General features: G+C 53.5%; 5 protein-coding genes across 6 annotated transcripts; 4 read left to right on the top strand and 1 right to left on the bottom strand.

Moving 5' to 3' along the window:
• The first annotated feature begins 5,125 nt into the window (after window positions 1-5,125).
• On the top strand, window positions 5,126-5,844 carry LOC119096531 (BPTI/Kunitz domain-containing protein). Its single transcript, XM_037219440.1, has one exon. The coding sequence runs from the start codon at window positions 5,126-5,128 to the stop codon at window positions 5,534-5,536; it is 411 nt and encodes a 136-aa protein (XP_037075335.1). The 3' UTR covers window positions 5,537-5,844.
• Window positions 5,845-21,533: 15,689 nt separating this feature from the next.
• Window positions 21,534-22,304, top strand: LOC119096943 (PI-stichotoxin-Hcr2e). Its single transcript, XM_037219947.1, has one exon. The coding sequence runs from the start codon at window positions 21,535-21,537 to the stop codon at window positions 21,943-21,945; it is 411 nt and encodes a 136-aa protein (XP_037075842.1). The 5' UTR covers window position 21,534; the 3' UTR covers window positions 21,946-22,304.
• Window positions 22,305-33,774: 11,470 nt separating this feature from the next.
• Window positions 33,775-34,185, top strand: LOC119096530 (PI-stichotoxin-Hcr2e). Its single transcript, XM_037219439.1, has one exon. It carries the CDS (start codon window positions 33,775-33,777, stop codon window positions 34,183-34,185), a length of 411 nt encoding a protein of 136 aa, XP_037075334.1.
• A 6,780-nt stretch (window positions 34,186-40,965) lies between these two features.
• On the bottom strand, window positions 40,966-52,799 carry LOC119096805 (mitochondrial intermediate peptidase). Of its 2 annotated transcripts, none has more exons than XM_037219749.1 (12): window positions 52,692-52,799; window positions 51,893-52,096; window positions 48,984-49,246; window positions 48,149-48,335; window positions 47,085-47,164; window positions 46,522-46,710; window positions 45,851-45,986; window positions 45,287-45,497; window positions 44,754-44,881; window positions 44,041-44,376; window positions 43,466-43,707; window positions 40,966-42,799 (listed from the first exon to the last, which is right to left on the bottom strand). In XM_037219749.1, exons 2-12 carry the CDS (start codon window positions 52,070-52,072, stop codon window positions 42,643-42,645), a joined length of 2,109 nt encoding a protein of 702 aa, XP_037075644.1. In that variant the 5' UTR covers window positions 52,073-52,096; window positions 52,692-52,799; the 3' UTR covers window positions 40,966-42,642. The 2 variants fall into 2 exon arrangements, with proteins under 2 accessions (XP_037075644.1, XP_037075645.1); XM_037219750.1 differs by having other exon boundaries at window positions 52,696-52,750.
• A 2,964-nt stretch (window positions 52,800-55,763) lies between these two features.
• On the top strand, window positions 55,764-65,400 carry PIP4K (phosphatidylinositol 5-phosphate 4-kinase). Its single transcript, XM_037219527.1, has 8 exons — window positions 55,764-56,177; window positions 57,028-57,125; window positions 58,043-58,153; window positions 60,697-60,835; window positions 61,255-61,385; window positions 61,994-62,162; window positions 63,013-63,292; window positions 63,972-65,400. The coding sequence occupies exons 1-8, from the start codon at window positions 56,043-56,045 to the stop codon at window positions 64,160-64,162; spliced, it is 1,254 nt and encodes a 417-aa protein (XP_037075422.1). The 5' UTR covers window positions 55,764-56,042; the 3' UTR covers window positions 64,163-65,400.
• Window positions 65,401-69,916: the final 4,516 nt, after the last annotated feature.

Below are 69,916 nucleotides of genomic sequence, written 5' to 3'. Positions count from 1 at the left end.
TTTCTGTCCATCACCACACCAAGGTTTTTGACAGTGTTGCTTTCAGTGATGGCAGCTGACCCGAACTTGACATGCACAGGAGGCATATCACGCAGCATAGCCTTTGTCCCGAAAACTATTAACTGCGTTTTTGTTGTATTGAATTTCATAGAGTGGTTGTTTAACCAGTTGACCAGCAATTGGACAACACAATCCTTCCAACCGTTTAAGTGCGTTTTTGTTGTATTGACTTTCATAGAGTGGTTGTTAAACCAGTTGACCAGCAACTTGACAACACAATCTCGCCAACCAGCTGATCGCTCACCATGTTTCGTAAACAGTTTTAGTGGCAGTGAGAGTGCCTGTGCGCGAGTGAGAAGGTGAAGGATCATTTCGCTGATCACGTGAATCGCCACCGACTACCGTGACTACCGTGACTACCGAGCCGGGACCACCTACCTGCCGGCTGTGCAGCGACGGGTCCGAGGTGACAACTTCCGGCGACTCCTGAGCCTATAAACAACGCGACTACAACCATCTCCGCTCCAGTTCTGGAGCGGACAAGCTAGCAAGCTAGCGGCAAGCCTGCATTCTGCAATGAATCGCCAGCTGCTCCGCCTATTGGTGACCTTGGCGGTCGCCCAGGTTATCGTGCGGGCCGCCTTGCCGGCCCCAAATCCCTGGCTCCCGGCTCGGCGCGTGCCCTCGGGCTATGCGGGGTCAGCTGTTGAGTGCGGACCGCGCCAGGTCACCGCGGCGGCCGGGGGCGAGCCCAGGGTTGCCTCGGTCGGCTTGGGTGCGGGCGTGAGCGCGGGCCGGCCCTCTGGTGGCCGCGGGCCTGTCTCAGGTGGCAGCCGCCCGGCGCGCCGGGGCAAGCGATCGCGGCGCCGGGGCTGTAGGGGAGGGGCGAGGTGGCGGGCGCCCGGCGAATGCCGTGCGGGTGAACTATACATCGCGCAGTTAAACATACAAAGTTTGAAACCCAAACTACCAGATCTACGTCACAGTCTAACTGATATGCATCAGTTTGATATTCTCGCACTCAGTGAAGCGTGACTGCGGCTGTCTGTCCCCGCCCGGCTGCTGAACATTGATGGGTACCGGCTGTACCGACACGACCGGCCTGCAGACAGCGGACTGCCTAGGGGTTATGGAGGGGTCGCAGTTCTGGCGCGAGACTCGTCTGATGTGACTGTTCTGAAAACGCCTCATACTGTCGTTAGTTCATCGAAACTTGAGATTATTTGGACCCTTGTTCGACCCGCTAAAGCAAAGCAGATTATTTTCGGGTCGTTGTACCGACATCCCACTAATACAGCCCGGCAGGTGTCTGATGATCTCGACGATTTGGAGAACCAGTTACAATGTATAATGTCCACATATGACTGCCCAATAGTGATCGCCGGTGATTTAAACATCAGCCTGATTGGCTCGAGCACAGGCACCGGCTATCAGAAATTGATGCAACTGTTAAGGTCTTACAATCTGCATATGTGTAACGATTCCTATCCAACGTACCGTCCTGCTGGCTCGCTGTTAGATGTTACGATCACAAATCACAAGGACCTCACCCAACGCTGTGGTGTCACCGCCTGTCACTGTAGTCCGCATGACTTCACGCGAATATTGCTGAAAGTATCGAAAAGGAAGCGCCAAACCAATGTCATCACATCCCGCTGCCTGAATCGAGTTGATTTTGATTATTTCAATGATTTGCTTGTGAACGCCGACTGGCCTCTCGTCTATGGACGTGCGACGACGTCTGAGAAGTGGGCCTCATTTCTAGGAGTGTTTACACCCCATTTGAATGCCGTCGCGCCTGCCCGGCGCATTAAACTGCGCTGTCAATCCGCCCCACCTGTCTCAGCTGATACGCGTGTGTTGATGGTTCGTCGCCGCGTCGCTCTAGCGTGCTGTTCGCGTGCTGAGTACAAGGCACTCAATAAGCAGACACGGGCAGCCATTAGACGGGACTGTCGCGATCATATTAGGAAGCAGATTTCTGAGGCAGGTCACTCCGGCATGTGGCGGTGCGTTAAATCGGTTATTGGCAGTAAACAGGGTACGTCACCCACACCTAACATTCATCCTGATACTCTGAATGGCTACTTTGTGAAGGGAGGGCCTACGACTGCCGCCAGCGTGCCGAACCGAGGCACGGCTTTGCCAGTCAGGCTCCCCCGAGTTATGACCCGCTCATTTAAGGTGCATCCTGTGTCATGCGATGAGCTGCTTGCAGCTATGTCTACGATGAACCCGACGACATCCTGTGGGCTGGATGAACTAAGTACGCAGCTCTTACAGAAGTCTTTTCGTGGTGTCGGCTGTCCCCTACTTGACGTCATCAATAGCAGTCTCATTGAGGGAACGGTGCCCAGCGCGTGGAAACACGCTCTTGTCACAGCGCTCCCGAAAACCAGTGATTTGAACGATCCTACCAAATTTAGGCCAATCTCTGTAGTGCCAGCGATAGCAAAGATAGCCGAGCGTATTGTTCATCATCAGCTTAGCTCATATTTTAACGAGCGTGATTTGTTTTCGCATACACAACACGGACATCGTACGAATTTTTCAACAGAGACCACACTTACTGTAGTGACTGATGAAATACTCACCGCGATGGATGCTTGGGAGATCGCTTTGCTTGTTTTGATAGATCTGTCAAAATGTTTTGACGTGGATCACCAGCTTCTCTTATTTAAGCTTAAGATATGCAATATTGACAAGAAATGGTTTGAAAGCTACCTTTGTGGGCATACCCAACAGGTTCAGATCAGATATCCCTCAGGGCATACTGCACGCTCTCGCAGTCTTCCGAATGGGATGGGGGTATTTCAGGGTACCGTCCTCAGGGCGCTCCTATATTCCGTTTTCTCGAACGATCTAGCGTTATATTCAGAAGGTGCTACAGTGATACAGTATGCCGATGACACACATATTTTGGCTACTGGAAAGAAAAGTGCAATGCAACATCTTGTCGGAACCATGGAGAGTCGGAACCAGAGGAGAGGAGAGGACATGGAGGAACCTTGTCAATTGTATAGGCGACGGCGAGAGGGACGAAAGTGACCTCCGCTGCGGCGACGAGGACGAGGTTAACATCGAGCACAGTGCGCTGGCCTTCGTTGCCGGGTTCGTCACGGCCAAGTGGAAACACGTCGACCCAAGCATGGGACTGTCGACCCCAAAGGCATCACCCAGCTGTGTGCCAAACAGCTGGATACGCGCGATTAGTCATGGTGGTTTGATGGCACCGTCGCCGGCCTGGATGAGCGTTGTCCAGACTTTCGAGGCCGTGTTCCAGCTAGTGATGGGCCGAGGCACGAACCGAGACATTGGTGTCGTCGACCGCCTCACGAAGCTGCTGCTGGAAAAATACTTCGCGTTGGACAAGCGGATTGCGCAGCAGCTGGTAACAATGAACATCTATCTGTGCCTCAGATGGCCGTGGCTGAATATGGACGAATGGATGATCAGGATAGGGCTGAGCAGGCTACTGCCAGGCACGCAGCTAACTGGTGCAATAGCACGTGGGTAGTGCAAAGTGAGCATGGCTGTATATTTTGCCTTTACGTGCTGATGTGCCTGTCTGATACATAGACTGCTTCATCGCGGATAAACGTTTGAACTGTTTTAGACGGGGTTTATCATGTTGCATAACTCTAAGTTTAAGATAAAAATCCATAGTTATGTCCCTCCCGTTTGCTCTGTACTCTCGCCAGGTGTGCACAATGAAGTGCATGTTGTGTTCAAGAGTCGTTTTTAGTCATGCATGTGTACAATGAATTGGCAGGATGGCGTGAGGGTCTGACCTTGATTGACACCAGGCGTCACGACCTAAGGAGGCTTCGTGGCGTAACTGGCGCAATATGAAATACTGTAATGTCCACGATGCTCTATTTCCTACCAGGCATAAGACAGCACCCACTCCTCTCGTCTGAAACTACCTCAATTGCACACCAGCGCAACCCGACACGTCACTATCCACAGTGCTTAGGTCCAGCGAGATAGTCCAGATAATGGCCCTGGTGTCGCTCAGCCCCTCGCCTGGCAACATCTCGACCTTGGGCAGGGTTGCCGGGTTGGGTTTGAGCATCTGCAGGCCGGTCCACTTCAATGCGTAGCCATACACTCAATGTTTGGCATTCTCAGAAAGTAGCAGCGCCGTGGCACACGGGCTTCTGCTTCCTATCTTTATGTTAGCTGTTGTTCACCACAAAATGTGGAAAAAGTCTTCCTTCCAAGTTTCCTCACAGAATTTCTTGAAATGCCCTACAGATACGCATGTTCGCAGGCATACCGGTGTGACAGACACGACGGTAATGCAGACTACGACGATGCCAGGCCGCAACTTTGTGACGTCACTGTAGTAGTGAAGGGGAAATGCCTTGATCTCGACTCACCTCCAAGTCCATTTCCTATCTGTGTTGCGCGCGTTTCCCCGCGCTCCAGGTTCGTCACCATGGCAACCCGGCCCGGCTTGGCGGGCTGCCTCCATGTCCGTCAGGAGCAGCGCCAGTAAATACTTGTTGCAACTACAAAGACGGCCAGCCGCGCGGCCCACGCATGAATCGGTGCGACATGCACGGCAGCGACTTTCGTGCAACATTACAGTCCACACGTGTGCGCCCACGCGTCCACCCCACGTGCGTCCTGAATACCCGGAAGGCAATTCATTCGCCCGTGTCTTCCAGGACCACGCACGCAGGATGTACGTGTCAGCGATTCGGGGGTGGGTACGTGCGGATCAGGTTATATTTCGCGCCTGTTCAATGCAATACAACCAGTTTCTTCTCATCAGCTTTTGACGCGACATCTCCGAAATCCCCGACTACAAAGGTGAATCGTGATTTTGTATTCACACGTAGTTTACCGCACAGCAGTGCTCGTTTTGGCCTCCTGGTCAGCCTGCGTGCTTCATTCCGGCTGAACCCTCATGAACAAGCAGAGCCTGATCCGGGAAATTCTATACAATGTCCACTTTTCGTTTCACCCCGCCGTGTAAATCGGGCAGTTCCGCTCGCCGAGGCTTCGTGACGTCACAGCGCCGCCGTCGCTGGTCGGGCCGCCTGGCAAGCGCCCGACCCTACCTGTTAAAGGCCAGTGTTGAGCCGCCGTCAGGCAGTCTCGCTCACGGTCGGGCACGATGTGGACGTGGGCTCTGCTGCTCTGCGGCCTGTCAGCGGCGGAGGCGGCCGTCTGCGGCGGGCCGTGTCAGGAGCCGCTGAAGGTGGGACCGTGCAAGGCTCTGGTGGATCGCTATTACTTCTCTTCCACGGTGGGCACGTGCCTGCCATTCTTCTGGGGCGGCTGCCAGGCGAACGGCAACAATTTCGAAACAATATCACAATGCAGTGCTCAGTGCTGCGGCGGCGGCTGTGGGAGGCCGAGCTTCTGCTCGCTGCCGGCAGACGTTGGGCCCTGCCTGGCCATCATCCCCAGCTACTACTTCGACGGGAAAAGCTGCCGCAAGTTCGACTACGGTGGCTGCGGAGGCAACAAGAACCGCTTCGACAACATAGAGCAGTGCAAGAAAGTTTGCAGGTCGCATCGCTGAGCGTCTGGCATGATGCCTGCCATCTGGCGGCGACCGGCCACGAAAATGGTCGCCCCCGTGGAGCCCAGTGCAGAATCCGGAGAGATCTTCCATGCCAGTGGCGTATGCTGTGAAATGGCGTTGGCCGTCAAGTCGCATGCCTTCTTAAATTTTGTGTTATTGTGAGTGGGAAAAGTTTTCGCCAGAACGTGCGTCTTCGGTGTGGTCTGCTCTGACCTTCACATTTTAGGCATTATTTTTGGCACCGTCGAAAACTCCAATACGTTAACTAGGCTTTTTGCGTTGAATTGACAAATACATTTTCATGAGAGAGCATGACTACGTTTGACAACTTCGTTTATAAAACACCACGGCGAGCACGATGGATGATCATGTGACGATAGATGACCAGGATGCAATCACAATCACATCCAGCATGCAATCATCTATTGCTGCATCGTGGTGTAAATTCGTCTTCTTCATTATTCACTCACCGCTTCATCCCAAAGTCCCGTAGCGGCCCGTCCCTCCGGCCGCGACTATGGTCAGCAGTCTAAGCCAGCTGAAGTGCCTCCCTGACCAGAGCTCCGCCCGTCTCGGCCGCCTCGGCAACCGACGTATCCTGTTATGTTCTCGTGTCGTTGACCACCACGCCTCGTTCGCCGTTACCGCGAAATATCACACTGCGCCAATTGGCTACATCAATGCATCGTGGCTCAGACTGGTGCATAATTGCTTCTCCTGCGAGACGGTGAGCGTATATGGGCCCAAAAAGTTTATTAAGCTTTCACCGCAGCGCAATCCCGACACGGCGCATCCGGAAGGGAGGAATCTGCTCATTGCACGTGCGTACTGTGTGTTGCATCCATCAAACAGTATTCGATTTTAACAGGTCACTTCTGTCTGGTTTTAAACACGGTAATGTTCGCCTTAGGATTTGCCTTTTCGAATGAGCAGCAATCAAATATACACCTTACATAAGTCAATTTTCAGAGGCAGATATTGAGAAAGACAATGGCGCACGACGGAATCCCCCCCCCCGCGCAAAGGCCACAGATTCCCACCATCCGCTCTTCTGCTCTTCTGCGGCACCTAGGATGCCTGGTACGGCTGTTTCCGCCACCTAGCGGTCGGCCGCGGCTCCAGTGCCGGCGTAGTCGACAGCCCGGCTTGCGGTCACCTAGCGACAGGTTTCGGAACCAATCAGGGGCAGATCCAGACGGGGAGGGCCGCGGGCCCATGCCCCATCCCCCTTGGGCCCCGAAGGTGCCCATAGTCGTCCAAATAAGTGCATTTTTAAACACACAGCGCAACAAAAGTGAACGTCTTTGGACGTCTATGCGCCCAAGAATAATCACTGGCAAAAGTGAAGTGCCCGTGAGTAGACAAAAAAAGAAAAAAAATATAAGATGGTTAAAAAATGTCAATTTGGAGCTATATGCCTCATCACATTGTTTTCAGGATAACTTTATGTTCACTTGCGAGTTCATTTAGATAATTAAGGAACAATCCCAGTTGTCCTTGATTTCTTTGCGTTTGCTGGGATGGCCGCGCGTTTTTGCTGGGCCCGTCCTGCCATTGTGCCGGGGCGCTGCTGTCAATCAGGGGCCTTCCACGGATTCTTTCCATTCGCCAGAGAGGCTCTGTACGCTATGGCCACCGCCCCCATACGTTAACCTACCGGGGCAGGGGCAGATCCAGAGGGGGGGGGGGAGGGCGGGGCACGGGGTCATGACCCCACTGGGTCTCGAAGGGGCCCATTGGCTTCTTGGCTAGCCCATTTCTTGGGCTAATGGCCTTGAGTATGCCAAGAGACGGTGGCTAAACAACGCTGCAGTGTTAAATAACGATTATATTGGCGGTACTCTATAGTTCGAGCTGTGCTCATCCTCAAGAAAGAGCACAGCTCGAAAGACTGAGTGTCGTCAATAAAATCGTTATTTATCACTGCAGTGTCGTTAAGTAAACACTTCCTTGTATTGGATGGTCGTTTGTTCAACATAAGACCCTTTAGTTAATCTTCATTCTTATATTAAGTGTATTGAAATTTCTCAGTTTTTTGCCTCCGCACAAATCATACATGCCAGATCAGCTCAAGACAAACGTAGAAGCGTAGGCGTGTAATCATCACATATCCAAGACCGCGTAGCTACGTCTATAAGCATGCGTTTACCTCAGCAGAGCAGTGAGGGAGCAGAATAAGGAAAACAGACAAAACGGACGCAGGGATATCACGATAAAGATTTGAACCGGGCGCAGCCTTCTTTTGTCAAGCTAGGGAAAAACTATATCGACGAATCAGCGCGTCAACCACACGAACAGCACGCGAGCATTCGGAGCGAGCAACACGGCAGCAGCACAGCATCGAACTGGTACGGGGACATGTCGCCCAACACATTCCAGTGGATGGTTTGCCGCTAGGTACCAAAGGCCTCGCATGTATCCTTCATGCGAGCATACCGTGACTATGACGTCGCTCATTTGTTGAAAGATGGAGTTACGCCATACACTTCATTTCTTTTCAATCTACAGTCAGGCTTCGTGTAAACTGTGCCTTAACTCTGGCGCTCCTGGGGTTGAGTGCCGAACACACTCTACCGTGGGGTTCTTCTGCTCCTGTCTATCTCCGTGACAAGTCACCTGATTTGAACGAATCACGCGCCAGTCGGAAGGTCTTCGGGAGGTTGTAAAGCACGTGCACCAGTTACATTACTTACATACATACATCAACAATCCACTCAAACAGAATCACGGTGGCCATTTCCTGCAAAAGAACTCTGCAGAACCTGGTAAATATACTGTGTGAGTGATATTCCATGGTACGTAAAGGTCAGTCAGGTCATGGAAGGTCAACATATGGCAATCGATTGCAGTCATATAGCACGTGTGTCCCGGCTATTGATTGCAGCACAACATAGTGTAAGTGCCTTTCAGTACGCATTCTGGTGCTTGGGATTCAAAGCTTGGCTCCAGCCGAGCGGCAGCCACAAACCACTTCGGAATTTTCACCTTTGGAAGTATATAACTCAGCAACGACCAACTTTGACGATTTGGGCATTGCGATGTGTGAATGAAGCTCATCTGCATTATATAGGCCCCTGCTTTTTTCTCAAATTTGGGGAAAAATCGAAATTGCGTAAAGTTGAATGCATGTATGGTTTTAAAAACATGTGTATAGGAAATTGCTTGTTCAAAGATGAGTCCTGTGAATGGTGTAACTTACCATTCAGTTTATAAATGATTTCGGGTCACAACAGTGTGGAATGGTTGTGGAAGGGGCCGGTGAAAGTTTCGTGTGGGCGTCGTTATTTCTTTTTGGGATGCATACAATTTGCTGGGGGAACAGATTCTCCTCACCCCGCGGGTCACGGCTTGTGGGACACCCCTAACAAGCTCGTTAGACCACACAAACACTGAATGTAAGACACTTCGTGGCTGGAAATGGGGAAGTGCTAGCCGAAGCGCTTCAAACAGACATCACCATCGTTCGTAGCCTTCGCTATAACTAATTGTGGTACTAATTGTGTGTGCGGAACTTCCAAGATGTACATGCCGGTACTTATGTCTTGCCAGCATATTGGGCGCTTAATTCAGTTTACGCTTACACTGATGGTAGGGAATAGGAGGAAACACCATTTTTAAATTGATGAAGAACTGTTGTCCGCCTCTCTTTAGCATTTGTGGGGATGCTTTACATGCCCTCCGGATGATTATGATATTTTCATTATGGCTGAATTAATATTCTGACGCGACAATATTGTGACCGTACGGCATGCTGGTTGCATCAGTTCAGTCTAAAGCCTTTGCTTGCCTCGGACATGCTACAGGAACGCCCTCTTACCCCTCCCCCCCCCCCTTTTCGCATCCACTTCTTGCCATGCCCCGCGCCTCCGCCGCCGGCCGACAGCCCACCCCGCTTCACCGCAGGTGCAGCTGTCTGGCAACATGCGGCTGGTGTACGTGTTCTGGACGGCGCCGGCCAGCGCGGACGAGCGAGCCCTGGCCGAACGGCTGGAGGCCTCCTCCCGAGACGTGCGGGACGCGCTCACCCAGCAGCGCGTCACCGGCCACGTGCCTGGCGTCAAGTTCGTGCGCGGTAGGTGGACAACTTCTCGCGGTGCTAGGTCGGCTGGCTGGTCTGTCCGGACTGCCCGAGCTGTGTGGAAACACTGCTATCTGGCTGCACTGTTTGAGCCATCTGCGGGCACGGGCTATGTCGTTGAGGATGCTGGAGCCGTCGAGGCATTGCTAGTTGTAGCTGCCTGCCTGCTACCCCACATTCCGGACATGCGCTCTCTCATGGCTTTCAGCTTGGGCATGCCCTACATTGAGAGCTGCCGGGTATACAGATACATCTAGCATTTATATTTTTCCGTTCATGATGTTAACAGAGCAGTGACCATGCTGTTGTTTGAGTGACTTATTTCAGCGTTCCTGGGCTGTAGTTTCTGCGTTGGCTGCGCGATCACCCGCAGTCCGGTGCCTCGCCAATGTGTGTTCGGTATTCCTCTGCTGTTCGTGCCTGACCCGCGCCCTGGACTTGGTCCCACGGCACCATTTCCGGAGCTGACCTGCGGCTTACACTGGAGTCTTGCGGTACTGCCGTCAGGACGTCGAGACGGACGCGCTTTTGGGCCGCGCTCGGGGTTTGCACTCCATCCTGCGGTGTTTCGGTTGGGCTGTGCTCGGGCTTCACACTCCATCCTGCGGTGTTTCGGTTGGGCCGCGCTCGGGCTTCGCACTCCATCTTGCGGTGTTTCGGTTGGGCTGTGCTCGGGCTTCGCACTTTATCTTGCGGTGTTTCGGCTGGGCCGCGCTCGGGCTTCGTATTTCATCTTGCGGTGTTTTGGTTGGGCTGTGCTCGGGCTTCGCGCTCGGTCTCACGCTGCCTCTGGCCGGCCATACTCGGACAACACGGCGCTGCTGGAGGTGGAGCGGCAGCTGGCACTGGCTGACTTTGGACCGGACTTCGTGCCGACCGACCCGACCCACTTCGTCAAACGCCAGGGCGTGCTGGGCCGACCACTGTCCGCCAGCCATACGGTGAGGGCTGTTACGCTGGCCATTCACCGCTATCGACACGGTAAAGGCTGTGAGCTACACTGACCAATCACCGCCAGAAATACGGTGACATGGTAGTGCGTTTCACTGATCGGTGACGAGGATGAATGTCCAATGAGCAAGCACCGCTAATTGTTCCGCTAGTTTTGTTTCACTGGTCAGATGTCCGTAGTACAACAAATGTTGACGTGGAAAGAAACGGACGTCGGCGAAAGGATGCCACTGTCGCGTCATGTGACGGCAGAGCCGGCGTCTGCCCCGCAGGCGGACCTGCTGAGCGGGAACCGCGCGCCCGCAGCCGGGCCGGGTGAGCCGGAGCCGCCCGAGATGCCGCACTCGGCAGGCAGTCCGAACCACGCCGCCATCCTGGCAGAGGTGGGGCCCGTGGCAGAGCGGCTCGCACCACACCGCGCTGCTCTGTCCTGGCAGGGAGGAAGGGTGTACGTGCGAGACCCACCCCCTGGTGTGCGGCACTGAGTGGGACGGCTTTGTCCGTTTGGTGTTGACGTGACAGACCTGGTCAATGTGCATGCTGTTTCCGTGCCCAAACGGGCAGGGTCGTATTCGTAGCCGGTACGTAGCGTTTACCACGATGAACCAAATGTTTAGCAAAGGTCACAGATGTGTTCAGTTAGTCTTTCCCTCTGTCAGCCATGCGTTCGCTTGAAAAAGTCCATATGGCTTACGCTCGCTGTCTTTACTAAAGGACGCCGCCACTCGCCTGCAGGAACGCACAGCCTGTTAGTGATCGAGGCTGCTGCGTTTCCGCCGCGCCGCACCGCCACCGCCCAGCGCCGCTCTTCTCTGCCCGCCCGTGTCCTGACCGCTGTCCGCACGACAGGTCCAGCGGCGCATCCAGTGGTCGACGGCGCCGCACCGCCAGGTCGCCGTGTACCCGGAGGCGGTGACGCCGGCACCGCCGCCGGCGCCCGGCAGCGAGCTCGACGAGCAGGCCTCGTTCGCCCGCTTCACCCGACAGCAAAAGTGGGCGCGGTTGCGCCGGGGCAGAGGTGAGGGCCGGAGCGCTGGGACGCGGCGAGGCGCGAGGCGAGAGGTAGGCGTCAGGCTGCGCCGGGGCAGAGGCGAGGGCCGGAGCGCTGGGACGCGGCGAGGCGCGAGGCGAGAGGTAGGCGTCAGGCTGCGCCGGGGCAGAGGTGAGGGCCGGAGCGCTGGGACGCGGCGAGGCGCGAGGCGAGAGGTAGGCGTCAGGCTGCGCCGGAGCAGAGGCGAGGGCCGGAGCGCTGGGACGCGGCGAGGCGCGAGGCGAGAGGTAGGCGTCAGGCTGCGCCGGGGCAGAGGCGAGGGCCGGAGCGCTGGGACGCGGCGAGGCGCGAGGCGAGAGGTAGGCGTCAGGCTGCGCCGGGGCAGAGGTGAGGGCCGGAGCGCTGGGACGCGGCGAGGCGCGAGGCGAGAGGTAGGCGTCAGGCTGCGCCGGAGCAGAGGCGAGGGCCGGAGCGCTGGGACGCGGCGAGGCGCGAGGCGAGAGGTAGGCGTCAGGCTGCGCCGGAGCAGAGGCGAGGGCCGGAGCGCTGGGACGCGGCGAAGCGCGAGGCGAGAGGTAGGCGTCAGGCTGCGCCGGGGCAGAGGTGAGGGCCGGAGCGCTGGGACGCGGCGAGGCGCGAGGCGAGAGGTAGGCGTCAGGCTGCGCCGGAGCAGAGGCGAGGGCCGGAGCGCTGGGACGCGGCGAGGCGCGAGGCGAGAGGTAGGCGTCGGGCTGCGCCGCGGGGAGTGTGAAGATGTGACCGCAGAAGGCTGTGGAGCGGTGATTTTGTTGTGTTCTGTGGATGTCATCGCGAGGGATCTTTGCAGGCCCAAGTTTGGTGACCAGCTTGCGGTTGAGACCAATTCGTTGGTTGGTTGGATTGACAGTGAAGAGAAAACTGGTGGGGAGATAAGTTTGACACGTTTTCCCGATGTGCAGCGGACTTTAAAAAGTTGGTACCTGTGTGGTCGAATAGTAAAACGTTGTCTATGCGTAAAGCCAAAGATTGAACGACGTGTTCTACACTTTTCAGTCAATGAATATATCAGCGTGGATGAATGGGCATTCTTAAATAGATAAGATGGTGAAGAGAACGTCCATGCAGAAGATCCAGCTGAAGTGCTCCCGGAGGACCGAGAGGACATGGACCTCACGGGTAAACAGCCCACCCGCCGGTAGAACCTCGCCAGCATGTATGCAATGAACGCCATTGCATACATGCTGGCAGGCCATTGCATACATGCTGCATACATGCCATTCGAATGCCGGTTGCGCCATGATCCCTGAACGCTAATATGGCCAATACAGTCGCTGGCGTCCAATCAAGGGGTGCGACGGCGTGCGTCGCGGTTCCTTTTTATGTACAGGGTAAGATGGCGGGTTAGGAGAGACAACAAAGCGCTCCGTGATTTCTTATTTTCCGGTTTCTGAGGCGTGATACCAGGGTAAACTGGAACTCTGTGACTTCCTGGCTCTTCCTAGTAGCCGGGTCTCGGGCTTCCCCCCACCATGGCGGTAAAGCGAATTATGTGCACCTGGTACCTCGCAAACGGGGATTTCCCGTTTTACCACTAAGATAGTAAAGCGAACTAATTATGTAGACCTGGTGCGAAGCAAAGGGGGGAGGGGTCCACCGACCTCAGACGCTTCCTTGCCAGCTTGGCCTTCTCATTGTCCCAGATTCCAGAGGTGGGATTTCCCATGTTTGGCCTGTTGCTGCCGGAAAGCTGGTTGTCATGTTATCGAATAGTGGACGGTCGCATTAGGGTGGGTCAAATCCATCGCATATTCTTGCATATATCTTGCATATTCTTGAACCTGGGAATCATAGTTCTTAGTGGGGGACTGCTTTCGGTCACCTTTTGCACACCTGCTTTCATTCTTCCTGTGACTCTGTGAAAATACGGTGACTCCGGGGCACAAGGCTGACGGGCCTCGCCCACGGAATTACAAACCTGGTAAGCATCGGTGGTTCCCCCAATTGCAATGCTGAACGGAGCCGTGAAACTTTCGCTGAGCGGAGCCGTGAAACTTTCACTGAGCGGTGCCGTGAAACCTTCACTGAGCGGTGCCGTGAAACCAAGGCGGAATGCAGGATGCTGTTGTCTGAGCCGAAATAGTCACACCAATTACACAGACATGTAGCTTTGTTTGGTGTTGCCGGCATCGGCTCAAAATATTTCCGTTTCCGGAGCATTGGCGAAACCTCCTCACAACCGTGACTCATCACAAATTCATCGGTTTCGTCGCTAAAATTGCCAAGTGCGGCCAGACTCCTCGCCAGCGATATTCCAGACAGTGGTATGTCTCGATTAACTAGCACCCAGAGTCCCGACACGACACTCATCCTGCATCAGTGAACCTCCGCATGCAAAACTCTCATGAAGGGCAGACTCTTCAATTCGTGTAACGTTCTCACGGATATCGCCGGCCGGGCTGGGCACTGGAGGCCAAGTCACCGCGTGGCTGTTTCGGTCCGCGGCCTCACCGCCATCGCGTGCGACCTGGTTTCCGCGAATCACTCGTTTGCTGTAGCGTAGCATCGGCAGCCAGCAGTGTGAGGGGAAAAACCAGTCTTTTGCGTTGCCACAAATGGAGGTTGAGGAAAACTCAGGCTGGCGATGCGGTCAGATCTTTACTAGTTCGTGTAGTTGACTTTGTCGTTCCGTTCTCGGTGAATGGCCGAAACCAACGTAAGTTTTTGGGGTTCAAGTCATACAAGGACGAACATATGCTCAACGGGTGGAACTTGTATGCTTGCCGCATTCACAGGCACATACAATAAGACCTCGCGCAAAGCAACAAATAGGCAGAAAATGTGGTCGTGGCGGTATATTTCGGTGGCAGCGCATTGTAAGACACGTGTGCAAAGTGGCTTTTTCCCGCTGCGATGCAGCGATTAACAGGGAGGCTGGAGAAGCGTTCCGTGCTATGTGCTCCACATGTGATGAAGTCATTCGTGACTGGTGTGAAACCTAGTGGCAAGAGATTCAAGCTCATCTGTCATGCGGATGTTGTATAAACGCGCGGGGCTCATTAGCTGTACATGCCATGGGTGTTCGTTCCTTCAAAAATTGCTTCACATTTTGTTTTCCCGGCCTGATTAAATCGCCAGAGTATATTTATGTGAACTTTGGCCATGTTTTTGGTCTAACTGCTATCGTATACCGGAAAACAAATAACGGAGATCGGAGAGCGAGAAAACCAGGCCGGTAAGAGTGGTGGACAAGGAACCAGAGAGCAGGTAATGGCGGAGATGGAAGACCGCAGGCAGGGCCGCAACAGATTTCCGAGGCAGTTAAGCGACGTGCGATTCCCAGGAGTGATAATGGTCGAAGGCCGTTCCCCAATTTTTGGCGTCGGTGCAGGTGACCAGAACTCCGTTGCCAAATTCACTGCGCACGAGGGCATGTGGCGCATTTTGTGTTTGGTGCCTGGTACGAGAAGTTCACTCTGAGTCTCCTTCGCTTTCAGGGCGTTACATCGAAAGCAGCCATCACACGATGCTTGGCTGGCGTCCATGCTAGCAGTCAGCTCGGGAGTACATATTGATGGTAAGAAGAGCAAGGAGCTAGAATCGCTTTTGAACTAGGGTGCGAGTAAAAAATTCCATCGCAAAAGGACCGTGCGGGAGTGAAAAAATCAATTCACAAAAAATGGACCTTATGAGCTCGTGACTGATGCTTCAGCAAACGGAGACATCTGCTTCAAGCTGGCATCGACGTGATATCTGCTTCAAGCTGGCATCGACGTGATATCAGGAACCTGACAAAACTATTTTGTTTTTTGACATCTTAGGCCATCAAAGTGAAACAAAACATATTACACGCGCTCGGGTGACGGGTCAAATTGACTCCCTTCCGAAGCTTTTTCCCGAATGGTTTTTGGACGGCGCGGCGTAGCTGCGCCAAATTTTGCATAGCTGTAGAAAGTTGTATACGGATCGTTTTACATCATATCTTTAGATGCACCTGATAAGGTCGCTGACCTATGACAGGTCAAATCAGGCCATGGTTTCAGCGGAGACAATTTCTAGGGAATCTAGGTAATCTAGTGGATCAATCTGATAAAACAATGGAGTGTTTGACGAGGACATACATCTCTGAGATGCTTTCTTAGGCACCACAAATATTGAATGAGCAAATTACGTTGGCCGAAGGTAAGGTATGAAGGTCAGACCAAGGTCAAAACCAACCTAATTTATTACTCTAGGGCTTGCTGTTTGGGATAGTTTGTGGTGCTCATTTCGAATTTATGGGCGGCAGGAACCGCATTATACACCTTCATTTGATTTCTTTAAGGTCAGAACAGGTCATTGACCTAAGATGACCCGGGTCAAACTTTTTGTTTTAGGAACATACCGCCTAGCGTAATCTTTGTCACTTATTCAAATGCAAAACTCAGAGCAGTCTTGTATCATTTCGGTCACCATAACCTTTAAAAGTTCGAACAAGATCAATGCCCTCAAATGGGCTTGCGACCTTTTGCTTAGAGACAGTTGCCTAGGGTTTGGGGGCGATATACGTGGAGCGAAATTCTCTGCCAGGCCCTGCTGGTGTTTGCACCAGGCTCTGCTTTCGTGGTGTGGAAGTGAGGCCAAAAAAATAGGGGATACGTGAAAACCTTGCATTTTGCACACAGCTGTAGATTGTGATGCATTTTGTAAACGAACCAAGTTTAACGCGTGCAAGCGGCTGGGGCCGCCGGGGTTCTTGGGCTTGGAGGTACCTGGCGCCCTTGCTCTGTGCATACATAGACATGATTCAAATGTAGGTGAGGCAGGACACAGCCATAGGCGTCCAAGTTCCGTGGAGCCTCGTTTATGCTTGGTGGTTTCCAGTGAACTCGGTTTTGGATGACATCTGAAAACCTCAGAAAAGGAAATAGGGATTTGGCATGTGCGATTAGGCAATGCCAGGCAGGAGTGAAAAATTCACATAAAATATGGGGAAAAGGAGTGAAAAATTCCTCCTCATAGGGTGTTGCTTTGCACCCCAAGTCGGCAATTCTAGCACACTGAAGAAGCGAGAAGCTGGGTGTCGTCAGCGTACTGAACTTCAAAGGCACCGGCGGTATACATACTAACGCCATGGGCAAGAGGGGCGTAATCCCACCAGATGGGCTGGGGAGGGAGGGCTGAACAGTGAGACATTGCCAAACCTACCCGCAAAATAAGCTATTAACCGTGATTCCTCCAGGTTTGACCCGCTTTCCTCTCAAACTTGAGGCGCTGGGACCAAAGTTTCGAGAACTGGAACCTGCCCCCTCCCCCGCTCCCCAGCCGAAAAGGGGAACTATGCCCCTGGTAGGCGAAGATGGTGAAGAGCCAGGGACCATGGACGAGTCCTGAGAGACCCAAGTTGATTACAGGCGGAGCAGATATTTATTAGCCAGAGAGAAAGACACTTCGCGTGTCGCCAGAACGACGCTCTTGGTACCTCTCGATGCCTGAACGCCGCTAGGGCCGAGGAGATGATGCGGTGTCAGTTGACACCGCGCCATTGCCTTGATACATCGAAGCAACGATTTTTTAAAGCAATTTAGAACGATTGATAACTTTCCAACCTATAAAACATGTTTCTTGCAACACTAGCGCGAAGGCACACAGCAGCAGATAAGAGGATCAGACAGAAGTGGGAGAACGGCATTGGCGACCACAGTATCAGGGCGTCAAGAGAACTTAAATAGAGTAGAGAGATAGAGAAGAGAGAAGAAGGAGAGAGAGAGAGGAGGAGAGAGAGATGAGAGAGAGAGCAGAGAGAGAGTAGAGAGAGAGAGAGAAGAGAGAGTAAGAGAAGAGAGAGAGAGAGAGAGAGAGAGAGAGCACAGAGAGAGAGAGGAGAGAGAGGAGAGAGAGAGAGAGAGAGAGAGAGAGAGAGAGAGAGAGAGAGAGAGAGAGAGAGAGAGAGAGAGAGAGAGAGAGAGAGAGAGAGAGAGACTTTGAAGCCGAGGAAATGCATCTCTCTCACCTCTCTCTAGTTTTATAAGCACCAACGTCGACCGGGGCAGGCATCTTCAACCCCATGCCTCTACCTCCACCAACCGTCCTGGTTTAGGTGGAGTTATGTCCACTGCTGCAACTGTGAAGGAGGGTGCCTAAAGTTGGCTGGGGCGTGGTGCTGTTGCCTGGCTCTCAGCCGGGGCTGACAAGTCCCTCCCGCTCCGGGTGGGGACAGCCAGCTCAGCAGGCTTCCCTGGTTTCCCGCTGGGCGTTGCTTTCTGGCCTGCCATCCTCTCTTGAGGGTAGGCCTGGTTCCGTTTGTTTGGTGTTCTGTGACACATGGCGCCGAGATGGCCTCTCTTCTGACATAGGCCACAAATGTCCGTTTTGAAGGCGCAGACTGCTCTCATGTGATCCAGTAGGCCACACACAAAACACGGCCTGGTCTGTACATGGGGTACAACTTCTGAAGCAATGCTCACCCGGTTACTGGCCGCTGTTACCCCGATGGACTGTTTGGTTGAGCGGTCTGCCCTCTCGAAAACTGCGATGGGGGTCACAGCCTCATCCAGGACCTTGATCCTCCCCCGAATCAGCTTCCTGGTGCATGCGGCCAGAAGCAGGTTGAGCAAATGGAGAAGGCAAAGCTGCTGCCGACTGTGTAGGCTAGTTAGCATCGGGTAGGCAAGGGGTCAACTCCTCGATGCGCAGCACAGGCTTATTAGGAGATCATCATTACTGCTTGAGAAAGTGGTCAGATGTTAACGTTAACGTTAACGGCTAGTTAACGTTAGGCGATGACGTCACAAAGTTTTCACGAGCCCGCGCGGCGGTGTTGCATGTCAACGTCGACTGCGGGGTCGGGAGGCAATAGTCACGCAAAAGTGTGGAGGTCTGGTCTATTGTTGTGCAGTGTAGTATCGAATTTGTAACATCGCCAGCAGTCCGAAGTCAGTATGCATGTGCTGAAAAGGAAAAATTCCGTCGATTCTATTTATATTTTTGGACCTAATTCACAGTCACTAAATCACGCAGAATGTGGGCCGCGCTGTGTTGTTTGTGGACTAGAATACAAGATCGAAAGAAGATTTCACAGCCATTATCTTGTTTACAACGTGGGACCCAATTGCCACACAAATGGTAGAGCTATTCATGCAACGCTGGCGAGGCGGGGGGGGGGGGGGGGGGACTTAAGGGCGCAGCCGAAATGTGCAACGCCGAAGAACTACCATGATTGCCTAGATGTATTACGGTATTTCACCATTTTCTTGTATTATAGTGGCATAGTTATATAGTCATTTCATTTTACCATTGTGTTATTACCGACATATACCTTGTGAGCCATTGCCTGGATGCATCACTATTGCTTTCCCGTGATTTGTAACGGGGCTAAGGTTAACTGCATGGAAATCGGAGAGTTTGTCGGGATGATGGGCGGATACCCATGCAATATTTGGGCGTGATAACTTGTGTCCCACCCTTTCCCCCATTGGCCCAGTTTGCCCAGCCCATATATATTTTATGTCATGTGCAAAACATAAGTGGTAAATATCGGTAAGGTGCACGCAGCACAGTGTTCGTATGCCGTTAACTGTCCTTTTAGGAGTCCAGATTATGTCACGCTGGACCACAAGCAAACGTGAACGGATACACAAACCGGGTATGATAACGACAAAATGAGCATGTCTTGGTACAAGACATTTTGTTGTCGCAACGACAACTCAACTGCTGGCATGCAAGGGGTTATAATATATGCGCCTTTTACGTACATCGAAATGCCAGTGTTTTGGTGTATTGCAGATCCAATATCCAGCTGTGGTGGAAGCGGCAGAGCATGCGGACGACGTGGAGATCGCCTACCAGCAAGCAGCCGCGATGCCTCCAGTGTCCGTCCTGAACGAAGTCGACGAGGACGACGAGGTCAACGAGGTGGGCGAGGACAAGCTCCATGGCAGCGACGGCGAGAGATAGAAAATGAACTCCGTTGCCGCGACGAGGAGGACGAGGTTAACATCGATCACGGTGCGCTGGCCTTTGTTGCCGGGTTCGTCACGGCCAAGTGGAAACACGTCGACCCAAGCACGGGACTGTCGACCCTATAGGCACCCCCAGCTGTGTGGCAGACAGCTGGATATACACGATTAGTCAGGGTGGTTTGATGGTACCGTCGCCGGCCTGGGTGAGCGCTGTCCAGGCTTTCGAGGCCGTGTTCCAGCTAGTGATGGGCCGAGGCACGAACCGAGACATTGGTGTCGTCGACCGCCTCACGAAGCTGCTGCTGGAAAAATACTTCGCGTTGGACAAGCGGATTGCACAGAAGCTGGTAACAATGAACATCTATCTGTGTCTCAGATGGCCGTGGCTGAATATGGACGAATGGATGATCAGGATAGGGCTGAGCAGGCTACTGCCAGGCACGCAGCTTAACTGGTGCAATAGCACGTGGGTAGCAAGTGAGCATGGCTGTATTTTTTGCCTTTACGTGCGTGCTGATGTGCTTGTATGATGTATAGACTGCGTCATCGCAGATAAACGTTTGAGTTGTTTTAGACGGGGTTTATCATGTTGCACAACTCTAAGTTTAAGATAAAAATCTATAGCTATGTCCCTCCCGTTTGCTTTGTGTCCCCACCAGGTGTGCACAATGAAGTGCATGTTGTGCTCAATAGTCGTTTTTAGTTGTGCATGTGTACGATGAATTGGCAGGATGACATGAGGATCTGACCTTGACTGACACCAGGCGTCACGACCTAAGGAGGTTTCATGGCGTAACTGGCGCAATATGAAATGCTGTAATGTCCACGATGCTCTATTTCCTACCAGGCATAAGACAGCACGCCACTCCTCTCGTCTGAAACTACCTCAATTGCACACCAGTGCAACCCGACACGTCACTATCCACAGTGCTTAGGTTCAGCGAGATAGTCCAGATAATGGCCCTGGTGTCGCTCAGCCTCTCCCCTGGTAACATCTCGACCTTGGGCAGGGTTGCCGGGTTGGGTTTGAGCATCTGCAGGCCGGTCTCAATGTTTGGTGTTCTCAGAAAGCGGGAGCGCCTTGGCACACGGGCCTCCCCTTCCCATCTTAATGTCTGCTGTTGTTCACCAAATATGAGGCAAAAAATATCCCTTCCAAGTTTCCTTAGATGATTTCTTGAAGTGCCTTCCAGATACGCATGTTCGCAGGCATACCGGTGTGGCAGACATGACGGTAACGCAGGCTACGGCCATGCCAGGACGCGAATTTGGGACGTCATTTATAGTGAAGGCGAAGTGCCTTGATAACGGCTCATCTCCAAGCCTATTTCCTATCTGTGTTGCGCGCGTTTCCCCGCGCTCCAGGCTCGTCACCATGGCAACCCAGCCCGGCTGGGCGGGCCGTCGCTATGACCGTCAGGACCAGCGCCAGTAAATACCTGTTGCAACTGCAAAGACGGCCAGCCGCGAGGCCCACGCATGAATCGATGCGATATGCATGATCGCCACTTTTGTGCGACATTACAGTCCACACGTATGCGCCCACGCGTCCACCCCACGTGCGTCCTGAATACCCGGAAGGCAATTCATTCGCCCGTGTCTTCCAGGACCACGCACGCAGGATGTGCGTGTCAGTGATTCGGGAGTGGGTACGTGTAGATCAGGTTATATTTCGCGCCTGTCCAATGCAATGCAACCAGTTTCTTCTCACTAGCTTTTGGCGGCACATCTCCGAAATCCCCGACTACAAAGGTGAATCGTGATTTTGTATTCACACGTAGTTTACCGCACAGCAGTGCTCGTTTTGGCCTCCTGGTCAGCCTGCGTGCTTCATTCCGGCTGAACCCTCATGAACAAGCAGAGCCTGATCCGGGAAATTCTATACAATGTCCACTTTTCGTTTCACCCCGCCGTGTAAATCGGGCAGTTCCGCTCGCCGAGGCTTCGTGACGTCACAGCGCCGCCGTCGCTGGTCGGGCCGCCTGGCAAGCGCCCGACCCTACCTGTTAAAGGCCAGTGTTGAGCCGCCGTCAGGCAGTCTCACTCACGGTCGGGCACGATGTGGACGTGCGCTCTGCTGCTCTGCGGCCTGTCAGCGGCGGCGGCGGCCGTCTGCGGCGGGCCGTGTCAGGAGCCGCTGAAGGTGGGACCGTGCAAGGCTCTGGTGGATCGCTATTACTTCTCTTCCACGGTGGGCACGTGCCTGCCATTCTTCTGGGGCGGCTGCCAGGCGAACGGCAACAATTTCAAAACAATATCGCAATGCAGTGCTCAGTGCTGCGGCGGCGGCTGTGGGAGGCCGAGCTTCTGCTCGCTGCCGGCAGACGTTGGTCCCTGCGATGCCGTCATCCCCAGCTACTACTTCGACGGGAAAAGCTGCCGCAAGTTCGACTACGGTGGCTGCGGAGGCAACAAGAACCGCTTCGACAACATAGAGCAGTGCAAGAAAGTTTGCAGGTCGCATCGCTGAGCGTCTGGCATGATGCCTGCCATCTGGCGGCGACCGGCCACGAAAATTGTCGGCCCCCTTGGAGCCCAGTGCGGGATCCGGAGAGATCTTCCATACCAGTGGCGTATGCTGTGAAATAGCATTGGGCGTCAAGTCGCGTGCTTTCTGGAATTTTGTGTTATTGTAAGTGTGAAAAGTTTTCGTCACAACGTGCGCGTTCGGTGTGGTTTGCTCTGACCTTCACATTGGACCTATTTTTACGTGTGGACCAGGTTATACCAGTGACCAGGACCATTATTTTTGGCACCGTCGAAAACTGCAATACGTTAACTAAGCTCTTTGCATTGAATTGACAAATACATTTTCATGAGAGAGCATGACTACGTTTGCTAACTTCGTTTATAAATCACCACGGTGAGCCACATCAATACATCGTGGCTCAGACTGGTGCATACCTGCTTCTCCTGCCAGACGGTGAGGGTACAGAGGCCCAAAAAGTTTATTAAGCTTTCACCGCAGCGCAATCCCGACACAGCGCATCCCAAAGGGAGAAATCTGCTCACTGCACGTGCGTACTATACATTACATCCATCAAAAAGTATTCAATTTTAACAGGTCACTACCGTCTGGCTTTAAACACGGTTATGTTCGCATTAGGATTTGCCTTTTCGAATGAGCAGAAATTAAATATACACCTTACATAAGTCAATTTTCAGGGGTTGATATTAGGAAGACAATGGCGCACGACGGAATCCCCCCCCCCCGCGTTAAGGCCACAGATTCCCGCCATCCGCTCTTCTGCTCTTCTGCAGCACCTAGGATGCCTGGTACGGCTGTTTCCGCCACCTAGCGGTCTGCCGCGGCTCCAGTGCCGGTGTAGTTGACAGCCCGGCTGGCGGTCACATAGCGACGGGTTTCGGAACCAATCAGGGGCAGATCCAAACGGGGAGGGCCATGGCCCCCCTCGGGCCTCGAAGGAGCCCATTGGTCTCAAGGGGGCCCATCGCCGGCCGAACAGGTGTAGTTTTTTTTAACACAAAACGCAACAAAACTGGATATCTCTGGACTTCCAGACGACCAAGAACAGTAGTAAGCAAAAGTGGAGGGCCTATGAGAAGTCAAAAAAAAATATATATTCAATGGTTGGAAAAGTTATGAACTCGAAATTTTATGCCTCATTACACTGCCTAGGGGCGCCATGCTGTTTCTGGGAGACCTATATGCCCACTTGCAGGATCATTTCGATTGTTAAGGAGCATCCCACGATGCCCTTTATTTCTTGGCAATTGCTCGGGGGGCCCTACGCTGTTGTTGGGGCCCTTCCTGCTAGTGTGCCGGGGCACTGTTGTCAATCACGGGCCCTTCCCGTTGGCGTGCCGGGCACTCCTGTCAATCACGGGCCCTTCCACATGATCTTTCCATTCGCCAGAAAGGCTCTGTGGGCTAAAGCCGGGGTCCCATATATTGATTTGCCGGGGTATTCTTGGTTGCTCAGGGGCACTTTACGTAGGTTTCAGTTAACCTACTAACGCACTTGCGATATGCTCGCGAGTTCTCTTCATTGGTCAAGGGCGCTTCCAATTCTCTGTCACTTGCTTACGACCCTGCACTCTTGTCGGGGGCCATCTGATGGCCTGCTTGAGCACACCAGTCGCTCGGGAATCTCCGCACTGGGTCTTGGATACTTTTTTCTTAATGGGGGAGCTACACTTCTGGGCGGGGGGCCTATCTGATAACCTGCTCGGGCACATTCAATCGTTCAGGGGCCCCTGCATTGGGCCTTGGGCACGTGCTATTTGAACAGGGCCCTACGCACTTGTCGGAGCCCCCTCTGTTTGCCTCCTCGGCCACACTGGACTGCTCGGTGGGCCCTGCGCATTGGTTCTTGGTGTTTGAATTAGGGCACTCTGCTCCTATCGGGGTCATCTGATAACCTGCTCGGGTACACTCCATCTGTCAGGAGCCCTCTGCATTGGGTTTTGGGTACATCTTATTCAAATGGAGGGCCTTACGCTCCTGTTGGGGCCCATTCTGGAAAGATGCTTGGGCCCATTCGATTGTGGGGGACCTCTACATGGGGTTTTGGGTACTCACTTTTTGAATGGAAGGCTCTCCGTGCTTTTCGGGGGCCCTATCTGTTAACCTGCTCTGGTGCACGCGATTGTTCAGAGCCCCACATATTGTGTCGTGAGTATTTCTTTTTTGAATGGATGACCCTATGTTCTTGGCGGGGCCCCATCTATTAATCTGTTCAGGCCGGTGATGGGACCATGCCCCATGTACCATGCCGAGGGAATCTAAGGGCTCCGAGGGGGCCCATAACCGGCCGGACGGACGGAGTTCTCTTAAAACAAAATTGGAAGGCTTTGGGCCTACAGACGAGCAAGAACGATTACTAGCAAAAGCAAAGAATTCATAAGCAGACAAATTTCATTTTCTTGCTGATCGAGAAAGTGTTGCCGGGGGGAAATTTTGGAGCTCATTGCGCTGTCTACAGCCATTGCGTTTTAGTTTCCTGCCCCTATATGTCCACTTGCCGGGTCATTCTGATCGCTAAGGAGCTTCTCAAGTTGCCCTTGATCTCCTTGCACTTTCTAGCAGGGCCCAATGTGCTGTTGGAACACTATCTGCCTCCATGCCTGAGCACTGTTGATCGATCAGGTTTTCTTACGCGGATTCTCTCCATTCGCCCGAAAGGCCCTTCACGCTTTTGCCAGGCCCCATATGCTAGGGTACACTCAGTTACCCAGGGGTCCTTTATTTAAATCTCGGGTTCTTCCTGCTTGCTTGGAGGCCTTGTGCTGTTGCTAGGGCTCTTATAAGGTAAGGCACAGAGACACTCGAAGTTCAGTGGCCATCTACTTTGATCGAGGGCTCTCTCCCTTTGGTCTTATTTGCAGAGGACTCTTCACTCTTATCGCGGCTCGTGTTGTTAACCCTCCCGCGCACTCTTGATCGCATAGGCCTATTAATTCTTGGTCTTGGATAACTCCTCTTCGCTCGGAAGGTTCTGTACTCTGGCCGGGGCTTTATATGTCAGCCTGCCACGGCACTATCGGTCGTTCATGGGCCCGCCACGTGGTCTTGGGTTCTTTTTGCTTGCTCTGCGGATCCTATATTTGTTGGCGGGAACCACTTTGTTGGCCTTCTGCAGCACCCATGATCGCTCAGGTTTCGTCCCTATTGGCCCTGGTGCCTTCGCCTCAGAGGAGCGGTTGAATATGCGCCCATGAATTTCTACGCGCAATTGCCGAACGTAATTTTACATGTCGCCGACGCCGTATGTGCTATTTTCATTAGCTATTGGCTGTGTACCACTTTTTATGCTGGTGCATCACGTTCTCAACATATTTCGAATGCCAGGATATGCTGCACTCCTTTATAACAGAGGAAAAATTCTGCACTAGTCATCAGCTATCAACTGATTACATCGCTCAGCTAGCTAGCCGTAAAAACATAAGCTAAGAATCATGTCCATGCTTGGTTTTGGTGGTTGTCAGCAGCTAACTCAAGTTTATTTTGCCTGTTGTTCCGGAACACTTAGCCTTGAAATCACAGCATTTAACATGGTCACCGACCGGCCGCATGTAGTCCTGTCGGCCCCGCTGATTAACGCTCCTTGTGCTGACTTTCCGCTTGCTCCCCCCCCCCCCCCCCCCGCCGCAGTTCGCTTCGGGCAGTTCCGGCGGTGATGTGGCACGACCCGTCGGCCCGTCACCCACATTGCGGGACGGCGGGACGACATGCAGGTGGGTGTGCTACTCTGCATGGTGGCGGCGACGCCCCGGAGAGGCACCGGCTTCAGCCGGTGTAGGGGACTAGCGCCCCCTCTTGTCCCAGCTCCGGCAACGGGTGGACAGCGCAAGCTGTTCCTCTGAGGGCGTAGCGACCCTGCCGGTACGTGAGCTCCCGCTCCTTGTCCCGCCCGCTCCCTTTCCATCATCCGCTTTCCCGCGTCCGGCCCACTCATCACTCCCAATCTTCGTTTCATTGGGGTCGCCGTGCCCCTTCGCCCGCGCGCCCGGATTGATCGAATCCTAGTGGGTGAAGAGCGCGTCGCGCGGATCAGTCGCGGTGTGTCCCAGCACTTCACTTCGGCTAGGATATCCGGAGGTGCGGGGGGCCCGTGGGTCCCCACACGAGTCTAGCGGCTTGTTGCTCGCGCTGCGGCTGGGTGCTTCGTGCGTGTCTCCGCTTGGGGCGCCTGGCCGCGGGCAGCGATTTAAGGGGTCAAGGGGCGGCGGCGCTGAACCTCGGTCAGGATGGGGAGGGGTCTCCTCGGTTACACCTGGCCGTGTGGGAGGCGTCGTTCGCCCCGTATAGTACCGGGGTAGCCCTGGCAGTGACCACCTCCCGGGGGAGTGTTGGACCGTCCCCCAGTTGTGCTCCGTGGTGGGTGTGGAGCCCCAGTGCTGAAACTTCACTGAAACTTGCATGGCATCTTATAACCAAAAAACCACCCGACCCCCGAAAGGGGGAAGGACCACGTTGATAACAAAAAGCAGCGGAGAAGCCTCCCCATCTCGCAGAATTTTGGTTTTCCAAAGTGATAAGGCGAGGCTCTCGTCCCTCTCGACGTTTCAGCGGAAGAACGGGTGTGATCGATTTGGAAATGTGGTTCGGTGGGACAGATTGCGTAATGGGGGTTAGAGGAAGAGTTCGTCAAGGGGGCAGAGGCTGATCGTGCGAGGGCTGCAGCCGAATTTATGCACTGCGTTCGAGACAAGGATGGTAAACGAGACGCTTCTGTGCCCATCCAAGTAACCACACCTGACAAAAAATGCATCCAGGGGAATAATCAACTGCTTTGACTTGCGTGGCGTTAGTGAAGAAGAGATCGCTGGCGGGTTGTCTGTGTTCGGCGTGACTGCTGTACGTAGGATCTCCATTAGAAAAGGAAGTGAGCAACTGCCGACACATAACATCATCTTGACTTTCAATCGCCCGGATCTGCCTTCTGAAATACGCGCTGCATACGCACTTGTCAAGGTGCGCCTTTTCATCCCGAACCCCATGCCATGCTTCCACTGCCAGCGATTTGGCCATACCAGACAGTACTGCCACAACAAGTCTGCCTGTGGGAAATGCGCTTCTCCCGAGCGCACAACGGAGTTCTGCGATTCGGAGAGAGCGTATTGCGTAAACTGTAACAAAGACCAGGCTCCGCACACGAATTACGACCGCATGTGCCCAGCTTACGTGAAGGAAACAAATATCCCGATTAAAACCACTCGCAACATCTCTTTCGCGAGGTCAGAACACTGTACGAGAGCCACCCTCAAACATCATATGCCGAAAAAGCCAAGGTCTCCACCGCACGTCCGATCTCCGCTGGTCAAATGACTGCTGCGCAGTTTGTCGCACTCTTGAAGTCTTTGGTCTCTCGGTTGCATCGACGAACCGGGCGTTGGACTCCAATCTGGCAGCCCTGCCCCCCCCCCCCTTCCTCGCTGGAGCGGTCGAAGGAGATCGTGCTGCCAGCCTGCGTCGTCGGTGGCAGGGGACGGTGGATGGACGGTAGTTCGGCGTGACCAGGGCAACCAGGCGCTGTCGGCTACCCCCTTGTCTGCCAGCCCCACGACTAAAGCAACCTTGGCGAGCGCGTGCTCGTGAAAGGCAGGGACGCTACAGTGTCACGAGCGTGAAGCAAAGCCAACACGCCTGACAGACCAGGAGCGTGCCAAGACGGCCAACCGGCTGTCTGGAGCGGAGCAGGTGACCGCTCCAACAGGGGAGGCCCTCCCGCCGCCCCAAAAGCGTGGGGAAGCTCCCGCGGGCCCTCCGACCCGCGGAGAGGCCCGCCTATGGGTCCTCCGCCACCACCGCCACCTAGGACCACGACGTCGTCGACGCCGGCCCCGTTTAGGACGGGGCGCCCGGAAAAGCGTGGTCCGCCGGGGCCGATTTAACCAACAGATGGCGGTAGTCCCCGGATCCGCCCAGGATCTGCCCGGTCTCTTTCGGAACGGGTTCTAAAGGCAGGACCAACAACCATGGGCTGGGATCTAGCGCTGCGAAGTTCTTTTAAGACATAGCAGTGCTCTTAAAGCCCCTCATTCAGTTGGTCCTACAGGGGAACTGTAGAGGTGGAGGTCAAGCACCCAGGACTTGCGGACAGTTTTAAGTGCGCACTGCCCGGTAGCCGTGTGTCTCCAGGAGACCAAGTTGGCACCTGATGCGGCCTTCAGCCTGAAATGGTACACTTCCTTCCGCATTGACATGCCATCAGATTTCTTTGCTTACGGTAGCGTTCTGTAAGCTGTACACCAAAGCGTCTGGTGTTACGTATACACAGCGTCTGGTGTTACGAACAGGCTTGCAAGCCGTCGCAGCAACGGTGAATTTTGAGCGCCACACCATAACTGCTCTCTCTACTCACCATCTAGGGCTTCATTTGCATCTGGAGGACTACGAGAGTTAGCCTCTCAATTTCCTCCCCCTGTGCCGGTTTTAGGTGATTTTAATGCACGTCATACTGTTTGGGAGTGCGTTGCCACGAACACTCGCGGTAAGCTATGTGAAGCTTTCGTGCGTGACGAAGGTTTGTGTGTTTTAGAGGAGTAAGAACGCATTTTACATTGCCATCAGGACGATCGTCAGTGCTAGATCTGAGACTTTGTAGTCCACAGTTGGTACCATACTTCACCTAGGACACTTCAGAGGACCAGCTCGGAAGTGAACATTTTCCGGTCTGGGGTCGGTACCGTGATGGTACTGTTCTTGGTACTCGACCTCAGCGTTCGAATTTTAAGAAGGCGGACTATAGCGGATTTGAGCCTGGATTGGAAGAAACCTTTTTCTAACGATTTCGACTCTGCGACTCCGATTACGAAGGAATTTACGTCCCTTGTTCTGGATGCAGCGAACAAATACATTCCACACACCTCTGGATGCCTCGTCGCTGTACCTTGTTGGAACGACGAGCGTCGCGACGCCATTCGCGCACGTCGGAGGGCTTCTAGGGTTTTCGACGGGCACATCAATTCATTAAACCTCATGGTTTTCAGGCAAGCACGCGCGGCCGCACGCCGCACTATACGAGAGGCGAAACGTGTATCATGGAGCAGCTACGTCAATTCACTGAATCGCCACACGCCGACGTCACATGTACGAGACAGCATTAAAAGAATCGCTGGATTGCACCCACCAATCTCACTTCCCGTACTGCTAGTGAGAAATCAAAACATCACTCACCCAAGTGATGTCGCGATGCCATTGGGGAAGCCTTGTCAGACCGTTGCCGAAATGGTACCTGCGATCCACGGTTTTTGAGACACAGGGCGCGATGCGCCACTCCGCAAGTTAGTTTTCATACAGGTGACATACTGACGTAAAACAAACATTTCACTATGATGGAACTTCGCGCGGTCATTCGCTCACTGCGTAGCGTTGCGGAGGGGCCCAACCTCATCCACAGTGACATGATGCGGCATTTTCTTTCTCGCATACTACGAGCCCTGCTGGCACTTTTCAACTGGATGTGGGAGTCAGGTAGCTTTCCGCCAACCTGGCGAGAGGCCATAGTGGTGCCTATTTTAAAGCCCAGGGAAGGTGAAACGAACACCCTTGACTATCGCCCGATCGCCCTTACATCCTCGCTTCGTATACTCATGAAAAAGATGGTGAATAAGCGGCTCTCATGTTTTTTAGAAAGTCAAAACTTTTTTAAGAATGCTTAGTGTGGATTCCGTAAGAACAGGAGCACGGCTGACCACATTTCACTCCTTAATACCGCAGAGCGGGCCGGGTTTATTAATAAACGTCATACCGATGCCATCTTTTTTCACGTAGACAAAAAAAACTTATGATACCATATGGAGACATGACATTTTGATGACGTTGTTCGGTTGTGGCACCCGCGGTCACATGGGAAAGTTTTAACAAAACTTTGTGACTGACAGATTCTTTCGGGTGCGAGCTGGTTTTTATCACTCCAACGGCATCCGTGGGACAATGGTGTGCCTCAGGGCCGCGTTTCAAGTGCCATTCTTTCCGCAGTGATGATAAACGATACTGGGGGCACACTTCCACATGGCATCAGCCGTTCTCTGTTCGTAGACGACTTTGCTGTTTGGTGTAGCTTATCGGCCACTCGCACGATGGAGCGACAGCTGCAGCTGACATTCACACGCCCAGAGAAGTGGAGTGCGATCAACAGGTTCCGGTTTTCCACACCGAAGACAACTGCAGTTCATTTCTGTCGTCGTCGCCGTCGCTGTCCTTAAGTGTGAATCAGGCTGTATGGGCAACGCGTCGCCATTGAGAATGCTGAAGAATTTCTCGACGTACGATTTGACCGATGGCTAACATACCGGAAGCACATAAGAAATCTCCGCGACAAATGTCCAAAATCCTTTAACATCCTAAGGTGCGTAGGACGCACATCATACGGTGCTGATAGGAGGACGCTCGCACTACTGTACCGTTCGCTGATTCGTTCAAAACTTGACTACGGCTGTTTTATCTCTGACGGTACATCAGACCTGATCAAATGTACTCTGAACACGGTGCACCACGCCGCACTACGCATCGCCACAGTAGTTTTTCGGACATCGCCCATAGATAGTATTCTGATGGAGGCCAACCAGCCCCCACTAGCATTGCGAAGGCAGATGCTGGGACTACGCTACACGTGCAAGCTGACACAGTTCCCAGATCATCCCACCTACAAAGCAGTGTTCTGCGTAGCTTACGAAGACTATTTCTACTTCAACGGTCACCACAAACTTCTCCCTTATGTGTAAGAGTGTGAGAACCTCTAGACGCGAGCGGCTTGAACCTACGACGTATCATCAAACCTAAACCCATGAAGACTGATCCTTGGGAGCTAGCATCGCCAAGAATGGATGTTTCGCTATCAAACATGCAAAAGCAACGCGTTCTCGTGGCGGAACTTATGACGGATGCAGGTTTAGAATGCGCTTTTGTGTGTGGATCCACAACACGGCCATTCACACTGCCTGCGCACGCGTTGGTGTTCACGTCTGAGCTTATAGCCATCAGCAAACTTCTCTGTTTTATTGAAGTAGACGATAGCAATTTGCATTTTATTCTTTCCGACTCCTTGAGCAGCCTCCTGGTTGTTGGTGGCCTCTCCTCGTCGAATACACTGGTCCAGGGCATTCAATCATGTCTTAGCTCACTGGATCGAGCAGGAATAGCAGTCATACTGTGTTGGGTCCCGAGTCACGTGGGGATCTGCGGAAATGATCTTGCTGACGCGGCAGGAAAGCGCGCTACGACAGGGACACGCATTCCTACAGCAACACTACCAGCTCAAAACATGTACCCCGCAGTGTCGACGTTTATGCAGAAGCGATGGCAGTTCCACCGGAACTCGCTGAGCGCCAACAAGCTGAAGTCCATGAAACCCCGCATTGGACTATGGCAGTCGTGTTTTCGCGACAAGAGGAGGGAGAAAGTTGCCCTTTGCTGGTTACGCATAGGCAACACATATGCTACGCACCGCCATCTGCTATTGGCTGGCGACAGACCATGCTGCAGTCGATGCTCTGACCCGGCGACCGAGCATCACGTACCCGTCAGTTGCCGTCACCTTACTGCAACTAGAGTCCCGTTTTTCGGACACAGCGCTCAGAGTCGCACGCTGTCACTTTTTAGGGGATTGCTCGCATGCTATCGAGCTTAGTAGAGTGTTCCAGTTTCCTCGCGCTGTAGATGTCCCAATAATTTTTTCATCATGACGCCAGGCCTGATCGTCAAGGCTTTATAGGGTGACCTGGTTGATATACCTGTCTGATTTGCGTCTCTGCATATAATGATAGTTATGGGCGCTGCATGACCTACAGCAGTCAATGCGCCCCAAAACCCCAAATCATCATCATCATCACGGTGGCGGCGGCGGCTGCGGCGGCATCCGAAGGCCCGTGCTACGAACCGCTGAAGGTGGGCTCTTGCAAGGCCGGCATCCCCCGCTGGCACTTCTCCGCCTGGCGCACCTGCCTGCCGTTCGTCTGGGGCCGCCGCAGCGCGGGCGGCAACAGCTTCGCGACAGGAGGTTATCGCAACCCCTTATGTTCGTAGCCACTAATGCATCATCGTGCCTAATGATCAAAACACCTGATGTATCACAACCAGTTATGACCTTCATTGTCTCAAGGCGTCTAAAATTCAGACCTGCTAACGTATCATAAAGCCTAGCGCTCATAACCCCTGATATATATTATAAGCCCTGGAGTGTCACTGAACCTAGGGAATCAAAAGACCTGGTGTATCAAATCACTTCATGTTTCACAGTTCGTAATGTGTCGCAACTCCTGATGCATCGCAACTCCTTATAGATCATAAGACTGAACAGTGACCGCGAAGGCAGCAAGACCCGCTTCGAGAGCATTGCGCACTGCGAGTGAGCGTGGAAGTCGCGCCACTGAATTTATCTCACTGGTCAGTGACCTTCCGTTCGGCCGTGGTAGGGTTATGGACACGGGAGTCGCGGGCCGCCATTCTCGATCTGTGTGAGTTGTGAACAGCAAGCGTCGCTCCGAACGGGAAGTTCTGTGCTAGCTGTCCGGCACTAGAACATCTTGTCGCGCACGGCCCGAGTGAAGTGAGCTGGAGCTCCCCGACTAAAAAGGGGCCTATACCTGAGAGACCCTAATATGAGAGCCAAGCGGTATCAGTTGATACCGATTTATTGCATTCATGCAGCGAAACACCAACTTTGTGGTCAATTCAAAACGGTTGATGACTTTCAAACCGTTGCTCAGGTGAATGAGACGGGACAAATACATTTGCATCTAATCCATCGCAAAAACCACACTATCCGAAATGTCAAGCAGAGATGTCTCAGAAAAGTGTCGGGGTTGGAAAGTGTGCTGATGTTTTTTTCCGCAGCATAACATGACACAACTCGCTGGTGAATTAACCGACCCAACAGCTGTAATCACTGGTGGCATGGTTGTCCTGACCCTGGTGTTCGTCTGGTGTGCTAGTATGTATACCGCATTTCGGCCAGTCACTACTCCGGTAACCTAGCCCCACCAGTTTGGGAAGGATTAGAAAGTGTTCGGCATTCAGCAATATACACGTCGCAACCTGACATTTATCCTTGAAATTGCTAGAGCCTGAATAGTGGTCTTCTAAGTAGGAGTTGTAGCGCTCTGGCACTGAGCTGACCTGCAAAAGTGGTAGAATGCTGGGCTTGTGATTATCAGACCCCGGATCAAATCCCGGGAATTCCTAGCAGAAAATTTGGGCTTTAACGCGCACACGGCTGAAAGCCGAACACCTAGCAGTCCTCAGGGCTCTAGAATGCCTGGCCATTACCTGAGAATTACCTGACCGAAATGTGCATATATAAACACACTGGGACAAGCACGCTAAACCGAACATTTACTCCATCCGTGACATTGATGCTCAGCATTAATCATGCCGCAAGACTGTTATAGCCCCTCGCACCCCGCTTCTCACAGGGGGTCTTTCTACTGGTATAGTTCTTGGTTCAGTTTACGTGCAGGCTGGCCGACATTCAAGAATGCCTGATCGAAATGAACACCACCCCTTCCAAAATACGCCCTCCCCTATCCTTTCCCCATCATGGTGTTTGAATGCAGAGCGTTACAAAATGCTCGTATTGCAAAGATGAGTAGACATTTCGCATTTACACCTAGTTTACCGCACAGCTGTGCTCATTTTAGCTTCCCCGTCAGCCGGCGCCCTTCATTCTGGCACCTTCACACCGCCATGCGCATCGGAAATTCCCGACCGCCGAGGCTTCGTGACGTCACACCGCCGCCGGCACTGGCCGGGCCGTCTCGCGAGCGCCCGATCCCACCTGTCATAGGCCAGTGTTGCGCCGCCGTCAGACAGTCTCCCTCACGGTCGGGCGCGATGCGGGCGTGCGCTGTGCTGCTCTGCGGCCTGTCCGTGGTGGTGGGCGGTTACTGGGGCGACCCGTGTCGGGAGCCACTGAAGGTGGGGCCGTGCGAGGCTCTGGTGAATCGCTATTACTTCTCTGCCGCGGCGGGCACGTGCCTGCCATTCTTCTGGGGCGGCTGCCAGGCGAACGGCAACAATTTCGAAACGATATCACAATGCAGTGCTCAGTGCTGTGGTGGCGGCTGTGGGAGGCCGAGCTTCTGCTCGCTGCCGGCAGACGCTGGTCCCTGCGAGGCCCTCATCCCCAGCTACTACTTCGACGGGAAAAGCTGCCGCAAGTTCGATTACGGTGGCTGCGAGGGTAACAACAACCGCTTCGATAACATAGAGCAGTGCAAGAAAGTTTGCAAGTCTCATCGCTGAGCGTCTGGCGGGAGGCCTGCCATCTGGCGGTGACCGGCGTCAACAATCGCCGCCCACCTCGGAGCCAGTGCAAGATCCGGAGAGATCTTCCCGTCAGTGGCTTGGGCTGTCAAATAACGTTACGCGTCCAGCCGCATGCATTCTTGAACTTTGTGTTATTGCGAGTGTAAACAGCTGTCGACAGAACGTGCCTATTCGGTTTGTTCCGTCCTGCCTGTCACATTTCAAGCACTATGTTTTGCACTGTCAAAAGCTTTAGTACGTTAACTTAGCTCTGTGCTGAATGAACAAATACATCTTGAGGGTTCATAACTACGTTTGATAACTTCGTTCATAAAATGCCGGAGTGAGCACGATGGATGATCAGGTGGCGATGGATGATCATGGCTCCATTCACAGCATGCAAGCACCTATTCCTGCATCATCACGTAAATTCTTCCTCTTCACTCATCACTAACCGCCTCATCCTGTAGTTCCGCATCATACCATCTCTCCGAGCCAAGCTACGGCGAGCAGTCTAAGCCGGCTGAAGTGCCTTCCCGACCGGATCTTCGCCGGTCTCGGCAGCCTCGGCAGCGGACGCTTCCCAAATGGGGCCATCTTGACCGCACATCTCTCCAAGTCCCGTAGCCCTGGAATGCCCACTGTGGGCCGCAGCAATCTGTGTACCAAACCAAACCAACCATGGCCGCATCGCAGATGCGTCCATGCTCAGTTTGGTAGATATTTATTCATCTTCGGCAAAAATGCGCACAGGTTACGAGGAATGTTGTACGCACACTACACCACTTGGCATCCGGATCTATATTTGTAAAGCCAACCATAGATAATAGCGCAACTATGTCTTCCGTACTGACATCTCCCTTACCCCGCCACAAACGTCGCCCATCTCACCCAACGCATCGTAACATCACCAACCGACCGGCCTTAGTCTTGTCGGCCCCGCTGTCTAACGCTCCTAAAGCCGACCTTCCGCTCGCCCTACCCTCGCTGCGGTTCGTTCCGGGCAGTTCCAGCGGTGGTGAGGCACGACGCGCCGATCGTCACACCCATCGCGCGGCGGCGCGGCGCCAGGCCGCGGGCTGTGCTCCTCTGCATGGTGGCGGCGGCGGCCGTGGCGACACCCGGAGACCCGTTCTCCGTGAAGGTGGGCTCTTGCAAGGCTTGCATAACCCGCTGGTACTTCCCCGCCCGACGTGCCTGCTTGCCGTTTTTATGGGGCGGCTACGATGCGAATGGCAACAAATTCGCGGCGAGGGATTATCACAATTCCTAATGTTCATAAGAACTAATGCATTATTGGACCTAATGTTCCAAACACCTAATATATTGCACCCATTAATGTGGCATGGCCTGCAGTATATCACAGCATCTAAAGTTCAGAACTCCTAACGTATCATGAAGCTAATGCATCATTGCATTATTGCACCTACTGTTACAAACACAAAATGCATTACAACCATTAATGTGTCATGGCGTCCAGTTTATCATAGCATCTCAAGTTTAGAACTCCTAATGTATCATAAAGCCTAACGTTCATAATCTCCGATATATGAGGACCCCAAAAGTGTCACTGCTCGTAATGAATTATAAGGCATAATGCATCATATCGCCTAATGTTTCACAGCTCCTACTGTACCGCAACTCCAAATGCATCGCAGCTCCTGATAGATCATAGCACCGAACGGTGACTGCGAAGGCAACAAGGAGCTCTCCGAAAGCATTGCGTGCTGCAAGTGGACGTGGAAGTCGCGCCACTGAGTTTATCTCGCTAGTCGGCGACCTTCCGTACGACTGTGGCAGGGTTATGGACACAGGAGTCGCAGGTCGCCATCTTGGATCCATGTGAGTTACGAGCAGTAGGCGTCGCTCTGCATGGGAAAATCGGTGTTGGCTGTCCGGCACTAGAACCTCTTGTAGCGCGCACGGCCGCGGTTTGGGAAGCTGGAGCTCCCTAATGAAAAAGGAATTATACCCCTGGTTGGCAAAGATGGTGAAGAGCAGGGGCTATAGACGAGCTCTGAGAGACCCTGATTGATTGGACGCAGAGCAGAGATTTATTAGTCGGAGAGACAGATGCCTCGTGTTTCGCCAGAAAGATACTTCTGGAACCTAGCGGTGTCAATTGTTACCGGCTCATTACCTTCACGCAGCGAAGCTGCAACTTTGTGTGGCAATTTACAACGACGGATAAATTTCAAACAGCTGCTCGTGTAAATGAGACCGAGCAAATGCATTTCTCTCCAATTCATCTCAAAACCTACACTATCCCAAATGTGATGCAGAGCTGTCTCAGAGGAGTGCCGGGGTCGGAAAGTGTGTAGGTTTTTACTCTGCGACATAACATGACGTAACTCGTTGTTGGACTATCCGACTTAACAGCTTTAATCACTGGTGGAATGATTGTTCGGACTGTGGTCTTCGTCTGGTGTGCTAGTATGTACGCCGCATTTCGACCAGTCAGTGCTCTGGTCTTCATGCCTTACTCAGTTTTGAGAAGGACTGGATAGTGTTCGGCCTTCAGCGATATACGCGTCGCAACCTGAAATTTCTCCTTGAAATTGCTAGAACCTAGACCGGAGTCTTCCGATTACGAGTTAAGCGTTCTGCCACTGAAGTTACTTGTAAAAGTGGCAGAATACTAGGCTCGTGATCATCAGACCCCGATTCGAATATGTCCGACTATGTCCGTGATAGTTCGCGATTTATTCGGCGATTTTTACAGCGAAGAGTTCCAATTTCCCTAAAAATGTCTGCAAGGTCAAATGGGGCATGAAAACTCCAAAAATGACTTATTTTGCAATATCATGTGACCTTCCAGGTCAGAAGCTGGGTCAAAGGACGGGGAACTCGATATCACCCAAAAATTGCCGGCAAATTTTCCACTTGAAAATGTCAGAGCATTCACCACAAAAAGAACTAGCGTCCGTCACAAACTACTAACCTCTCAAGGTCAACCTTCAACGTCAAACGCGGGCTCAAAGAACGGGAGACTCCATATCACCCAAAAATTACCGGTCGATTTTTAACTAACAAACAGCAGAACATTCATCACAGAAAAAGCTAGCGTCCGTCACAAAGTCCTGACCTCTCAAGGTCACCCTTCAAGGTCAAACGCGGGCTCAAATGACGGAAAACTCCATATCACCCAAAAATTACCCTCCGATTTTTAACTAACAAACAGCAGAACGTTCATCACAGAAAGAGCTAGCGCCCGTCAAAAAGTCCTCACCTCTCAAGGTCACCCTTCAAGGTCGAACGCGGGCTCAAAAGACGGGGAACTCCATATCACCTCAAAATTACCGCCCGATTTTTAACTAACAAACATCAGAACATTTACCACAGAAAGAACTAACGTCCGTCAAAAATTCCTGACCTCTCAAGGTCACTCTTCAAGGTCAAACGCGAGCTCAAAGGACGGAGAACCCCATATCACCCAAAGATCAGGCGATTTTTAACCAACAAACAGCAGAACATTCACCACAGAAAGAATTAGCGTCCGTCAAAAAGTGCTCGCCTCTCATGGTCACCTTTCAAGGTCAAATGCGGGCTCAAAGCTTACCGGCCGATTCCTACTTTACAAAGATCGGAACATTCACCACAGAAAGAACTAGCGTCTGTCAAAAGGTCCTGACCCTTCAAAGTCACCATTGGAGGCCAAGCGCGAGCTCAAAGGACGGAAAACTCCATATGACCCAAAAATTTCCGGCCGATTTTTAGCTAACAAACATCAGAACATTCACCACAGAAAGAACTAGCGTCCGTCACAAAGCACTGCCCTTTCAAGGTCACCCTTCAAGGTCAAACGCGGGCTCAAAGGATGGGGACCTCCATATCACCGACAAAATTTTGATCGATTTTCAACTAACAAAGGTCAGAACACTCATCACAAAAAGGTGCTAGCGTCCGTCAAAAAGTCCCGACCTCTCAAGGTCACCCTTCAGGGTCAAACACGAACTCAAAAGACGGGAGCTCCATGGGACAAAAAAAATAAATACCGGCCGATTTTTATTTAACAAAGATCAGAACATTCACCACAGAAAGCGCTAGCGTCCTTTAAAAAGTTGTCTCCTCTCAAGGTCATCCTTCGAGGTCAAGGGTGGGCTCGAGGGATGGGGAGTTCCATATCATCCCAAAATCACCAGCCAGTTTAAACTTGCATGTATTATGATTTTCACCACAGAAAGATGTAGCGTCCGTCAAAAAGTCCTGGCCTCTGATGGTCATTCTTCAAGGTCAAACGCGGGTTCAAAAGCCGGGGAACCCCGTATCACCAAAAATTACCGTCCGCGTTTTAACTTACAAACATAAGACTATTCACTATAGAAAGAGCCAGCGTTCGTCAAAAAGTCCTGGCCTCTGAAGGTCATACTTCTAAGCTAAAGTAAAATGCAAACCTTTCACCTGGCCAGGTATACAGACACGTCATCGAGGCTGGGACGCCACAGCCCAGACGCCCAGGGCGACCCAAAAACCAGTGGCTACCAGGGTACAATACGGACTGGGCCACACACACACACACACACACACACACACACACACACACACACACACACACACACACACACACACACACACACACACACACACACACACACACACACACACACACACACACACACACACACACACGCGCGCACGCGCACGCGCGCGCGCACGCGCACACGCACACGCACACGCACACGCACACGCACACGCACACGCACACGCACACGCACACGCACACGCACACGCACACGCACACGCACACGCACACGCACACACACACACATACACACACATACAGACACCTGCACGCACACACAACGACAGTACGCCTGGAGGTAGATAACTGGTGCATAACAAACGTCTGTACCCAGACAGCTATTGCAGAGCAAAACGTTGCTGAGTAGCGCGCGCGACATAGACGGCAGGCGTCTCACAACGCATGTCAATGTTAGACTCTGTTTAAAATTTGAACTACACTGTGATTCAAGATGCTCATACCTGGACCGCGCAGGGAAATAAAACCCAGTCACTTTTGCACTAAAATCACAATGGACACCGAGCTGCGCGGGGCCCCTGGCCTTGACGTCCCGTTCCACGGCGCATGGATGAACATGCAAATAATTGCCGTACAGTCGGCGGTAGGTAACATGCTATGGCAACGAGTAAACGAACGCCTCATTGTACAAACACTTCACTAGGTGGCCCTGCCCGGGCCGTCAGCCGACGTGAGCTTGGGGGCGCTGATGCGCAAACGACAATATCCTTAGATGCATCAGACCCTAGCTCTTCCTATGATGAATATTTTGCTGTTTGTTAGTTAAAGATCGGCCGGTAACTTTTGGGTGATGTGAAGATCCCCGTCCTTTGAGCTCGCGTTTTACTTTGAAGGGTGACCTTGAGAGGTCAGGACTTTTTGACGGACGCTAGTTCGGCCTGTGGTGAATGCTCTGATGTTTGTTAATTAAAAATCGGCCGGTAATTTTTGGGAAATGTGGAGTTCTCCGTCCTTTGAGCCCGCGTTTAACCTAGAAGAGTGACCTTGAGAGGTCAGGACTTTTTAACGGACGCTAGTTCTTTCTGTGTTAAATGTTTTGATGATTGTAAGCTAAAATGGGCCGGTAATTTTTGGATGATATGGAGTTTCCCGCCCTTCGAGCCCGCATTTGACGTGACCTTGAGGGGTCAGGACTTTCGGACGGACGCTAGTTTTTTCTATGTTTGTTCTGACATTTACAAGTTGAAAATCGGCCGGTAATTTTTGGGTGATATCGAGTTCCCGTCCTTTGACCCAGCTTTTGACCTGGAACATCTCATGATGTTGCAAAATAAGGGTCATTTTTGGTGTTCTCACGCCACAATTGACCTTGAAGTCATTTTTCAGGGAAATCGGGACTCGTAGCTGTAAAAATCGCTGAATAAATTGCTAACTTCACGGACATGATTCGAATCCCAGGACTTCCAAGCAAAAAAAAAAAACAAAAAACAAAAAACAAAAACATCGGGTTGTAACGAGCACACACCATCGTCGTCATCCCTTCCAAAATGCGCCCTTCCCGTATCCTATTCCCATCATGGTGTTTGACTGTAGAGCGTTACAAAATGCTCGTATTGCAAAGATGAGTAGACATTTCGCATTTACACCTAGTTTACCGCACAGCTGTGCTCATTTTAGCTTCCCCGTCAGCCGGCGCCCTTCATTCTGGCACCTTCACACCGCCATGCGCATCGGAAATTCCCGACCGCCGAGGCTTCGTGACGTCACACCGCCGCCGGCACTGGCCGGGCCGTCTCGCGAGCGCCCGATCCCACGTGTCACAGGCCAGCGTTGAGCCGCCGTCAGACAGTCTCCCTCACGGTCGGGCGCGATGCGGGCGTGCGCTGTGCTGCTCTGCGGCCTGTCCGTGGTGTAGGGCGGAGACTGGGGGCACCCGTGTCAGGAGCCGCTGAAGGTTGGACCGTGCGGGGCTCTGGTGAATAGCTATTACTTCTTTGCCGCGGTGGGCACGTGCCTGCCATTCTTCTGGGGCGGCTGCCAGGCGAACGGCAACAATTTCAAAACAATATCACAATGCAGTGCTCAGTGCTGCGGCGGCGGCTGTGGGAGGCCGAGCTTCTGCTCGCTGCCGGCAGACGTTGGTCCCTGCGAGGCCCTCATCCCCAGCTACTACTTCGACGGGAAAAGCTACCGCAAGTTCGATTACGGTGGATGCGGAGGCAACAAGAACTGCTTCGATAACATAAAGCAGTGCAAGAAAGTTTGCAGGTCGCATCGCTGAGCGTCTGGCGGGAGGCCTGCCATCTGACGGTGACCAGCCACAACAATCGTCGCCCATGTCAGAGCCCAGTGCAGGATCCGAAGAGATCTTCCCCGTCAGTGACCCGGTCGGACTGTCAAATAACGTTACGCGTCAAGCTGCATGCTTTCTTAAACTTTTTTGTTATTGCGAACGTAAACAGTTGTTGACAGAATGTACCTCTTCGGCTTGGCCGGCTCTATCACATTTCAAGCATTATATTTTGCACCGTCAAAAACTCCAGTACTTAGCTCTGTACTGAATGAGCAAACACACCTTGAGGGTTCATAACTACGTTTGATAACTTTGTTTATAAAATACCGAGGTGAGCACGATGGATGATCAGGTGACAATGGATGGTCATGGTTCCATTCACAGCATGCAAGCACCTATTCCTGCATCACCATGTAAATTCCTGTTCTTCGCTCTTCACCCGACGCTTCACCCTGAAGTCCCGCAGCGTCCCGTCCCTTCGGACCAAGCTACGGTCAGCAGCCTGAGCCGGTTTGAGTGCCTCCCTGGCCTGAGGTCCGCCCGTGTCGGCAGTCTCGGCAGCGGACGTTTCCCAAATGGGGCATTCATGAATCTCCGCGCCTCTCTCCAAGCCTTGTAGCCCTTCTAGATCTATGAGAGCTACGAAAGGTAGGGTTTACTCCACGTGGGAAGATATGTGCTAGCTGTCCGGCATCAGAACCTGTTGCCTGTATGTGGCTTTATGTAGTGGGGTGGAGTTATCGAGATGGATGCGCTTCCCCATCGTCACTGTTAAGGTGCGTTGCATGCTACGAAATCACCTGCTCCAATTCCCATTATCCTGCGCCTCCGGGCGTGTTCTTAACACACACAGGGAGTGCATCTGTACTTTCGTTATTGCACCAATCCTGTTGAGCACAACACATATCATGCTGCGCACAGCAATGCCCGCAGATCAATAACTGCGGCACTCACGACGATCACCAGCGGCGCATTGTCGACACTCAGCGTCACGCGCCACCACGCACCGGCCGCGCGTGCCTCTCTGAGAACAATCACAGGCGGTCGGCAATACGTCCCCTGCCGGGAGCGTCGGTTGGGCCAGACCCAGCCCCACCTCGCCCGACGGGCAGGCTGGCAGCCGGACAAAGGTCGCGCCCGCCGGTCCGCGCGCCCCGCCAGTCCGCTGACGGACGTCTGTGACGCCTGTGACGAGTGCCACAGGCGCCGCCAGGCCGGGGCCGCGCTCCGGTGGGGCGGGCGCCACCTCGAAGATGACGTGACGCAGGGAGGTACGTCGCCACACAGCAGCTCGGACTATGGGCTAGTGTTCGCTGTCCAGCCATATCTCGCCTGTACACGGGAGAGCGTAGCAGCAGCGACGACACTCCGCTGGTGGACACTGGCATGGACAGTCGCGCTTCCACAGAGACACCAGTGGCGTTCCAGCACGTCACGCGTCACAACAGCGAGCTCTCGCTTAGCAAGACAGCCAGCCGCTGACCGTGATAATGCCTAATGACCGACGTAACATTTCGCTGAAAAACGCTGGGATGCCCACATGTCATGCGAGGGGATCAGCCCGTCAGAACGTCGATAAAACCGCGTGCACGTCAATGCACGTCTCCTTCCGCCGGTTGATGACGGCAAGTCTCCGTCCACTGTGTGATGACATCATGTCTCCGTCCGCCGGTTGACGACGTCACGTCTCGGTCCGCTGACTGATGACGTCTGTGACGACGGAGGCGGCCATGTCGGCGGCGGTGACGTCGCGCCGCAGCAGCTGGGAGACGATCCGATGAGCGGGCACGCCGCCGCCGTGCGCCAGACACTCGCGCCGGTACCGTTCGCCCATCGCCCTGCCGGCCGAGCGGGGGCGTCAGGCGGTGCGGCGCGCCCGGGGCAGGCCGGCGCCAGCCTTGCTGAGCCGGCGCGGACGGCACACGGACAGGACGGACCTGTGCTAACGAGTGGCCGGGCGAAACGTGCATGGTCGGCACATCGCGGACGGCACGCCCAAACGTGGCAGAAGCCCGTCAGTTGTGTGACCGACGGGTCCGAACCGATCCCAATTTACTCCGGGATCACGGAGTCATGTCTAACTTAAGGCGCAGTACCCCACGGACTCGAACACAAGACATCCCAACGCACACGAACACATCTCATCCCGGTTTGCTTTCTCCTCGCCAGTCTTCACCACTTGCTTCCAAATGGCATCCTCGCAATGGGGTATACCAGCAATGAGAGACCATGCCAATTTTAAGGTGCCCTGACCCAGACACGACACATAACCTCACACTCCACTGAGCACTGCTAACAGCAACGTCAAAAGTCACTGCATCGTACGCCGCTTCACAGAGCGTCAGCAATTACGGCCGCCACTGCGACTGTCACCTTACCGCCCGCGGGACCAAAACGCCACCTCAGTCCAACCACTCGACACAATCAGCCGCAATGATCACGCCCCTTCGGCCGAGCTCCCGACCTTGACCCACGCCCTGACCCGCGCCCAGCCCACGCCTCACCGGTCGAATGGGTCGACGGCGAACAGGTCGCGCCAGATAGCCGAGGCGACGGCGCGCGCCATCAAGTACGAGTAGTAGCGCGCGCCGTAGCCCACCAGGTGGCCGAAGCGCAGCTGCCAGCCCGTGCCGGGCACGTGCGGCAGGCCGTAGTAGGAGTTCTGCACGTGGGCCAGCACGTCCGTGGTGCTGCCCTCCAGAGACGCGGGGCCATGGTAGTGCTGGTCCAGCGCCGAGTAGAACAGCTGCCGTTCGAGGTACGGCGGTTAGGGACGGGGACGCCGGGAAAGCCCGAGGCAGCGTGAGGTCAGACGGCGGGCGACGACACCGAATGAGGGAAGCCGCATTGGGACATCAACTCCACGAGCACTTCAGCTGATTGGTTGATTACTGTAGCCCTCGAGGTCATGGGCACAAACGCGCTGCTGTGGTCACACGCACACACCACGGGCGAGAACCCAGTGAGCACGACAGCGCTGCACAACACCAGCTGAATGGTTGGGATGCACACAGGAGACGGCTCGCTCCTCCGATACGCCGGCGGCCGAAGGCCAAGCTGCCGGCCGCCGGAGACGTACCTGCAGCTGGGTGTCGGCAGCCGGAAAGGCGGCCCGGCCGGCGCACAGCCGGCGCAGCGCCTCCGGCGGCGGTGGCTCGCCGCTCCGGTAGTGGCGCGCGAACGACGCCAGCACGCGCTCGTCGCCGGCGAAATACTCCATCAGCACGGAGGGCACCTCGGCGAAGTCGGTGCTGCACCGCGTGCCGGTCACGTGCTGGTAGCGCGTGCGCGCCAGCATCGAGTGCAGCGCGTGGCCCATCTCGTGGAAGAGGTTCTCCAGCTGGCCGTGCGTCAGCAGGCAGGGCCGCGACCAGCCGGGCGGCGGCAGGCTCAGCATCAGCACCACAACCGGGCTCTGCGGGCAGCGAGCGGCGGCCTTAGCGGGCGGCCCGCCGGGCCACGCGCGCACCGGCGGACGGAGCCGACACCGGCGCCGGCGCCGGGCTAGGCCAAGCGTCAATCAGCACTGACACCGGACCGCAGATTGAGCATGTGACATGCGGCGAGCGAGCATGGTGGGGAATGTGGCTCCACAGTGGAACAAACGACAGAAAATAGTTCACAAGTTGGTAAGCCACCTAGCCAGTTCACTGACATCGCGGGCCGGGCTTGTATTTCACATCCCGCTGCGCCGGCCCCCGCAGCCACAACACGTGACGCCTGTGTTGGAGTTTGTCGTGCGCAGACGCCCTCAGGGTCCGTCAACAGTCACCGGTCCGGGGCCTCCCGTACCTGGTACGTGCCATCCGGCAGGTCTCTGCCGCCGCGGATGGTGAAGTGACAGTCCTGGCTGGGCTTGTTGGCGCGCGTATAGAAGTCGCAGTAGATGTAGCCCAGCAGCCCCTCCTCCTCGTGCACCACTGGCGGCGGGGCAGACTGGGTCAGGCTAGGGTCGTTCCCGCGTCGGTAACTGCGCCGCGGTCCTTGACTGAGTGTCACAGGCCAAGCTGTGACCACGTAAACAACCCTATCCTGATGTGGCCACGACACAACACCGACCTACGCGCTCGTAAGCCGCCCGCGTCACGTCAGCGGTACGCATGGGTCACCTCAGCCGCCCTGCACGTGTCGAGCGGTCGGCGGTGACCCCGCGTGACCCGCCGCCACTCACCGGCCACCTTCTGGACGTCGGGGAACACACCTCGCCAAGCGGCCGGCGGTGACCCCGCGTGACCCGCCGCCACTCACCCGCCACCTTCTGGACGTCGGGGAACACACCTCGCCAAGCGGTCGGCGGTGACCCCGCGTGACCCGCCGCCACTCACCGGCCACCTTCTGTACATCGGGGGACCAGAGCTCGCCGGGCCGCGGCGTCTCCACCTCCAGGCTGACGCCGTACAGCCGGCCCAGCAGCTGGCTCAGGCCGCGCATACAGGCGCCCACCGAGAAGTACTCGGCCAAGCGGACGTCCTGCTCGTGCTGACGCTGGCGCCGCGCCATGTGCGCCAGGTACGGCACGTCCCAGACCGCCAGCGGCTGAACAGGGGCCGTCGTGTCAGCGGTGAGCCAGTGAGGCAAGCGGCGCCAAGGTGGGAGTAAGTGGAACTGTTGTGAGCGGAGGAGTGACACTCGGAAGGTAAGGAACTTGCCGGGAAATAAATGGACACGGTGACAGTAAAAATGACGAATGTAGACATCACTGTGACAAGGCGATGACACCAGTACAGTCAGACGTAACGGGATAACTTATGTATACAAGACAGTGATTTCTTGCCTTAATCCCGTGCTCGACAACTGACAGTTTACTTAAGAGTCGGCAGCAGCACTCATCCCAAGCAAACATCACGGCACACCCAACGGCCCGCCACAAAGCACACGAGCTCTCCTACCCGTGAGCCGGTAGCCCGCTTCATCCTGGCCAGAGTCTCGAAGTCGCGCTCCGCCTCGAGCGCCAGGTCGTCCCGCAGCCGGTCCAGGAAGGCGGCCACCGTGTCCGGCGAGCGGGCCAGGCTGCCGCGCAGTGCCCTGTCCGCGCGGGCAAGGCCCGCTCAGTGCGGGACATACGCGGACACGTGACGAGCGGCCGGTGATGTCAGCATTCCGCGCCCGGCGCCGCCACTAGCCATAATATGGCTACCGGACTCAAACACGCTTCAACTGCGCTGGCATGGGGCGGTACTGCCACTGTAGCTACTGCCTACTGTAGCTCTCGTTTTTTCGGGAGGGGGGGGGGGGTCATCAGTATACCGCAATATCCTTTCAGAACGATTACGAGAGACAGAACAGTTGGGAGAAGAAAAACTCGGCAAAGTAGGTGCAGGGTGTTCCGCATGGAAACATGGGTGGCAGTAGAGTTAACATTCCACAACATATATGCATAATACACAGTTACGTGGACTGGCTGCCCCTTCCACCCCATCCCATACGTCTCGCCACCTAGCGAGTCCCAGCCCCGTACACTCGTCCTTTTTCGCCTCATCGCCCCGTCTCCCCGCCTCGCCTGCGGCCAGAGCCGGCCGGCGCCCTGTCAGCCCGCCGCCGCCGCCTGGGCGCGCCTCACCTGTGCGCGAACGACGGGAAGCCGCAGAGGGCGGCGAGCGCACGCCGCGTCTCCAGCAGCGAGGAGAGCAGCGCCTCCTGGCGCAGCACCGGCTGCATGTAGGCCCGGTAGGCGGCCTCGCGGGTCAGCTCCAGCGGCGAGTCCGCCATCAGACCGCTGACCGTCACGCTGTCGCCGTTCAGGGTCAGCCTGCCGCGGCGGGGCGCCGGCGGTCGGCGGTCAGAGGTGCGGCAGAGGCCGGCGCGGGGTGAGAACCTGGCTGGGCGGAGGGGAGGGGGGGGGGGGGGGGGGGCTCGCCGCCATCGCCGCGGCTGTCGTCACGGACACAGCCCGAGAATGCTCGGCGCTGCAGCGCTCAGATGTCAGGTCACGGGGTCACCGGCCGGCGCTCGAGGATCACGCGTTAGCAGGCGGGAGAACGTCGGCAGTCGGGTCCGGCCCGCGGTCAGACACATCACGTGACCATGCCCAGGACAGTACGTACAAAAATCTGACACAGTAAAGAAGAAGTGCGAAATTAGACTCAAATCGCTTGCTGCTTTTTCTCCACGGCAAGTACTCACTGGTGGGAGAGATGCTCAGGAAGATCCCGTTTCTTCACGGTCGACGGTGCGTGAGTGCCAGCCAAGAACGTCTGCCCTACCTGAAACGGAGAGCAAGGCGCGGAGACTAATGTGATGATTGTAATAAACTGCGTCTGGGTACCTAGCCGGTGATCAGAAGGCGGGAATGAAACGGTAATTGCACATGCGAAAGGCAGTCAGTGGTCTTGATTTCAGTAGCCTATTTCCATAAAAATTGTACGCATTTGCGTGCGGAGTGGGGTGATTTATCGCACTCCCTATGAATCCAGCAAACCGCTTTCATCAAACCAATTCTTAGCTCAATCACTATGCCTCTCACTACAAAACACCAATCTTCCACTAAGTTAAAACTACAATGAGAAATGTGCACTGAAACAAGTTCGATTGTTCAGCCGGACGCAATCGGACGTTCAACGTGAGCTAAAACTTCCATGAAATTTAGTGAGTTTTCACTTCAGTTATCATCACGGAGGCGACGGAAATCCGGCCGTACTATACCAACCTGGAGACAACATTTGGAAACGCTATATGACATGAATACGTCCAAAATATAAGTGCCGGAAGGTACAGAAGGACGACTGGGCTAATGGCCTGTCCCCAAGCCAACCTGGGTAGCAGTCCGCCACGTGACACTGCTGGGACAGTGACACTCAACGTACCCGAATGTCACCCAGCGGTAAACCAAACCCCAATCCTAATTCCAATCCCAGTCCCAGCCCCAAACGGTCATTGATTTCCACTGGACGAAAGGTCCCGATGACGCAACTCCTGGCGTAATCGGAGGCACGCAAGACACATCGCGGTGCTCATGCACTAATCACACCACTTCTTCCTCGCGCCCGCGCTAAAGCTTTGCGCACAGCCCATCGCGCGCCCGAGGCAAGCCAAGTTCGTTCTGTCATCGCATGGCTGCACAATCGCACACGTCATTGGCCGATGAAGATTTTTGTGGGCACGGCGCCTGCCCGATCACCACAGCACACAAGCGGCAGAGATCTGACGAGCCCGGCTCCAGCGGCGCGGCCGGCCGCGGCGCTCCGCACCTGCAGCGCCAGGTCGGTCATCTGCACCACCCGCTCCCGGCTGGCCTCGTCCAGATGGATCCCCGACTGCTCGAAGTCGTGCAGGTAGAGGCGTGCCACGTGCTCGTCGATGCCGTCCGTGGCCACCTGATCGCCGGCCGACACGCACCGTTCCAGCGCCGCGTACAGCGGCTGCAGCGTGTTCATTCTGGCGGGCACGTGGCGCGCGTCACAGCGAGCATCAGGCGGCCGCGGCAGGCGCAGGGCGCGGGTGAGTGGTGGCGTCTCAATGTCTCCATTTGCGCTGGCTTGCATGCACGCATCAGCTGCGCGTCTGGCTAACCAGAAGAACGGGCTTGATTTTCCGTAATGACCGTCTTCCTTGTCAGTGTGGGAGGCAAGCAATGTCATACTGCCTTTACAGCTGAGCACGATGTAAAGTCCAAATGACAGCACATACATCAACTGTACAGTTGATTTTTACAAAACACCTATAATCCTCCAGCTTTGACCTCCTGGGGCCCATTCAGGATGTTGCAGACTACTAAGCTGAGCCAGTGTACATGGCACGCAAAAATAATAGACGCAACCGCACGCAGCCCAGGCCCAAATTTCAGCTGCCCCTCATCCTTCACAGGTGTCTGGGTAACACTGGAAACCAGGGCGGTTCCCTGTCCCAATCTCCCAGCGCTCATCCAGGGTTAGACTCCTACATGGCGCTTCCAATGAACTGGGCATCACACACTTTGCGGGAGGAGACCACGGGGCCGGATTCACACCAACGGTCCATCTGCCCTTCACGCCATACGGCCACAGTGATGGGAGCCACGTCGTCCCGGGCAACGGGCGTGCTCACTGTTCGACCAGGTTGCTGATGGTGATGCAGGCGTCGGTGGCCGAGCTCTGGAAGGCGGTGTCCGGGTGCGCGAGCCGCACGAACTCGGCCAGATCCGCCACCTTGCAGAGCGCGTCTGACAGCTCGTCGAACACCAGCACCATCTTGCGGCGGCGGTGCGCACTGCACGCCTCGTCGACCAGGCGGCGGCAGGCGGTGACGGCCTCCTCTCGTAACACGGTGAACCCAGCCGCGCTCGTCAGCTCTGGGTAGCCAAACAGGCCCTGCAACGGCGGGTGGAAGTCGGGCTCAGAGCCAAGCAGGTGGGCACAAAGCCAGGCCTGTGGGCTCCAAACAGGGACAGCATCAAGCAGAGTTCAAAGCCAGAGGTCTGGGCTCCGAGTGGGGACAGCATCAGGCAGGGCTGGCCAGTGGGTTCAGAGCAGGGATGGCATCAGGCAGGGCTCAGAGTCAGAAGTCTGGGCCCAGAGGTAGACTGGTGGGCTCAGAGCAGGAACAGTGTCAGGCAGGGTTCAGAGCCAAAGAATTGGGCTCAAAGTTAGGCCAGAGGGCTCAGAGTGGGACAGCATTTCACAGAGCTCAGAGCCAGAAAACTGGGCTCTAAGCTGGGCTGGTGGGCTTTGAGCAGAGACAGTGTCAGGCAGCACTCAGAACCAGAGAATTGGGCTCAAAGCTAGGCCAGTGGGCTCAGAGCAGGGACAATGTTGGGCAGTGTTGGAAAACTTGACGTTTCCTGGTATAATGCATACCAGGAGATTTTGTACTCCAGGATTGTGACTAGGTAAAATGAAATATTTTGTACTCCATCATGATGCAACAAGAACCACTTTTGGAAAAACTCATTTTACCCCTTTGTGTCCGGACAAAACAAAACCAGAACAAGCAACAGCTTGAGACTTGCTGCTTCCATCAGGGGCCATGTATTGATATCTGCAAGAGCACAAATCTTGCACCCACCAGACTAAGATGCCCAATAGCAAGCAGCCTGTGCTGCCACCTAGGGGCCATGTATTGATAAAGCATGTGAGTGTTGAATGGAATCACCTTTGAACAATACTGGGCAATGAGAAACTCGTACCAGAATCACACCGGTTGGTAGATTAGCAAAGCTCTCACTTCCTATGCCCTATGCATACCAACTCAAACTTGAACGTGATTTTACCCACCATTGACGACGAACCGCATGAACTGCCAAGGGCGCAATGAACGTTCATAGAAAACCGCACGCCCAATCACCTAACGCAGACGGCCGCCTACCCACGCGCCACCACTGTGTCATGGCAATGCAAATAAGGGAATCACTCGCAATTCAGCGTCGGAAACGTCTGAACTATTCAGCGGTTTGCGCCCGCCTCCCAGCTCCGGTTGGAGGTTGAACAATGCAAAACTCTCCAATTGATTTTAATGATCCGCTTCCTCATGACGGACTTGTCAAGATCATAAATATTCTACTCGCGCTCATGCCTTGAACAGATTTGTAAACATTTGGAGGGAAGCTGTATAGAGATGGGCATCACGATTATGAAGAAGGGCTTATTTGTACCTATCCAGAACCGCCATGTGGTTGGATTTTTGGCCACTTCCTGGTATGCGGAATACAAAAATGTTCCGGCAGCTGTGAATTTAAACCAAGTTAAATTTGTCACTTTAGGGTGCGGAATTAAGGCTGGTAATTCAGTCTTTACAAAAATACCCTCTTAAGTCAAAAAACGTTGCTATAAATAGTCAAAAAACCGTTCGGAGACAGCTATCTCACTCTGAAAAAACACCAGGACACCAGAGTAACATGAACCCATAACTTTGGCCCAGCAAGTTAAGGAGAGGGGTGTATCAGGACAAAACATCAATTAATTGCAACATATATTATCATATTTCGCAATGATATCGGTTAAAGCATGTCAAAACCCATAAATACCTTGCATTATCCACCGGAGTCAGAGGAGTGCCTGACTCCGATCCATTTTGGCCGGCCTGCATGGGTCTGTCAGGCATTGTACTTGTGCTGGCTGGGTAAATCGGTTAACAGTGCTGCCTGTCTCGATTGTTAGGGTGGGACGTGCAGGGCTTCATGTGTTCACCAGGAGTGGGAAGGTGGAGGGCATGAATGTTTAGCCATTTTTAAAACCAGTTAGCTGGTGGAGCATGAGTAGGGTGACCGTGGTGGAGCGTGAGTAGAGTGATCATGATGAAGCATGAGTAGGTGGCCATCTGTGACATGTTCAATTGCATTTTTTGTTTATCACTTTTGCCTAGCTGTGCATATCATACCCACCCTCCATTTTGGAGAGTGTATAAGCCCGGTGTGTAGCCACCCTCCATTTTGGAGAGTGTATAAGCCTGATGTATAATAACCCCAGTTTTGGAGGGTGTATACACAGAGCCTTTCATAAATTGCAAACCAATGTATCTGCACATGTGTTTCATAGTTCAGAGTTGTTTCAGTGTTTCAGAGTTTTAAGGACTATGAAACAACTCTGTTTTACAGAGTTGTTTCATAGTCCTGTGTTGTTTTAGTGTGTCATGTTTAATATTGATGTTTTCTTTCATTTAGTGCTTTTAGTGAGTGCTTTTGTGTGCTTTTACCTGAATTGCAGTACATGAAAAATGACACTTTTGTTGAGTGCCACCCATTGCACTATTATATCTCAAAGATAACCTACATAAGGCTGTAATGACCCACAGCACTCAGATAATTTTGTGCTCCACTAAAGAAAACTTGTACTCTGCTACCAGGAAATTTCTTTGAATTTCTAACACTGATGTTGGCTGGAGCTGGCCTGTGAGCTCCGCGCAGGGACAGCATCACGCCAGACCTAGGGCCGGACACACTGAAGGAGGGATTGGTTCAGGGGCAGCCCCTGTATCTGTGTGATGGAAGTGAGAGATCTTGTGGCAAATCTTGGACATACCTCATTTTCCTTCCACCATCCCAGGTCAATTTTGGGCTGCTGCTTGGTATCAAAGGCTGCACCAAGCTTTCCAAGGGAAGAAGTGGACAGGCATCTCAGCCATTTGCTGCTGACCCTGGCAAAATATGGCCACCTCTGACATTGCCTTCCTGCTGAGGCCATACCAAACAATAACTTCATCTTCGGGTTGTTCTCTGTGTTGTGCTGGAACACAAGGTACACCACTCTAACCAGTGCAGATGGTTCTTTCTCATGATAAATGTCATGTCATACAAATACCCTTAAATGCCTTTCTTTTTGCACAGCAATACAGTCCAGCAGGTTGGTAAGCCAAGGCAGGTTTTGATAAGATCTTGCTCAGGCAGAGAAGGGACACAACTTCCATTTTGGGGCAGCATATAAAAATGTGGAAAGCAAATACTGGATAAGACTATTCAGGGCATCATAGCATTGCTTATGGTTCATATGCAAAATTAATAAGATCACAGATATGACCAGTACTAACAGTAAACCATGCTACTGATTTTTGAAATACAAAATTAAATTGCATACTAGATTAAAATGTTGCATACCATTTTAAACATTTGGTGCACGACCCACCCCAAATTTTTAGTGAAATTACGAGACCTACACCAGCGAAACAGAAACTGCATCCTTCTTCTTCTGCATTTGGTGCGTTCTACAGAGCGCTTTTGGGATAAAAGAGCTTGACATGTTTCTCATTTCCGAAAACCCCTTTGAGAAAAGGCTAGAAAACCCAGGCCTTCAAACTATTCACACTTAACGCTACCAACCTTACCTACTCCACATTGGGGTGCATTTGATGTAATGGCCCAGCCTCACTCCTCATCCGTAAATGGTTGGCGTTGGCTTATTCATAATTTTGTAAGCGGCCTCAAAAACAAAACAGAGACCGTAAAGCGTAACTGGCGCAATTGTGACAGGCGTATGAGATATGTGACAGCTAAATATTTGCTTTTATTTTAACGGGCTATCTGGCGGGTGCCTTTACTAATACCAACGTCATATTTTCGAAGCATTAGGACATCAGCCACGAGAACTGGCCCATTTTTTGTGGTGAAAATCAAAGCCCTGTAATAAGCCAATCATTTTTAACTCAAATTAGTTCATATTTTGGCAAACTGCAGCCGCTGCAGCTGCCTGTGCTATGCATAACCAGAACTGCATCTCGAAATTTTTTTCCAGCAGTGTATGTTCTTGAAGCCATAACGTAATTCGATACTGCCACCTCAAAACGTAAGCAATTTAAGGGCAGCGTAATGAGCATCTTCACCGGAGGGATAGGATGAGTGGTTACTCTGAACGAATGTGTGCATGATGTGAATACATAATTTGATGTTACGTGGCAGCTAAACTTGCTTCAAAAGTAAGCCTTGGTGAATATATCTTTATAGTTGCGGCTGTGACTCTCCGTAGGCTAGCTTTGCTCCCCCAGGAGAAAAACGAACGGTGGGGTTATTGGGGTGTTCCTGTTTCTTTTCATAAAGGGCGCGATAGGCATTGTGCTTACGTTGTAGTTTCCTATTTACTGGGAGGGGGGGGGGAGGGAGTTCAGCCTCCCACGTCGGGCTCCACCCCTTAAAACTGGGATCAAAGTGGGCCGAATCTAGGAAGAAAATTGTTTTTTGCCTTATTTTGCGGGTAGGTTGGGTCATTTTTCACTGTTTGCCCCCCAAGCCATCGTGCAAAACTACACCCCAATGATGTGCAGGAGTCCAGGTATATGGCGCTGTTCGCACAATGAGCGTAAGTGCATAACGTCAAAAATAGTTGAAAAGTCTTAGAACGCGCCTTACCACCGTCCTGCGGTTGGTCCAATAACTTTCTTAGCCAAGGATATAAATCGTACTATTTAGTAGTCTCTATTCTGCTACCATGAGCGGAAAGCGAACGCAAAGCGGCTTCCAACTCATGTTCTGGGGAGTTTTGGGATATTTGGCGGTTTTGCAGCTAGAGAAGTCTGAGCACAAGGCTTAGAAAACGGATGTGTTTTAGAGGCTATCCATAAATCATGCTGCAAGTATTTTGCGGTTTTCACCCCCTCTCCCGATTACAAACGGATTACACCGATCTCCTACACGACACTACACTACTACACTACACTTACACTACACTACACTACACTACACCACACTTACACGACTCTCCTGGTTACAGGGTAAGGTCTCAAAGGGGTAACGCCCATTCAAATTCAACAATTCGTGCAAAAAAAAGATGAGCGTGCTGCTTATCATTGGAGAAAGCTTATAGCACCCGGCCGGGGAGCTTTAAAACATTAAAAAACTATTCCAGCACAATTTCTAGCCACAGCTGGTTATGCCTTCCAAGCTTATTTCATTCTTCTTATGCTTCTGTTTCGCTTCATTGAGACGAAACGGCTATTTCATTAAACTGGCCGTTATATCTGAAAATCGCACTAACAAACGCCAGATGTGAACGACTCATCAGTTGCATTTTTCTCGGACTTGATCGCCGCATGTATAACAGAATAGCGGAATTTACATTATTACATTACGGCATAAATAATTTACATTACGGGTTACTATGATGCCATGGATGCCTAGGTGATCTTGAAATAGTCTCCCCGACATAGTTTGCACATCCTCGCGGGTGTGTAGCTTGCAATCTAGAGGAGTTTAGGTCTCTAGGAAAGCAGGGCTGCAAACTGCACTGAATGGTCCCCAAGATGCTATTTCAGTTCAAGACCCATGCAAATGTATGGCACTCCCTTTCAGAAAGTGGCGTCTGCGAACGTGTCATCTGTAAAGCACTTCGCCAACCGCAGGCGCCGTTGCACCCGACACCGAGGGTTGATTGGTTCAGTGTCAGTAATTGGAGGGGTATCAGCTACGGCGGCACTCGGGCCGAGGCCGGCCGCCAGGCGCTAGGGAATACCATATCAAGTATCCCAGATACCGCGGCCAGGCTATACCGAAGGCGCAAAAGGAGATGAACGGTCCGACTCAGGGTAGATACAAAGTGGACCGTGGAGAACGACCTTCCGGAACATTCCATTTTTTGGTCCTCATAGGGTCAGATCCAGGTCTTTGGGTAGAATCCGTGAAGGGTTTCATGGGCGGATACATCCAGTGTGTCCTGGGGAATAGCAAGCTATTATGATATGACTGTATTTGACAGTTGCGTGACTATCAAAAGAACTTCGCAGGCCGGCTTCAGAATAAATTACCAGCCGCAGCGGCGAGATGTTAACTTACGGTCTCCAATTTAAAATATATTCACTCATGCTGCCAAGGTACAGGCACGCGTGCACGATGTTGTTGTCGGTGCACTATCGACGAGCAAAATAAATAGCTAATCGACCGACAAGAGTTTTTTTTGTTGAAATCATCAGTTGACGGCGCGTTGCTTACCGCGGCCGGTCTGCGCCTGGCGTGATGGCTAGAACACGACGGCCGGGGAAATCGCACCTAGATCACCTCTACTGGCCCGGTACATGGTTGAGTCGCATTTCTGCTAGGTATTCGATATCGCTGCACTCATTATAATCACACGGAGTCCACGATCGAACATGAGCTTTCTCAGTACCAGAAATCACACACGAATTTCCATCCGCAGAATGGCATCTTAAGCAACCCAGAAAGAAGAGTGCTAGTCGAAGATGAGCACGGCTTTTGCAGCGCTTTTGCGTCCTACCCCGCTCTGTTCTGCGTCTAAGACGTTCCATAGCGATTCTGATCCAACCGCCAACACGGCCCGTTCCGTCCCATCTCGTTTATTTAGCTGGTAGGTCTCCAGATGCTCCCCAAAAGTCTCTAAAGGCTGTATTGGAAACCGAACGCGCCACATCGATAGCGGAGAACTACGGGGTATCTAGCTGGGCTGTCCCGGATTTGGGGATTTGGACCGTGGTTGGTGCGGTTCTCAGCCCTGCGATCGATGGCGAGTCGGCGGGGGAAATGCGGCGAAGGTAGTACCGCCAAGCAGTGCAGAGGAATGGTCGGGGCAACCTCTTCGCAGAATATTGACTTGTGTGGTAGAGTGCATTGAAGAAACCCAAGCTGAAGAAGATTGCCAGTGTGGAAGTGCTTGTTCTCAGGCACGCACACTGTCAGGAGGCACCGCACTGTCTGAGCTGTCGGAAATTAGTCATCAAATCGTGGAACAAGAGATGTCTTCTCCCTCTGTGGCAGCATTTGGGTCAAAATTCAAAAAGAAGCATATCCGACCGAAGCACCAGAAAGTCAAATTGTTCAGAGCAAATGAGCCCTTGCTTTCAGTTTTGATGTGGGGCGTGAACCATACAGTAAGTTACCTGCCATGATTTGTAGTTAAGTACTTTTGGTTTGTTGAATAATTCAATAATTTTATGTACAAAATCAACATGGGAGTTGTGTTGCAAACTTATAGCGATATGTTTGCGGGAGGTATTTTTCAGGCTGGAGTTTCCAGTTTCTGTATCACATGTCGGTATCTACCAACACATCAGTAATTGGCAATGTTGTAAAGAGCACAATATCACTCTTTAAATGATTCATTGACTGCACAGTTTAAATGATGCATTGACTGCACTAAATGCCTGTACAATGAATATGCCTAACCTGGTGTGTGCATTCAGTTCAAGCCAGGCCAAATTGTGCTGAGTTCAAATCATTTTCACATTAAACATGCTTGAAAAGTATTTTTTGCACACATACTTTTTGGCAGCATAGGCCATTGAAAGAACTTTGTGCATGGGCTAGAATTGTCACTGTGATCTTGCTGCTGAGCTCCACATAATTGGTGAAATGTGTATGCATTCTAATCAGGTCAGTATAGATGCCTTGCTTCATTATTATTCTTTATTTGCTTTGTAGTATGATCACTTGAAATATAGCAGTCTTTTGTCTCATCAGTTAGCATGGATCATTGGTATATGAGTGAACCCAACTTAGAATGATCATGCATTGTGTTTTTGATTCTTAAAGGCTGTGATTTCACAGCATTACATGTGTGTATGGGCTCATATGGTAGAATGGAATTGAGGCAAGTAGCTTAATATGCTACCCTCATCTTTGGGTATGTGCCTAGGACTGAAGGCTATGTAGTTGTGATTGATTGTCAGTGTAGGTTATTAGTTATGTTGGACTGCCTATTGTGGGACATTTGTTTTGCAGATAAATCAACTTACTCACATCAACATACCTGTGATGCTAATGCCAGATGACTTTAAGTCATACTCTAAGATCAGAGTGGACAACTACCTCTTCAACAAGTAAGTTTGCTTAAATATATCTGGTGCTATTTGATTATTAAATATCAATGATGTCTGTGGCTCTGAACTGCAAAATTAAGTTAATAAAGTAACAGTTAAATGCCATTTAGATGTTGTCAAACTGGCAATGTTTGTGGTATTTGCATATATTGGTTTGCTTTTGTACAGCCAAATATGCTGTCTTGTGTGCCAAGCATGATCAGTGCTAAATCAAGCCCCTTTTATTATCAAAGCCACCTAACCCCCCTTGGAATGATCCTAGATGGTCATTTGGCCCCTGGGCTATTTGACTTCAGGTACTAATCACAGCTCATGTGCACAAGATTTTACAACAGCTGTGCATACTCTTTTGTATTTGTCACAGAGGCCAATGTTCAGTAAAAGCTCCATTTTGAGGATGTAAGATTTAAGGTAAATGTGACATGAGAGATGAGGGGGATTGCTTCTGTGGCTTTGCGTAAGATTGGCCAGTCAGGAGCAGTGCTGCACTGGTAAAAATCGTGATTTGTGGGATGTTGGAGGGCAGAGTTCACATGGCTTGCAGGGCTGATGGCCGGCCATAATGAGTTCACCCATGTTTATCAAAGTACCTGCATTGTGCATATGTGGCAAGAAAGCAAGCAGATGCATATGAACTCTGACTCATGTGAGCCATACTAATAGTGGAAAATGATTTCCACTTTTCTTAATAATAACTGTAAAAGCTATCTTGTTTTGTTTTTCATGGAATTATGTCATTGCAGAAATCTTCAAAAATATGTATTATGGTGATATATTATCATGTACTCCATTTGCTTGTGCACAATTATGATGCTGATTTGTCTGACTGCCATAAGCATTCTTAACAAACATGGCTAGAATCGTGACATAGTAGTCATGGGCATGGCAGCCAGATAACTTGTCTGTGACTGCCGCAGGGAGAACATGCCCAGCCACTTCAAGGTCAAGGAGTACTGTCCGCTGGTCTTCAGGAATCTGCGCGAGAGGTTCAACATTCACGACCATGATTACATGCACTCCCTGACCAGGTAAGAGCAATGTAGCACAGTTTGGGTGCATGGTGTGCAGGGCATGGGACCAAACACTGATGCATTCAAGACTTTTCATTCTGATCTGCGGCTCATGTAACGCTGTGGTGTTTGGCATCGTGGTTGTTCGCCATTGGCAGCGGGATCGACCACATTGCGGTCAGGAGTAGGTGTTAGCACTCATTATAACAGTTGTAAGTGCAGCATTCCACAGCCGAGCCATCTTATTCCTGTGGATTTCCGTGGTAGGGAAGTTGGGCGCGTCTGTAGGAAATGCACTTGTGCAATGCGCGGTTTGTTTGACAAGTGACTCAAGAGAATAGGAATAACCAACTGACGCAGGAAGGGCCAAGTGATGAAGGTAAATGTCCTACAGGATTTAACCTCAGCGTGGGATTGCTGATATGGAAGAACTGCATGCCAATGCAGTTCTTGCATGCCTACATGCAGCTTCATGGTTGGAATAATTGTCCGGATTATCGTCCTCATCTGGTGTGCTAGCTTTTACGCAACATTGAGTACATGGCTGAAAACCAGACACCTTCCAGGCTCTCTGAGGACTCAGTAATACCTGGTGACGGCCGGAGAGTTAACCGGCTGAAAAACGCTAAATACTACCGTACGTAATCCAACAAAACACTAGCTGTACTGGAAGTGGTGGAAGTAAACTATTGTGGCTTTATTCACTAGCGTCATGAAACAAACGAATACAGCAGTCTACTCGTATTTTATTGCAAGCTATAAAATGAATGATGATGTGAAAATTTGGGGAAAAAATACACAACATAGAATGCTACTCTTCACTAGCTGTTGGTAGTGCGAAACATTAACAAATACCAGGGATGAACGGAGGCCCGGTCACGTTACTTAGCAGAAGTTTGTTCATGGGATGTGTGTTATCCGTCGCATTGTAGCACGACTTCAGCGTGATATGTGCTGCCCTGCTGTTGCTATCATGTTGTAGTCTCAGTCCAGCTTAATTTGTGCTCTACGACGGTTCTTAGCGAATCTGTGAAAATCCGACTGACAAACAGTGTTTCGATTTGCCCAGATCATTTTCGCCGGCTTACGGTTCCACGGCCGACGTTTTGGAACGAAAATTCTGGAACGGGCCAGAAGCCCGCTTTCGCCCAAACATGGCTTATGGCTTTCGCTTGGGTCAATGCGCAGGTTTCACGGTTGGCATTTATGTCAGGTCAAGCAAGGTAAAATCCCCGCGTGTGCCGTCGGTGCCTGGCTTCAAATGCGCCGGAACTAAAGCTAGAATGGAGGCAAAGTTTGCGGCGATTTTGTTACAAGCGATAATGTTAGGCCATGAAATGTTTTTCCTTAATATTGACCTTAGATGACCAAGCACCTAACCATCTGTATCTACGAGTGTGCAAAGTTTGTATGGGGTGTGACGGCGACCTCCAGTCACCTTAATGAAAGTCTCAAGCGTTTATAGCATACATGATGTAACCGTCTTATACGCTTGCAATCACTGGGGATGAAAAGCTTAGGTGCACATAGCAAAGAAGGCGCCGTGGAGGCAGACTTTCGTATTTTGCGCAGCTTTGAGACCCTGAGATCATTGGTCAGTCACGTGACTGGGCAGGGCGTCGAAACTGCGCTGTTCAGGTGTTCAAGGCCAGAAGCTGAGCAAGTCTAATTTTGATTCTGATGTACTGAATGTTGCGGTATGTGCCTCGGAAATGCCGGAGCGATTGCACCCCTCCCCCTTCCATCCGTGCAGGTAAAAAGGATCGTAAAAGAGTGATAGTGTCCACAGCACGTGTGAAAAATCATGAATGCCGAAATGTCACGACATTTTTCAGCGCCATGATGTATTTATAGTGAAATGTTGGCGGGCGTTTAATAAAGGGCAGAGTGAAATGCAGGCGAGCGTTTCCCGGAGCAGGCATCCCGGATTATCGGGTAACAGTAGCGCGCGTTTGTCAGTTCAGGCGTGCGCAGCCGTGAGTCTCCTCATGCGGGCTCCGAAAACCCAAACATGTGTAAAAAGAGCCAGGGAGCCATGCCCAGCGGTCTCGTGGAGGCGTCGGGGAGGGTACATGTACGATCAACTCACTGCATCACCAGCTGCAATAATGCGTCATTGACGATAGCCATACTCGCTGGACTCAGGACGTGCTGAGTCACCAGCACGCGTCTCATGTGTCCGGGTGACTCACATTCTGCGATAAGGTCCGGAAATTCACAGAAGATACCACCAAGCTGCACTTGAATCTCGTGCAGTATTTCCACCAATGATGAAAACCCACAAGGTCTGTGTTTTGGTCAGCATCATCAGCTGAACTGGCGCTTACATCGACCGGCTTGTTTTCAGCAATCCGTTCGGTCGTTTGCGTGTATGTGGCGCGCCGTCGGACGAAGCGGAGCCTCCTGCATGATCGCGACCCGACATTGAGGTCATTGTGGTGTTCATGTGGCGCCTGTGACGGATCAGGGAGATGGTCAGGAGACGGGAGCACCTGTTTGGCCCCATACGTCGTCTGTGCCCTAAACATGGCCGGCCTCAGTGACGCGAGTGCGGTACACAGGTCCGAGGCTACGCCCATGGACTCGCCGGGCAAGTCTGGCGCCAAGTTCTACCAGTCGTACGACAAGCTGTACATCATCAAGGCCCTGACCAGCGAGGAGGTCGAGCTGATGCATTCATTCCTGAAGGAGTACCACCCGGTACGGCCGCTGTGTGGTCGCGGTGTCTGCAGAGATCTTCCGTGATCTCCGCACTGGTCGTGTTTGGCCCGCGAACCGCCGGATTTTCTGCGCCCGACATGACCGCCTCGCGCCCGGTTTGGCGCGACGTAAGCTCACACGCACTATTTTTGCTCCGTCGCTCGGCGCGGCGCACCCATTTGTATACCGTCAGTGTATGTCTCCGCCGGCGGTAAACGCAGGTGGTGCCGCTGAAGGCAGACGCCGGCGGCGGCGTCCTGTGTTTATGGCTCACCGCACTGGCCCGGCCGCCCTCGCGGGCCGCCGCTCGAGCGGCGGGCGGGGTGGCGGCTCCGTGTCGGCGCCGTCGGCCGCTCGCAGGCGTGCTCGGAGCCGGTGCCGGCGTCGGCGCGCTGACAGACGCGCCGGCCGTGTTCCAGTACATCGTGGAGAGGCACGGCAAGACGCTGCTGCCCCAGTACCTGGGCATGTACCGGTTCACGGTGGACGGCCTGGAGCACTACCTGGTCGTCATGAGGAACGTCTTCAGCAACCACCTGCCGCTGCACAAGTAGGCGTGACTGCACTCACTGGGAGAGGGGGTGGGGACAGGACAGCATCACCGGAGTGGAGTGGCGCTTTTCCCTGCGGTTGACCGCTTAGCATCGCCTGCACGGCGGAGGATAATCGGGCTGGCGGCGGCGACAACGGCAGGGAGGACGTGAGGACACTTAATCGACGTCCTCCAGTGCTGACGGTTATACTGGACTCCGAAGACGGTCGCTTACCGCCTGAGCGGCATCAGGGGTTATCATCCCATCTGACGTATATTCTGCGATGCTTGTCGTACCATATGTGCGCATTGTCTCCGGTGCGTTTTTCCTCTGGTGGTCGGTTCCTTGGCGCGCCGTGGACGTCGGATGCTTGCCGGGCGTCTTCGCTCGAACGCAGGCTGACCTTGGCTGGTTTGCCGCGGCGACTGAACCGACGCGCTCGAGGCCTTCTAGCCGCGTCGGACGAGGGCCCCAGGTCCTCCCATACGCTGTCTGACGGCCCCTGGCGCGCTTCCCGAGCCGTCGCGTCGCTCCACGCCCGCCGCGCGTATTGTGTGCTCGAAGAGCACTACATCTCTCGCGTTTACGCGCGGCGGCGGCTGACCGGCCGCTGCCGACCCGCCAGGAAGTACGACCTGAAGGGTTCCACGGTCGACCGGGATGCCACCACCAAGGAGCTGCGCAAGGAACTGCCTACGCTCAAGGACAACGACTTCGTCAAGGACGGCATGCACGTGGTGATCGGCGACCTGGCCAAGGATAAGCTGATGGACACGCTGTCCGCCGATGTCGCGGTGAGCACCGGCGCCTGGGGCGGGTCAGGCATCTGCTGACTTCGTCCCTGTTGTCTGTTTGATGGCTTACCCGTCCGTGACTGGAGTTTCGCCGGGCGGCGTGTAGTCTGCTTTGTCGGCACTTGATTTGCTCCATGTGCTCTCGAGCCGCTCTGAGGGTGGGTGCCAGCATTGTCTGGCGTTTGTGGTCACAATGGGCTCAAATTGCCTCTGTGTTTGCTGCCGCACTGTTGGACCGTGGTTGTGGGGCTTATGGCATTTGCGTTCCAAATGCCAGCCCTGGGCCGCAAGCACTCGAGCGCCAGCCCGTGTTTGCCTATTTGTCTGGTCTCGTGCCTCGTTTCCCGCTGTTGGACAGCTAATCGAGGAGACCGGACCATTTGGTGCATTAATTATCAGCTCGTGAGAGGCCCACCGAGCGTTTATATTGCTTGGCATGCGGTTTATTGGCGTTACCAGTGGATTTTCCCTTGACCACAATGCGTGACGCCATTTTTTGGGGTAACGTTTAAAGGTTCTACTAGCTGTATGGATCATTTCCGTCGGTCTGCTCAAGTTTGGATCCATAAGGTCGATCGATTTATCGTACTTGGTAAACATTACGGTGGTATTAGACATCCCGAGTGGTGTTGTGCATGCAGAGGATGATTACCCACCAGCACCGAATGGCTGGCCCGCCTGGTTGGTGCTCCATTCCCGCGGGCCGTGCCATGTCACGATTGGAGCGTAATTGCTCCTTCTCAAGCTGCCCCTTAGTGGTATAGCACGGCTTACCCGGCAGTTTCTCAACCGTCTCCAGGTGGCATTCTTCGCTCCTGCTGAGGTTGTGACCACGGCCCTCCGCCCGCAGTTCCTTACCCGTCTCCAGCTGATGGACTACTCGCTCCTGCTGGGCGTGCACGACGTGGAGCGGCACGAGCGCGAGCGGCAAGACGAGTCGCGTGAGCCGGATGAAGAGGGCGCGCTGGTGGAGGAGGAGGACGACTCGTGCGGCTCGGGCTGCGCGCCCGGCGGCGGCCCGTCCAGCGTTCCCACGCCGCCCGACTCGCCGCAGATCGCCGACCGCCAGCGCCTCTGCTCGGACGACATCGACCCGCACAAGGATATCTACGCCATTCCGAGCAGCGAGGGTGAGGCGCGCCGCCGCCGGCGGCGGCCACAGCGGCATGCGGTGGGGAAGCCGGCGGGGACGGGCCTATGGCGGAGAAGCCTGGGGGAGGATGGGGAGGGGGGGGGGGGGAGTGAGGGTCTCTGCGCGGCGGAGAGGCTCGCCGCCGACCGGTCCGGGTGCCGACGACGGCAGGCGCCGCCCAGTGCGACAGGCAGCGAGCAGCTGGCGGCCGCGCAGTCGGTTGCGGTAGGCGGATACGTCTGCGCCGCAAACAACTGCGTTGATCACGTACACTGAGAAATCCGGTGGGTTTACCGAAATGCACGTTTGGTGTGCGTTTGCGCCTGGCGCAAACACGGGCGCGGGCGTTTGCCCACGTTTCTGGTCAAATTGTACACGCCATTTTAAATTGTTAACCTTCGTAATTTTTGTGACACCCTGCGTCTTTTGCGTTGAGAATATGAATCACACAAATATAAATCAAAGTATACAATTTCAGCGACCAGTGTGCAACTCCCGGTTTAAGAAACTTACTACTGAGCGCAGTCTAGAGAAGCGTCTGATCGTGAAAAAAATTCGCAATGTCGAGCGTGAGCCCCGACTACCGTTTGTACGACGTCGTAGGGGTCGCCCTCTGTAGCCCGTGTTCGCGCCGTGTGTCCCACAAGTTGTGACCGGTCTCTGGGCGTCCGCCGCAGGCGACGGCTCGACCAAGTTCATCTACTTCCTGGCCATCATCGACGTGCTCACGCACTACGGCGTGAAGAAGCAGGCGGCCAAGGCGGCCAAGACGGTCAAGTACGGCAGCGGCGTGGAGGGCATCTCCACGGTGGGGCCGGAGGTGTACGGCCGCCGCTTCCTCGAGTTCATGCAGCAGGCGATCGCGTAGGCGGCGGCGGCGCCGGCAGACCGATCTCAAAGAGTGCGGCGCGCCGGGACCGGCCCTAGTCAGGCCGCGCGTTCGCCGGCGGACTTGTGATACGGGGCGGGCCCGCTGGGTGGCGCTCAAGTCCGCTGTCCCCCCCCCCCCCCTCCCTGCCTCAGGCGGCGGCGCCCGGGCGGTCGCGGCGCCGCCCCCGCTGGCCACGTATTGTCGCCCTGGAGTAGACGCTTGCCCGCTTTTGTGATGTGCTCCGCGGCCGTCACGGCGCAGACGCGCCCCCGTGCGTGGTTAGTGCGCGCGGTGTGCGGGTGTCGGCGACCGGACTCCGGAGGCGGCGGCGGTGTGGCCTGTGGTCTGCGCCCGACTCCAGCCGCCTTCGGGAGCCGAGCGCCGCCGAGACCGCAGGGGCTTGGTCTGAAGGTGTCATGTGTTAGGCAGAGTGTGTGCGGACGCGCTGACGTTGGCCGAAGAGCGGCTAGAGGGAGGGCCGAGGTGCGGAGCCTGGCTCAGCCCGGCCTAACTTGACGGCCGAGTCCGTACCTCGACCACCCCAGCCGCCATTCCCGCTTCTGCCCCCGCCAGTCAGTGGGTCGTATTGCCCGGTCGGGTGAGCCTGCCGTGTTGCGCGCGGTGCCCTGGCCCATGCCGCAGCCATGTCGACCACCCTCGCAGTCGTTTCTTGCCGCGCGCGGCCCGCCGGGGGGCAGGCACGTGCCTGGGCGGTGGCCGAGGCCATGTTCGCAGTGCCGTGCCCGATCGCTCGACGCCCAGCTACTCAGAGGGCCTGGAGACGCCGGAGCGGCGCGCTCCGCCCCGCCACGTCACCAGAGCGGGCGGCGGAGGCGCGGCGGATGGCCGCTGCCCTTCGGAAGCTCCCCCTCCCCGGCGGCGCGGAATGCTCGCGGACGGGACCCGCCAGCCAGGGCCGGCCAAAGCTGCTCGTCTCATGCTTTGTTAGCCCATTATCGTAATCATCTCGTACGCAATAGATGGGTTAGCGCAGAGCAGTGTTCTTGCTTCGTTGACCGCCTTGTAGCAAGCGGACCAAACTGCTCCGTTGGCCTGCTTGCCCGTGTGTCCGCTTATCAGGTGTACCGCTCCCGGGCGCGGTACAAGTGGCGGCCATATTTCCGTTCCGCATTTGTATTGCAGATGGGTGTGGTAAGCACATCAGTCAAATGAGGGTGCTTCAGGTAGGAATTACACCGTTTTTGTGCGAAAATATATGGCTTATGGGAAACTTAGACCGACAATTTGTGAATGGACTTTGAAGAGGTTTCACGCACACAGGTAAGGAGGAGGAATACTGGTCAGTGATCAAGCAACGAAGCTTTAAGTTTGGATACAGAGGAAGGCGATGTTAACGGCAATGACGCTAGATGTATCTATTCACACCGTTTGCGTTTACCGGCCACCACTTCTGCGTCTGCGTCATCGCTTTCTTCTTCGGATGACTCCTCTTCTGTGCGATAGTCCTCGCAGCTATCATCATCCTTGTATTTGGCCTCCAAGTAGTCAAGGAATTGAGCGAAGTTCTGTGCCCGTCTGTTTGCCATTGTTCCCATGTCTTGCCGTATCCGTTTTGCTTCCAGAGCTTCGTCATTTGCTTTTCTTTTACGGCTTTCTTTCGCTTGCGAGTCGTCCCTCACAAATCGTTGGAATTCGGGGACAGCCTTACACTCGATCATGTCTCCAATGATTTGTCGAATGCGGGGCTCGTCAGCGACTGTCGTGCACATGACATGCTCGAGAATATAGTCCATGCTGCCACAACCCTTCAGGTATGCTTCTTTTATGGCCCTCTTTTCGTCACTAGAATTTCTGTAACGTTGTGCGAAATTATCAATGGCATCAGTTGTGATGCCAGATCGAAGTTGCCAACTGTTAGCACTAGGCCCAGGATTTTTGTCCATTACTTCTGTCCCGAACTTCGTCGGTATTAGTATAAAGAAACTAAAATTTACTACGTTTAACTTCACACCCTGCAATTTGGTACCCCTAAATGTACAGCACTTTGGCTTTGAAAAATTCGCGCAATATTTTATGGGCTAAGAAAAACGCATTCGCGTGCTGGTCACGCTCTTCCGTTGTTCTGAAACCCTCGCTTTCGGAATCATGCTGTATGTAGCCGAGGCTGTGTGATAGTAAGAATTGTCAGGGCCGTGTTATAACTAGAAACTCAACGTTAGTTATGCAACCCTCTCTCGTCTTATTCATTACGTCTTGCGGAACTTTAGAAATTGTCGCCGCTCCAGCCTTTTAATCCAGGAGTAGCGGGATTCCTGAGGTGAAAGGTCCGTGCTGTATGTGGATAGCAGTAGTGCTACGCAAAATCACATTTATTTCGTTACGGATGAACAGTTTTTGATCTAAACATGGTGTGAAGTACAGCAAACAGGCTTTTTAAACGAAGAACAAACAGGTGCGGGGACGGCTCTCCTGCTCCTGGCTCTTACACGGGTGCAGACTATACTTGTGAATGGTTACGTAAGCATACACTTGGCCTAGCCTGCAAATTTCGCGCCCCCGTCAATACCTTCTGGTCTTGGCTCCAGCGATGGTCGCGTATCTGACGACACACACATCAGACGGAGAGTGACGTCCCACTTCCCTCGCGGGTCCAGACGGGGACCAAAAACAAGCGCTGGGGACGCCGCCACGGGGGCGTCAGCGCCGGCTGCGGCCCCACCGACGAGAACTAAGGATAGGCGGACGCCAGGTCTCGGCGGGACGAGATTACCACCAGCTGGTCAGGTCGCCGTAATGGTTCAAACGTCGCACTGATACCGTTTCGGAATCAGCGGCGACGAGTGCCCTCAAAAGACCAGACAAGGCCATGGGGCAGCGTGACGCTCCTGGACGATGCCTCCTGTTTGGCTAAAGAGATGACGAGCGCCTTCGACAGGAAGCCCACATTAAAGCCTCCTGGTCGTTTTCTCGCCGATGCACCTGCTTTGCCACAAGAGACGGCGCGTAACCTCGAGTCCATGAAGCACATGGATACCGCGGGTGGATTGGTCGTAGTGCGGGCCAGGTTTGCATATTCGGCGACTCATCACGGCAAGGGCCGGAGCGAATCAAACTTTTCTGATGGCGGGACTTTAAATCGCGGAGCAAGGGGAGAACATTGGATTAGAACAGACAGCTCAGTCGGGGCAGCACAACCGGATAGCAAGCAGTGTGGCAGCAAATGTGCAAGAAGAAGGCGGCGGAAGAGCTGAGCATGTGGCCCGAGGCGGTGCGGGCAGAGAGCACACATGGGCGTGGAGCTGCAGCCGTCCGACACCGGAGCACGGCCACGAGCCAACAGCCCCTCCTCGCACCATGCCGTGTGCGGCTGTCTCCTGAGCACCCCCCCCCCCCCCCCCATTTCGGCAATGACCGTGTGCGCGATGGACAGCTTAGGAAGGAGTGTCCTCTGGTGCAGGCCGCGCAGTTAGTTACTTTGACTTTGCTCAAATGTCAAAAGTCGTCGTCCTCAAGAACGCCCTCGTCTACATAGTGTTCCCGTCTGATGGCGGAGCTTTTGACTCACTTGTTCATGCTATGTAGCAAAATGAGACGTAAGCGAGCGCCTGAACGCGTGACCTTGATGGCTGTACAAGAGAGCTTGACCAGGCTGACCAGACCGACGATGGACGGATGTCGTCCGGCTTCTACCTTGATCTCATGTCGTTGATTTGCGCAGTTGAGGAGGGGGATCACAAAGCTTCTCAGGAAGCTCGGAAGAAGTGCATTGAGGTGACTGATGCAGGGTAACGGCAGGGTGAGATGTGTTCGTAAATCGCAATGCGAAAAGACTAAATTTTCCCGATTCACTGCGGTCAACCGACTGAATGGAACCAGCCTAAGTCATGCATCGACGTGAAATTGCCATCGTTTGTACAGCGAGTGAGGAAGCCAGCCTACCTCTCGGAATGGGATTCATCTCGTCGTTCGTCTTTTAACCTCCACATTTAGCGAAAGTTGCGAGACATGTCCCTGTTTGCCCACCAGCTAGCCAATTTTTGAACCCATGGCGTTGCCGAAGGTACAAAATGCGCGTTGCAATGCGGGATCACCCCATGCATATTTTTTTTTTAGTGGCCGCCTGCAGTGTGCACTTAGTTCGATGTAAATTGGCTGCGACATCCTGGGTGCGGTGGTAGATCCGGCGCACTGGGTAATATGAAGCCAGGGAGCGTCCAGCAGCCTTGCGTCACTTGCAGTGACGTGGGCATGGTATGTATCTACCGCGCAGTTGCATTCAGTCCACCAAATTACTGAACAGTTCCCACTGCGCGCCCTGCCGAAATGACGGCTACACTAGCCATGTAATAAATGCAGTAGACAGGAGCAAGAGCAATAACATCCAAATGACACGATTTAACTAGTACGGATACCGTGCATGGGGAGCCACACTGCAATTCTGCCCTTGCGCAGATGCATGTTTGAGAGGTAGCGTGACCCGAAAGACTTGCCATTGATTTTGGTAGCAAAGGAGTCGCCGACTCGTTTTTCGGCCCCTCGCCGGACTCCAGGCTTGAAAAGACAACGGTTTTACTGGGGCCAGGTACCAGTTCGGACTATCCGGGGTGCGGGGTCATGTTTCGCACAGCGGTAACTGGGCCCATCTGTTGGTGACCAACGCTTTGGGAGAGGTTGGGGCACATTCCGTCCTCTTCCGACGAGGCGTACACCGGGCCCTGAAACCTCTTGATCACGGGCTGTTCGGAGCGGATAGAGATATCGTCGTCGGCGCTGAATGGAAGGGCAGCGGGGGGGGGGGGGGGGGGAGGGCAAGTCGTACAGGCCGGCCACGGCGAGTTTCCATACCGCACCAGCTGGGAGACACTGTAAGGCGAAAGCGCAAGTCACGCCGGGTGCTTGCCGTCTGCCAACGGACTTCACCGCCCCTTGGCCGTGCTGCCTCCTGTTTCCAGGCCCGTAAGGGACGCATCATGGGGCGGCGCCGCGTAAAAGTTAATCCGGCAGGTGGCAGCCTGGGCGCAAAAGCGCCGGAGGCAATGTGTTGTGCTGGGCGGGGCACCGCGGAATGCGCAGGCGCAATGGCGGGTGCTGCAAGCATAGGGCGTGGCTGAGGGAGCCGAGGGCGGATCCGTCGTGGACGAGGGGTGAGTGAACGTCGTCCAAATAGTCTTCACCCTGGACGTCAGGCGAGGGAGCGAGTCGTCGTCCAGCATAGGTGCACCGGTTACCGACCCAGTAGCCGCACCAACACCGCGCTGGCAGCGAACTGGCCTGATATGCTTTACATAGGACACAAACATAACTTACGATGTTAAAGAGTGATTTGAATAGCAGTGAGTGGTTCCTTGAGGGCACACAAATGTGTGATTGCATCGCAGAGGCGTGGGAAGAGAGAGTGACAATGCTAACTAGAAGAACTGCCCAAATGCCAGTATCATATATCACAAAACACGTTTCGTAAGCAAAAGTTGCAAACAAGGCAAACTGAGCAAGAGCCACTTCCTTTTTGCAGATGCGTTGGTTCGAGCTGACGTACTGAGGGCATGAATAAATCTATTTTCATATTTGCCTTGATCTTCGACAAAAGAATTTGGCTACTGAGGGGGCAGGATTCGTATGACGTTTTCATGACACCATACATCCTTGGGCGATTTCAAATCAGGCGAAGCGAGATAGTCTGCACAAGTTCGTGTGCGATTTGGAAGCAAATGTGGAACAGCTCCTTTAAGGACGATGGGTCTCCCAGGGTTAACATCCAGCGGAGCCCTGGCCAGTACAATCGCGGTTCCG

The sequence above is a fragment of the Pollicipes pollicipes genome, unplaced genomic scaffold (assembly GCF_011947565.3).
Source record: "Pollicipes pollicipes isolate AB1234 unplaced genomic scaffold, Ppol_2.1 Scaffold_4295;HRSCAF=5057_pilon_pilon_pilon, whole genome shotgun sequence".
NCBI classification, from domain to species: Eukaryota; Metazoa; Arthropoda; class Thecostraca; order Pollicipedomorpha; family Pollicipedidae; genus Pollicipes; species Pollicipes pollicipes.
Note: the sequence above shows the minus strand (reverse complement) of the source record. Positions and strands in the feature narration are given on the sequence as shown.

Coding starts and splice junctions, on each gene's coding strand:
- LOC119096530 (XM_037219439.1), top strand. CDS start 33,775: ATGCGGGCGTGCGCTGTGCTGCTCTGCGGCCTGTCCGTGGTGGTGGGC.
- LOC119096531 (XM_037219440.1), top strand. CDS start 5,126: ATGTGGACGTGGGCTCTGCTGCTCTGCGGCCTGTCAGCGGCGGAGGCG.
- LOC119096805 (XM_037219749.1), bottom strand. CDS start 52,072: ATGAAGTTATTGTTTGGTATGGCCTCAGCAGGAAGGCAATGTCAGAGG. Junction 49,247..51,892: donor GATGGTGGAAGGAAAATGAG/GTATGTCCAAGA, acceptor CCGCCGTTGCAG/GGCCTGTTTGGCTACCCAGA. Junction 45,987..46,521: donor TTCCCGTCGTTCGCGCACAG/GTGAGGCGCGCC, acceptor CCGCGCGGACAG/GGCACTGCGCGGCAGCCTGG.
- LOC119096943 (XM_037219947.1), top strand. CDS start 21,535: ATGTGGACGTGCGCTCTGCTGCTCTGCGGCCTGTCAGCGGCGGCGGCG.
- PIP4K (XM_037219527.1), top strand. CDS start 56,043: ATGTCTTCTCCCTCTGTGGCAGCATTTGGGTCAAAATTCAAAAAGAAG. Junction 57,126..58,042: donor GACAACTACCTCTTCAACAA/GTAAGTTTGCTT, acceptor TGACTGCCGCAG/GGAGAACATGCCCAGCCACT. Junction 62,163..63,012: donor CGCTGTCCGCCGATGTCGCG/GTGAGCACCGGC, acceptor CTCCGCCCGCAG/TTCCTTACCCGTCTCCAGCT.